This window comes from Salmo salar, chromosome 03 (genome assembly GCF_965601325.2).
Source record: "Salmo salar chromosome 03, fSalSal1, whole genome shotgun sequence".
Taxonomy (NCBI): Eukaryota; Metazoa; Chordata; class Actinopteri; order Salmoniformes; family Salmonidae; genus Salmo; species Salmo salar.
Genome location: NC_138293.1, coordinates 97,598,003 through 97,660,210, shown reverse-complemented (window position 1 = coordinate 97,660,210; position 62,208 = coordinate 97,598,003). Strand labels below are relative to the sequence as shown.

General features: G+C 41.6%; 1 protein-coding gene across 2 annotated transcripts; it reads left to right on the top strand.

Annotated features, from left to right (window-relative positions):
* The first annotated feature begins 2,515 nt into the window (after positions 1 to 2,515).
* Positions 2,516 to 53,977, top strand: wipi1 (WD repeat domain, phosphoinositide interacting 1). Of its 2 annotated transcripts, none has more exons than XM_082972925.1 (14): positions 2,516 to 2,932; positions 7,220 to 7,302; positions 13,437 to 13,603; positions 37,031 to 37,127; positions 37,250 to 37,347; positions 38,189 to 38,281; positions 40,558 to 40,628; positions 43,470 to 43,577; positions 44,326 to 44,404; positions 44,596 to 44,681; positions 45,041 to 45,148; positions 46,242 to 46,381; positions 46,617 to 46,717; positions 52,483 to 53,977. In XM_082972925.1, exons 1-14 carry the CDS (start codon positions 2,823 to 2,825, stop codon positions 52,531 to 52,533), a joined length of 1,392 nt encoding a protein of 463 aa, XP_082829051.1. In that variant the 5' UTR covers positions 2,516 to 2,822; the 3' UTR covers positions 52,534 to 53,977. The 2 variants fall into 2 exon arrangements, with proteins under 2 accessions (XP_082829051.1, XP_082829052.1); XM_082972926.1 differs by having other exon boundaries at positions 46,617 to 46,761.
* Positions 53,978 to 62,208: the final 8,231 nt, after the last annotated feature.

Sequence of the window (62,208 nt, the reverse complement as noted above, 5' to 3'; positions counted from 1 at the left end):
GAGTCTCTTCGTTAGCTGGTGCGCGAACTCTAATGTTAAGGAAGTCTTGAGTTTTTTGGCTTGTCTGAGTTAGAATACCTCATGATAAGCTGCAGACCATACTATTTACCAAGAAAGTTTGCTTCTATATTTTTTCGTAGATAACCATTTACCACCACAAACCGATGCTGGCACTAAGATTGCATTCAATGAGCTGTATAGGACCAAAAGCAAACAAGAAAATGCACATCCAGAGGCGGCGCTTCTCGTTCATCGTGATTTTAATGCAGGGAAACTGAAATATGTTTTACCTCATTTCTACCAGCATTTCACTTGTGCAACTAACTCTAGATAACCTTTACTCCACACACAGAAATGCATACAAGGCTCTCCCCTGCCCTCCCTTTGGCAAATCTGATCATAACTCCTAATTCCTCCTGATTCCTGTTTCCAAGCAAAAACTAAAACAGGAAGTACCAGTGATGCGTTCAATACTGAAGTGGTAGAATAAAGTGGATGCTAAGCTACAGGACAGTTTCACTAGCACAGACTGGAATATGTTCTGGGATTCATCCGATAACATTGAGGAGTTTACCACATCAGTCACAGGCTTCATTAATAAGTGCATCGATGACGTCATCCCCACAGTGTACCGTACGAACATATCCCAACCAGAAGCCATGGATTACAGGCAACATCCACACTGAGCTAAAGGCTAGAGCTGCCGCTTTCAAGGAGCAGAAATCCTGCTACGACCTCCGATGAGTCATCAAACAGGCAAAGTCTCAATATAGGACTAAAATCGGATCACGCTATGTCGGCTCTAATGCTCGTCTGATTTGGGAGGACTTACAAACTATCACGGATTACAAAGGGAAACCCAGCCGCGAGCTCCCCAGTTATGCAAGCCTACCAGACTAGCTAAATGCCTTCTATGCTCGCTTTGAGGCAAGCAACACTGAACCATGCATAAGAGCACCACCTGTTCCGGACGACTGTGTGATCTCGCGCTCTGTAATCGATGTGAGTAAGACCTTCAAGGCCGTGAGGCCAGACAGATTACCAGGATGCGTATTCAGAGCATGTGCTGACCAGCTGACAAGTGACTTCACTGACATTTTCAACCTCTCCCTGACCCAGTCTGTAATATCTACATGTTTCCAACACACCACCATAGTCCCTGTGCCCAAGAACGCCAAGGAAAACCTGTCTAAATGACTATCTCCCTGTAGCACTCACATCTGTAGCCATGAAATGCCTTCAAAGGCTGGTCATGGCTCACATCAACACCATCATCCCAGACACCTTGGACCCAATCCAATTCGCATACTGCTCCAAAAGATCCATAGATGACACAATCTCTATCGCACTCCACACTGCACTCTCCCACCTGGGCAAGAGGAACACCTATGTGAGAATGATGTTCATCGACAACAGCTCAGCATTCAACAGCATAGTGCCCTCCAAGCTCATCACTAAGCTCAGGACCTGGGACTGAACACCTCCTTCTGCAACTGGATACTGGACTTACTGATGGGCCGCCCGCAGGTGGTGATGGTAGACAACAACACATCCGCCACGCTGTATATAACCAAGTTATCATTGACTGGGTACTGGTTCCCCATGTATATAACCAAGTTATTATTGACTGGGTACTGGTAACCCGTGAATAACCAAGTTATCATTGACTGGGTACTGGTAACCCGTGTATATAACCAAGTTATCATTGACTGAGTACTGGTACCCCGTGTATATAACCAAGTTATCATTGATTGGGTACTGGTAACCCGTGTATATAACCAAGTTATCATTGACTGGGTACTGGTAACCCGTGTATATAACCAAGTTATCATTGACTGGGTACTGGTAACCCGTGTATATAGCCAAGTTATCATTGACTGGGTACTGGTAACCCGTGTATATAGCCAAGTTATCGTTACTCATTGTATATTTATTCCTCATGTTATTATTTTTCTATTATTTTTCTCTCTGCATTGTTTGGAAGGGCCCATAAGGAAGCATTTCATTGTTAGTCTACACCTGTTGTTTACGAAATATGTGACAAATAAAATTTGATTTGATTATAGGATCTGTGACAGCATGGGCAGCACCATGAGGCTATCTCCATGTTAAAGTAGTCAATAGAATTTTTCTTCATTGGCTGATTGCTCCCAACTCATAGGAACCCCCACCCAGTTGACGACTTTAAGTGGTGGAAGCCCTCAATGGCAATGTCCATGCTAAAACGGGTTATATCCACGATGAGTCCTCTATCTGAGTCCTCTATCTATCTCTGGAAAACAGGCACAACTCCGACATAAAGTCGTTTTTTCAAAGTTGGGTTTATTTTCGTGGACAGATTTTGGGCGGAGTAAAACCTCTTGCTTCGCATCTTCCCCCCTGGCGCTGCCCATGCTAAAACAGATTTTTGGCCACTACAGACCTCTATCATTCTCTATGCACCTGACCAATCAGAATCGAGCCGACGACAACATTGAATTTTGCTTTTAGCCAACTGGGACGGGAAATCCGAGTGACGCAACAAGCTGTCAGCTGTTCTTGTTTTGCTTCGGTTTTTTTTCCCTTCTTCTTTCTCCAGAGTGTCTGATCTCTTCTGTAATAAATAAGAACATTTATGGAACTCAGATTTGGATTCTAAAAACACCGGAAATAAGGAGTTCAAAACACTAAGGCTTATGATTAGATCGGTTTATTGTTAAAAAGGCGATCGAGATTTCTTCTCAGCTGGATCCTCAATCCGACGCTATCGTGCCAAGAGGCAAAGCCGATCCCAGGCCTCCGATCCAGGGCGGAGGGAGGGAAAGAGGTAGCTGGGAATCGGGATGGAGACGGGAGAGGGAGCAGACGGTCCTAGCGGACCGGGTGAACCAGGAGCCGGGCCCGGGACAGAGCTGACGGGGCTTGGCTGCGCCTCTTTCAACCAAGACTCCACGTAAGCGCCTCCGAACCCGCTGCCTGTTGGGTTGGTTGCCTACAACAGAATGCTCTCTCAGCAAATGTCCTTGTCATTTCCTGTAAAATAAGCTATAGATAAATACACCTTTCAGTATGATATCATGGTGATGCAATCTAAAACATATTCCCCTTTCATTGGGAGGTCCTAAAATCCTAGTTAAACAGCCCATAGATGTTATAGAATTCTACATAGCGGCTAGAGAATTCGCATGTGACGATCAGAGAGGGCAGTTCACAGTTCTCTGAACAAAACACACTAATTATGCTTAAACCCGAAACCACCGGATTTGTTGTAAAAAAGCGACGGTTGGCAACAGTGGACGGAACCGTTCTGGCGGCAGAACAACAGGACTTCAAAAGCACTCCTGTTATACACACTAATGCCTATAGAAATCTATTGATCCCTTTCTTAATGACTTCATTTTAAAGTGGGGTATAGGACGGAAACAACACAGAGAGAGAGAGAGGGGCTATTGAATAGAGAGAGAGAGGGAGAGAGAGAGAGAGTTCCTTTGACTAATGTTAGCACTAACTGAGAATGCTTGAATCGCCAAGCTCAACTACTTTTCATGAACAGAAATGTATCCCAAATGGCATCCTGTTCTCTGCACTAGTTTTGACCAGGGCCTATAAAGCACTACTGTATGTAGAGAATAGGGTGCTATTTGGGATAGTGAATAACTTTCAGATCGCCTGCTCACCTGATATGAGGCTGACTGGCAAATTTTCACAACCTGTCCATAGCTTCTGTCATAGACTAGGTACTAGGTAACACACACACACACACACACACACACACACACACACACACACACACACACACACACACACACACACACACGTCCATAGATTCTGTCTTAGTTAGGTACCTGGTTAAACACCTTGAGCAGGACAGTGTTTACTTGATAAAGGAATGCAGAACAGAGTAGACCTGCTGTCCTGTGTTGTTGGGTTTGGATCTGAACATATAACAGAGTAGACCTGCTGTCCTGTGTTGTTGGGTTTGGATCTGAACATAAAACAGAGTAGACCTGTTGTCCTGTGTTGTTGGGTTTGGATCTGAACATATAACAGAGTAGACCTGTCGTCCTGTGTTGTTGGGTTTGGATCTGAACATACAATTACTTCAACAACACACAGTTCACTTCATTTTTCCGGTGAAATTTTAGGCTACGTTTTCTTTCAAGATGCGATGGGCAATATATTATGGTGTTGATGGTGAGAAAATCAAAACGTAAAGTTTGATGTCTCTGCGACGTCTTTCCAATGTTCAAACGCTCTCCAAACGACATATTCCCAATGCATTTTGATACGTCGGCCAAAGCTGTGTGTTTTTGCCAGAGGCCTATGTAATACATAGCCCACATTGGGGATCTTATTCACCAGAGATCTCACAATAAAAACAGCATTCAAAACAAAAACAAAGAAAGTTCAGGATAAAGATGAACAAATAGTCAGGAAGTCAGCGTGCCGTGAAGACTGAGAGCTTACTGTGGAATCTGTTTTGTGTGTGGTCAAAAGAAAAATGGCAAACACTTTGTCTTTCTTTCAGCGATGATGATTGCAGGTTTGTTCCTGTTTCAGAGCATGACCAGACATGTACAGCAGACAGCCCCATCCAGGGGAACAGAGTAGTGACTTTCAGAACATGTCCAATGGAAGAACTCAGTGAACATTATAAACACTCCTTTATAAACACTTCAATGGCACCCTATTCCCTATATAGTGCACTAACCTATGGGCCCTGGTCAAAAGTAGTGCACTATTTAGGGTGCCAATTGGGATGTGCCCCTAAACACACCCTAGCTAGATGACTGTCCTCCCTGCTAGATGACTGTCCTCCCTGCTAGATGACTGTCCTCCCTGCCAGATGACTGTCCTCCCTGCCAGATGACTGTCCTCCCTGCCAGATGACTGTCCTCCCTGCCAGATGACTGTCCTCCCTGCCAGATGACTGTCCTCCCTGCTAGATGACTGTCCTCCCTGCTCGATGACTGTCCTCCCTGCTCGATGACTGTCCTCCCTGCGCGATGACTGTCCTCCCTGCTCGATGACTGTCCTCCCTGCTCGATGACTGTCCTCCCTGCTCGATGACTGTCCTCCCTGCTCGATGACTGTCCTCCCTGCTAGATGACTGTCCTCCCTGCTAGATGACTGTCCTCCCTGCTCAGTCATCTTAATGATGTAACTGTGCTGAAGGAGGACCTAACCAAAATGAGTCCATTCTTCTTCTATTGGACAGCAGTACAAATAGTAGTGCATCTCATTCAAGATTTACATACTAGCCTCCTTTTATTTTTACCAGTTCATTGAGTTCACTAAGTTCACTCAACTCAATAGTTTACTCAATACTCAATACTCAATGGTTTACTCAATACTCAATGGTTTACTCAACACTCAATGGTTTACTCAACACTCAATGGTTTACTCAACACTCAATGGTTTACTCAACACTCAATGGTTTACTCAACTCGGTTTACTCAATACTCAATGGTTTACTCAATACTCAATAGTTTACTCAATACTCAATACTCAATGGTTTACTCAGTACTCAATGGTTTACTCAGTACTCAATGGTTTACTCAATACTCAATGGTTTACTCAATACTCAATACTCAATGGTTTACTCAATACTCAATGGTTTACTCAATACTCAATGGTTTACTCAATGGTTTACTCAATACTCAATAGTGTACTCAATACTCAATGGTTTACTCAATACTCAATGGTTTACTCAATACTCAATAGTTTACTCAATCTCACTCAATGGTTTACTCAACACTCAATGGTTTACTCAATGCTCAATGGTTTACTCAATGCTCAATGGTTTACTCAATGCTCAATGGTTTACTCAATGCTCAATGGTTTACTCAATGCTCAATGGTTTACTCAATACTCAATGGTTTACTCAACACTCAATGGTTTACTCAACACTCAATGGTTTACTCAATGCTCAATGGTTTACTCAATGCTCAATGGTTTACTCAGTACTCAATGGTTTACTCAATACTCAATGGTTTACTCAATGGTTTACTCAATACTCAATGGTTTACTCAATACTCAATGGTTTACTCAGTACTCAATGGTTTACTCAATACTCAATGGTTTACTCAATGGTTTACTCAATACTCAATGGTTTACTCAATACTCAATGGTTTACTCAATACTCAATGGTTTACTCAATGGTTTACTCAATACTCAATGGTTTACTCAATACTCAATGGTTTACTCAATACTCAATGGTTTACTCAATAAACAAACCATAGTGTTTCACGTTACAGAATCCCTGGGTCAGAACCATCGACATCATATAATGTCATTCCTTGGATAGAACCGTGAACATTCACTCAGAACAGACATTCTCAGTGGTGAAACAGCATTCACTGATCTCAGGACTGTATGTGTGCTGTTTGTGTGGTGTCTGTAACCATAGGAACACTTAACCAAGGTACAGATAGATGTGTGTGTTAGACCTGTGTTTCTATCAGATAGGATGTGTGTGTTAGACCTGTGTTTCTATCAGATAGGATGTGTGTGTTAGACCTGTGTTTCTATCAGATAGGATGTGTGTGTTAGACCTGTGTTTCTATCAGATAGGATGTGTGTGTTAGACCTGTGTTTCTCAGTTTCCTGTGTTTGTGTGGGCAGTTATATCAGTTCTCTCAGAAAGGTTGCATCAGTTTGGAGAGAGAGAGAGAGAGAGAGAGAGAGAGACTTACTTACTTTGTATTTGGACTGGCTATGCAAAATGATTACTGACAAGTTCAATCACATCAGTACTCCATAGGCAATATCATGTTTAACTGAAAATGATATTTCACTCATGTAGTTTGGGGAAGTTCCCTCCTGACCAGAATGGACGGAGAACACAGCACATGAGGAAAGAGTCACATTTGCAACTTTCAAATTCTCTGTTGTTGTCCCTTTTATCAAAAGTCCTTGCAGCAAACTTGAAAACAAAGTAAATGTTTCTTGTTCTGGAATCCCCAAGATAAACAGTGAATCCCCAAGATAAACAGTGAATCCCCAAGATAAACAGTGAATCCCCAAGATAAACAGTGAATCCCCAAGATAAACAGTGAATCCCCAAGATAAACAGCCTATAAAAGCATTGAGAGAAAGGTCTGGTGTGCATGAGATGAGTCACACTTCATTGACATGTTTTTACTGTAACAAATTCAATGTGTTTTTTTAATTATCTACCTGTGTGTGTGTGTGTGGTGTGTGTGTGTGTGTGTGTGTGTGTGTGGTTGTGTGTTCCCAGGTCATTGTCAGTGGGAACCAAGACGGGCTATAAGCTGTTCTCTGTGACCTCAGTGGACAAACTGGACTGCATCTACGAGAGCGGTTAGTATAGCCCTGTCCCAAACACACCCCTAGACCCTTCCCCTAGACCCCGTCCCAAACACACCCCTAGACCCTTCCCCTAGACCCCGTCCCAAACACACCCCTAAACCCTTCCCCTAGACCCCGTCCCAAAACAAACCCCTAGACCCTTCCCCTTAGACCCCGTCCCAAACAAACCCCTAGACCCTTCCCCTAGACCCCGTCCCAAACACACCCCTAGACCCTTCCCCTAGACCCCAACCCAAACAAACACCTAGACCCTTCCCCTAGACCCCGTCCCAAACAAACCTCTTCCCTTAGACCCCATCCAAAACAAACCCCTAGACCCTTCCCTTAGACCCCGTCCCAAACACACCTAGACCCTTCCCCTAGACCCTGTCCCAAACACACACCTAGACCCTTACCCTAGACCCCGTCCCAAACACACCTCTTCCCCTAGACCCCATCCAAAACAAACCCCTAGACCCTTCCCTTAGACCCCGTCCCAAACACACCCCTAGACCCTTCCCCTAGACCCCGTCCCAAACACACACCTAGACCCTTACCCTAGACCCCGTCCCAAACACACCTCTTCCCCTAGACCCCATCCAAAACAAACCCCTAGACCCTTCCCTTAGACCCCGTCCCAAACAAACCCCTAAACCCTTCCCCTAGACCCCGTCCCAAACACACCCCTAGACCCTTCCCCTAGACCCCGTCCCAAACACACCTAGACCCTTCCCTTAGATCCCGTCCCAAACAAACCCCTAGACCCTTCCCTTAGACCCCGTCCCAAACACACCCCTAGACCCTTCCCCTAGACCCCGACCCAAACACACCTAGACCCTTCCCCTAGACCCCGTCCCAAACAAACCTCTTCCCTTAGACCCCATCCAAAACAAACCCCTAGACCCTTCCCTTAGACCCCGTCCCAAACACACCTAGACCCTTCCCCTAGACCCTGTCCCAAACATACCTCTTCCCCTAGACCCCATCCAAAACAAACCCCTAGACCCTTCCCCTAGAATAGACTTAGTTCCAACACCTCTGCCTCTCTCTGATAGGCTGCCTGTACTCTATGACTCCTATACCAGAGCTTTATAATGGGATGTGATATTATCTCCCTTCAAGACTCTGACTCATACAGGACTCTGCTCTGCCAAGCTGTAGCATTGTTCAGCCCATACAGAGGATCTCATTCTAGTTGTGTTGTCTAGCCTCTCTCTGGGCATTAGTGTCAGTTACAGGGGTCACTTGGCAGTCCTCTTCCAGTGATGGGTAATTCTCTGTTAATCTACTTCCTTGTTGTGAATCACTGGCTGTGTTCCAAATACATAGAGCCCTATGGCTACTAGTCAAAAGTAAATAGGCAATAGGGTGTAATTTAGGTTGCAGACACTGTGTGTAGACTGATAAATGGTTGACAGACCATAGTAGATGGATAACTTCACTAGCCACCAGTCTCTGGTCATTTAATGCTCAGTTCATTATTACTGGCAGACAGACACAGTGGTGTGGAGATAGAAACCAACCATGGCAGGACACTAATACCAGTTTGCAGCCATCCACTTCTTTATGTCTGAAACACAGGCTTCTAGCGAGGGCAATTTTGGGGCTTCACCATGTTTCATTGAAATGTACAGCTGTGTGTCGTCCGCATAGCAGTGAAATTTAACATTATGTTTTCGAATGACATCCCCAAGAGGTAAAATATATAGTGAAAACAATAGTGGTCCTAAAACGGAACCTTGAGGAACACCGAAATTTACAATTGATTTGTCAGAGGACAAACCATTCACAGAGACAAACTGATATCTTTCCGACAGATAAGATCTAAACCAGGCCAGAACTTGTCCATGTAGACCAATTTGGGTTTCCAATCTCTCCAAAAGAATGTGGTGATCGATGGTATCAAAAGCGGCACTAAGATCTAGGAGCACGAGGACAGATGCAGAGCCTCGGTCTGACGTCATTAAAAGGTCATTTACCACCTTCACAAGTGCAGTCTCAGTGCTATGATGGGGTCTAAAACCAGACTGAAGCGTTTCGTATACATTGTTTGTCTTCAGGAAGGCAGTGAGTTGCTGTGCAACAGCTTTTTCAAAAATTTTTGAGAGGAATGGAAGATTCGATATAGGCCGATAGTTTTTTATAATTTCTGGATCAAGATTCGGCTTTTTCAAGAGAGGCTTTATTACTGCCACTTTTAGTGAGCTTGGTACACATCCGGTGGATAGAGAGCCGTTTATTATGTTCAACATAGGAGGGCCAAGCACAGGAAGCAGCTCTTTCAGTAGTTTAGTTGGAATAGGGTCTAGTATGCAGCTTGAGGGTTTGGAGGCCATGATTATTTTCATCATTGCGTCAAGAGATATAGTACTAAAACACTTTAGTATCTCCCTTGATCCTAGGTCCTGGCAGAGTTGTGTAGACTCAGGACAATGGAGCTTTGGAGGAATACCCAGATTTAAAGAGGAGTCTGTAATTTGCTTTCTAATGATCATGATCTTTTCCTCAAAGAAGTTCATAAATTTATTTCTGCTGAAGTGAAAGCCATCCTCCATTTGCGAAGGCTGCTTTTTAGTTAGCTTTGCGACAGTATCAAAAATAAATTTATTATTTATTATTATTTTCCTCAATTAAGTTGGAAAAATAGGATGATCGAGCAGCAGTAAGGGCTCTTCGATACTGCACGGTACTGTCTTTCCAAGCTAGTCGGAAGACTTCCAGTTTGGTGTGGCGCCATTTCCGTTCCAATTTTCTGGAAGCTTGCTTCAGAGCTCGTGTATTTTCTGTATACCAGGGAGCTAGTTTCTTATGACAGATGTTTTTAGTTTTTAGGGGTGCAACTGCATCTAGGGTATTGCGCAAGGTTAAATTGAGTTCCTCGGTTAGGTGGTTAACTGATTTTTGTCCTCTGACGTCCTTGGGTAGGCAGAGGCAGTCTGGAAGGGCATCAAGGAATCTTTGGGTTGTCTGAGAATTTATAGCACGACTTTTAATGCTCCTTGGTTGGGGTCTGAGCAGATTATTTGTTGCAATTGCAAACGTAATAAAATGGTGGTCCGATAGTCCAGGATTATGAGGAAAAACATTTAGATCCACAACATTTATTCCATGGGACAAAACTAGGTCCAGAGTATGACTGTGGCAGTGAGTAGGTCCAGAGACATGTTGGACAAAACCCACTGAGCTCGATGATGGCTCCGAAAGCCTTTTGGAGTGGGTCTGTGGACTTTTCCATGTGAATGTTAAAGTCACCAAAAATTAGAATATTATCTGCTATGACTACAAGATCCGATAGGAATTCAGGGAACTCAGTGAGGAACACTGCATATGGCCCAGGAGGCCTGTAAACAGTAGCTATAAAAAGTGATTGAGTAGGCTGCATAGATTTCATGACTAGAAGCTCAAAAGACGAAAACGTCATTGTTTTTTTTTTTGTAAATTGAAATTTGCTATCGTAAATGTTAGCAACACCTCCGCCTTTGCCGGATGCACGGGGGGTATGGTCACTAGTGTAACCAGGGGGTGAGGCCTCATTTAACACAGTAAATTCATCAGGCTTAAGCCATGTTTCAGTCAGGCCAATCACATCAAGATTATTATCAGTGATTAGTTCATTGACTATAACTGCCTTGGAAGTGAGGGATCTAACATTAAGTAACCCAATTTTGAGATGTGAGGTATCACAATCTCTTTCAATAATGGCAGGAATGGAGGAGGTCTTTATACTAGTGAGATTGCTAAAGCGAACACCGCCATTTTTAATTTTGCCCAACCTAGATCGAGGCACAGACACGGTCTCAATGGGGAAAGCTGAGCTGACTACGCTGACTGTGCTAGTGGCAGACTCCACTAAGCTGGCAGGCTGGCTAACAGCCTGCTGCCTGGCCTGCACCCTATTTCATTGTGGAGCTAGAGGAGTTAGAGCCCTGTCTATGTTCGTAGATAAGATGAGAGCACCCCTCCAGCTAGGATGGAGTCCGTCACTCCTCAACAGGCCAGGCTTGGTCCTGTTTGTGGGTGAGTCCCAGAAAGAGGGCCAATTATCTACAAATTCTATCTTTTGGGAGGGGCAGAAAACAGTTTTCAACCAGCGATTGAGTTGTGAGACTCTGCTGTAGAGCTCATCACTCCCCCTAACTGGGAGGGGGCCAGAGACAATTAATCGATGCCGACACATCTTTCTAGCTGATTTACATGCTGAAGCTATGTTGCGCTTGGTGACCTCTGACTGTTTCATCCTAACATCGTTGGTGCCGACGTGGATAACAATATCTCTATACTCTCTACACTCGGCAGTTTTAGCTTTAGCCAGCACCGTCTTTAGATTAGCCTTAACGTCGGTAGCCCTGCCCCCTGGTAAACAGTGTATGATCGCTGGATGATTAGTTTTAAGTCTAATACTGCGGGTAATGGAGTCGCCAATGACTAGGGTTTTCAATTTGTCAGAGCTAATGGTGGGAGCCGTCGGCGTCTCAGACCCCACAACGGGAGGAGTAGAGACCAGAGAAGTCTCGGCCTCCGACTCCGACTCGCTTAATGGGGAGAACCGGTTGAAAGTTTCTGTCGGCTGAATAAGCGACACCGGTTGAGCATTCCTACAGCGTTTCCCTCCAGAAGCCATGAGAAAGTTGTCCGGCTGCGGGGACCGTGCGAGGGGATTTATACTAACGTTACTATCTGTACTTACTGGTGGCACAGACGCTGTTTCATCCTTTCCTACACTGAAATTGCCCTTGCCTAACGATCTCGTCTGAAGCTGGGCTTGCAGCACAGCTATCCTTGCCGTAAGGCGATCGTTCTCCTGTATATTATAAGTACAACGACTGCAATTAGAAGCCATCATGTTAATGTTACTGAGCTTCGGCTGTTTGAAGTCCTGACGAACCATGTCCAGATAAAACCTCCGTGGTGAAAAAGTTGAATGAAAAAAGTTGAGTGAGGGAAAAAGTAAAAATACCAGGCTACCTCAGCCCCCACCAGGACACTAATACAAGGCTACCTCAGCCCCCACCAGGACACTAATACCAGGCTACCTCAGACCCCCCCAGGACACTAATACCAGGCTACCTCAGCCCCCACCAGGACACTAATACCAGGCTACCTCAGACCCCTAGGACACTAATACCAGGCTACCTCAGCCCCCACCAGGACACTAATACCAGGCTACCTCAGCCCCCCCAGGACACTAATACCAGGCTACCTCAGACCCCCAGGACACTAATACCAGGCTACCTCAGACCCCCAGGACACTAATACCAGGCTACCTCAGACCCCAGGACACTAATACCAGGCTACCTCAGCCCCCCCAAGGACACTAATACCAGGCTACCTCAGCCCCCCCAGGACACTAATACCAGGCTACCTCAGACCCCCAGGACACTAATACCAGGCTACCTCAGACCCCCAGGACACTAATACCAGGCTACCTCAGACCCCCAGGACACTAATACCAGGCTACCTCAGCCCCCCCAGGACACTAATACCAGGCTACCTCAGCCCCCCCCAGGACACTAATACCAGGCTACCTCAGACCCCCCAGGACACTAATACCAGGCTACCTCAGCCCCCCAGGACACTAATACTAGGCTACCTCAGCCCCCCAGGACACTAATACCAAGCTAGCCCCCCCAGGACACTAATACCAGGCTACCTCAGCCCCCACCAGGACACTAATACCAGGCTACCTCAGCCCCCCAAGACACTAATACCAGGCTACCTCAGCCCCCACCAGGACACTAATACCAGGCTACCTCAGCCCCCACCAGGACACTAATACCAGGCTACCTCAGCCCCCCAGGACACTAATACCAGGCTACCTCAGACCCCCCAGGACACTAATACCAGGCTACCTCAGACCCCCCAGGACACTAATACCAGGCTACCTCAGACCCCCCAGGACACTAATACCAGGCTACCTCAGACCCCCCAGGACCCTAATACCAGGCTACCTCAGCCCCCACCAGGACACTAATACCAGGCTACCTCAGCCCCCCAAGACACTAATACCAGGTTACCTCAGCCCCCCAAGACACTAATACCAGGCTACCTCAGCCCCCCAGGACACTAATACCAGGCTACCTCAGCCCCCCAGGAGACTCATGCCCATACCATGCTTACCCCTGTGTTCCCCTGCTCTCCCCCATCAGAGACCCCAGATGTGTACATCGTTGAGCGGTTGTTCTCCAGCAGTCTGGTGGTGGTGGTCAGTCTCTCCATACCCAGACGGATGAACGTCTACCACTTCAAGAAGGGAACGGAGATCTGCAACTACAGCTACAGTAACAACATCCTCTCTGTCAGGCTCAACAGACAGGTAACAGAACTACAGTAACATCCTCTCTGTCAGACTCAACAGACAGGTAACAGAACTACAGTAACAACATCCTCTCTGTCAGACTCAACAGACAGGTAACAGAACTACAGTAACAACATCCTCTCTGTCAGACTCAACAGACAGGTAACAGAACTACAGTAACATCCTCTCTGTCAGACTCAACAGACAGGTAACAGAACTACAGTAACATCCTCTCTGTCAGACTCAACAGACAGGTAACAGAACTACAGTAACATCCTCTCTGTCAGACTCAACAGACAGGTAACAGAACTACAGTAACAACATCCTCTCTGTCAGACTCAACAGACAGGTAACAGAACTACAGTAACATCCTCTCTGTCAGACTCAACAGACAGGTAACAGAACTACAGTAACATCCTCTCTGTCAGACTCAACAGACAGGTAACAGAACTACAGTAACAACATCCTCTCTGTCAGACTCAACAGACAGGTAACAGAACTACAGTAACATCCTCTCTGTCAGACTCAACAGACAGGTAACAGAACTACAGTAACATCCTCTCTGTCAGACTCAACAGACAGGTAACAGAACTACAGTAACATCCTCTCTGTCAGACTCAACAGACAGGTAACAGAACTACAGTAACAACATCCTCTCTGTCAGACTCAACAGACAGGTAACAGAACTACAGTAACAACATCCTCTCTGTCAGACTCAACAGACAGGTAACAGAACTACAGTAACATCCTCTCTGTCAGACTCAACAGACAGGTAACAGAACTACAGTAACATCCTCTCTGTCAGACTCAACAGACAGGTAACAGAACTACAGTAACATCCTCTCTGTCAGACTCAACAGACAGGTAACAGAACTACAGTAACAACATCCTCTCTGTCAGACTCAACAGACAGGTAACAGAACTACAGTAACAACATCCTCTCTGTCAGACTCAACAGACAGGTACAGTACACACAGGGGATGGTTATAGATTGGACACAGACAGGCAGACAGGCAGACAGACAGACAGACAGACAGGTGTATTTGGAACAGTGAAGGTGTCTTACACTTCCCAGAGATGTAATATAATATCCATTGAACCAACTGTCAACTCAAGTTCCTGTTGAAACGTTGTTCAGTTAGAGACATACATATAGAGACATACATATAGAGATGTTGTTGTTCAGTTAGAGACATACATATAGAGACATACATATAGAGATGTTGTTGTTCAGTTAGAGACATACATATAGAGATGTTGTTGTTCAGTTAGAGACATACATATAGAGACCATGTAGAGATGTTGTTGTTCAGTTAGAGACATACATATAGAGACCATGTAGAGATGTTGTTGTTCAGTTAGAGACATACATATAGAGACCATGTAGAGATGTTGTTGTTCAGTAAGAGACATACATATAGAGACCATGTAGAGATGTTGTTGTTCAGTTAGAGACATACATATAGAGACCATGTAGAGATGTTGTTGTTCAGTTAGAGACATACATATAGAGACCATGTAGAGATGTTGTTGTTCAGTTAGAGACATACATATAGAGACCATGTAGAGATGTTGTTGTTCAGTTAGAGACATACATATAGAGACCATGTAGAGATGTTGTTGTTCAGTTAGAGACATACATATAGAGACCATGTAGAGATGTTGTTGTTCAGTTAGAGACATACATATAGAGACCATGTAGAGATGTTGTTGTTCAGTAAGAGACATACATATAGAGACCATGTAGAGATGTTGTTGTTCAGTTAGAGACATACATATAGAGACCATGTAGAGATGTTGTTGTTCAGTAAGAGACATACATATAGAGACCATGTAGAGATGTTGTTGTTCAGTAAGAGACATACATATAGAGACCATGTAGAGATGTTGTTGTTCAGTTAGAGACATACATATAGAGACCATGTAGAGATGTTGTTCAGTAAGAGACATACATATAGAGACCATGTAGAGATGTTGTTGTTCAGTAAGAGACATACATATAGAGACCATGTAGAGATGTTGTTGTTCAGTAAGAGACATACATATAGAGACATACATATAGAGATGTTGTTGTTCAGTAAGAGACATACATATAGAGACCATGTAGAGATGTTGTTCAGTTAGAGACATACATATAGAGACCATGTAGAGATGTTGTTGTTCAGTAAGAGACATACATATAGAGACCATGTAGAGATGTTGTTGTTCAGTAAGAGACATACATATAGAGACATACATATAGAGATGTTGTTGTTCAGTTAGAGACATACATATAGAGACCATGTAGAGATGTTGTTGTTCAGTAAGAGACATACATATAGAGACATACATATAGAGATGTTGTTGTTCAGTTAGAGACATACATATAGAGACCATGTAGAGATGTTGTTCAGTTAGAGACATACATATAGAGACCATGTAGAGATGTTGTTGTTCAGTAAGAGACATACATATAGAGACCATGTAGAGATGTTGTTGTTCAGTTAGAGACATACATATAGAGATGTTGTTGTTCAGTAAGAGACATACATATAGAGATGTTGTTGTTCAGTTAGAGACATACATATAGAGACCATGTAGAGATGTTGTTGTTCAGTAAGAGACATACATATAGAGACCATGTAGAGATGTTGTTGTTCAGTTAGAGACATACATATAGAGACCATGTAGAGATGTTGTTGTTCAGTTAGAGACATACATATAGAGACCATGTAGAGATGTTGTTGTTCAGTTAGAGACATACATATAGAGACATACATATAGAGATGTTGTTGCAGTAAGAGACATACATATAGAGACCATGTAGAGATGTTGTTGTTCAGTTAGAGACATACATATAGAGACATACATATAGAGATGTTGTTCAGTAAGAGACATACATATAGAGACCATGTAGAGATGTTGTTGTTCAGTAAGAGACATACATATAGAGACATACATATAGAGATGTTGTTGTTCAGTTAGAGACATACATATAGAGACCATGTAGAGATGTTGTTCAGTTAGAGACATACATATAGAGACCATGTAGAGATGTTGTTGTTCAGTTAGAGACATACATATAGAGACCATGTAGAGATGTTGTTGTTCAGTAAGAGACATACATATAGAGACCATGTAGAGATGTTGTTGTTCAGTTAGAGACATACATATAGAGACCATGTAGAGATGTTGTTCAGTTAGAGACATACATATAGAGACCATGTAGAGATGTTGTTGTTCAGTAAGAGACATACATATAGAGACCATGTAGAGATGTTGTTGTTCAGTTAGAGACATACATATAGAGACCATGTAGAGATGTTGTTGTTCAGTAAGAGACATACATATAGAGACCATGTAGAGATGTTGTTGTTCAGTAAGAGACATACATATAGAGACCATGTAGAGATGTTGTTGTTCAGTAAGAGACATACATATAGAGACCATGTAGAGATGTTGTTGTTCAGTAAGAGACATACATATAGAGACCATGTAGAGATGTTGTTGTTCAGTAAGAGACATACATATAGAGACCATGTAGAGATGTTGTTGTTCAGTAAGAGACATACATATAGAGACATACATATAGAGATGTTGTTGTTCAGTTAGAGACATACATATAGAGACCATGTAGAGATGTTGTTGTTCAGTAAGAGACATACATATAGAGACCATGTAGAGATGTTGTTGTTCAGTTAGAGACATACATATAGAGACCATGTAGAGATGTTGTTCAGTTAGAGACATACATATAGAGACCATGTAGAGATGTTGTTGTTCAGTAAGAGACATACATATAGAGACCATGTAGAGATGTTGTTGTTCAGTTAGAGACATACATATAGAGATGTTGTTGTTCAGTAAGAGACATACATATAGAGATGTTGTTGTTCAGTTAGAGACATACATATAGAGACCATGTAGAGATGTTGTTGTTCAGTAAGAGACATACATATAGAGACCATGTAGAGATGTTGTTGTTCAGTTAGAGACATACATATAGAGACCATGTAGAGATGTTGTTGTTCAGTTAGAGACATACATATAGAGACCATGTAGAGATGTTGTTGTTCAGTTAGAGACATACATATAGAGACATACATATAGAGATGTTGTTCAGTAAGAGACATACATATAGAGACCATGTAGAGATGTTGTTGTTCAGTTAGAGACATACATATAGAGACATACATATAGAGATGTTGTTCAGTAAGAGACATACATATAGAGACCATGTAGAGATGTTGTTGTTCAGTAAGAGACATACATATAGAGACATACATATAGAGATGTTGTTGTTCAGTTAGAGACATACATATAGAGACCATGTAGAGATGTTGTTCAGTTAGAGACATACATATAGAGACCATGTAGAGATGTTGTTGTTCAGTTAGAGACATACATATAGAGACCATGTAGAGATGTTGTTGTTCAGTAAGAGACATACATATAGAGACCATGTAGAGATGTTGTTGTTCAGTTAGAGACATACATATAGAGACCATGTAGAGATGTTGTTGTTCAGTTAGAGACATACATATAGAGACCATGTAGAGATGTTGTTGTTCAGTAAGAGACATACATATAGAGACCATGTAGAGATGTTGTTGTTCAGTTAGAGACATACATATAGAGACCATGTAGAGATGTTGTTGTTCAGTTAGAGACATACATATAGAGACCATGTAGAGATGTTGTTGTTCAGTAAGAGACATACATATAGAGACCATGTAGAGATGTTGTTGTTCAGTAAGAGACATACATATAGAGACCATGTAGAGATGTTGTTGTTCAGTTAGAGACATACATATAGAGACCATGTAGAGATGTTGTTGTTCAGTAAGAGACATACATATAGAGACCATGTAGAGATGTTGTTGTTCAGTAAGAGACATACATATAGAGACATACATATAGAGATGTTGTTGTTCAGTTAGAGACATACATATAGAGACCATGTAGAGATGTTGTTGTTCAGTAAGAGACATACATATAGAGACATACATATAGAGATGTTGTTGTTCAGTTAGAGACATACATATAGAGACCATGTAGAGATGTTGTTCAGTTAGAGACATACATATAGAGACCATGTAGAGATGTTGTTGTTCAGTAAGAGACATACATATAGAGACCATGTAGAGATGTTGTTGTTCAGTTAGAGACATACATATAGAGATGTTGTTGTTCAGTAAGAGACATACATATAGAGATGTTGTTGTTCAGTTAGAGACATACATATAGAGACCATGTAGAGATGTTGTTGTTCAGTAAGAGACATACATATAGAGACCATGTAGAGATGTTGTTGTTCAGTTAGAGACATACATATAGAGACCATGTAGAGATGTTGTTGTTCAGTTAGAGACATACATATAGAGACCATGTAGAGATGTTGTTGTTCAGTTAGAGACATACATATAGAGACCATGTAGAGATGTTGTTGTTCAGTAAGAGACATACATATAGAGACCATGTAGAGATGTTGTTGTTCAGTTAGAGACATACATATAGAGACCATGTAGAGATGTTGTTCAGTAAGAGACATACATATAGAGACCATGTAGAGATGTTGTTGTTCAGTAAGAGACATACATATAGAGACCATGTAGAGATGTTGTTGTTCAGTTAGAGACATACATATAGAGACCATGTAGAGATGTTGTTGTTCAGTAAGAGACATACATATAGAGACCATGTAGAGATGTTGTTGTTCAGTTAGAGACATACATATAGAGACCATGTAGAGATGTTGTTGTTCAGTTAGAGACATACATATAGAGACCATGTAGAGATGTTGTTGTTCAGTTAGAGACATACATATAGAGACCATGTAGAGATGTTGTTGTTCAGTAAGAGACATACATATAGAGACCATGTAGAGATGTTGTTGTTCAGTTAGAGACATACATATAGAGACCATGTAGAGATGTTGTTGTTCAGTTAGAGACATACATATAGAGACCATGTAGAGATGTTGTTGTTCAGTAAGAGACATACATATAGAGACCATGTAGAGATGTTGTTGTTCAGTAAGAGACATACATATAGAGACCATGTAGAGATGTTGTTGTTCAGTTAGAGACATACATATAGAGACCATGTAGAGATGTTGTTGTTCAGTAAGAGACATACATATAGAGACCATGTAGAGATGTTGTTGTTCAGTAAGAGACATACATATAGAGACCATGTAGAGATGTTGTTGTTCAGTAAGAGACATACATATAGAGACCATGTAGAGATGTTGTTGTTCAGTTAGAGACATACATATAGAGACCATGTAGAGATGTTGTTGTTCAGTTAGAGACATACATATAGAGACCATGTAGAGATGTTGTGTTCAGTAAGAGACATACATATAGAGACCATGTAGAGATGTTGTTGTTCAGTTAGAGACATACATATAGAGACCATGTAGAGATGTTGTTGTTCAGTAAGAGACATACATATAGAGACCATGTAGAGATGTTGTTGTTCAGTTAGAGACATACATATAGAGACCATGTAGAGATGTTGTTGTTCAGTAAGAGACATACATATAGAGACCATGTAGAGATGTTGTTGTTCAGTAAGAGACATACATATAGAGACCATGTAGAGATGTTGTTGTTCAGTTAGAGACATACATATAGAGACCATGTAGAGATGTTGTTGTTCAGTAAGAGACATACATATAGAGACCATGTAGAGATGTTGTTGTTCAGTAAGAGACATACATATAGAGACCATGTAGAGATGTTGTTGTTCAGTAAGAGACATACATATAGAGACCATGTAGAGATGTTGTTGTTCAGTTAGAGACATACATATAGAGACCATGTAGAGATGTTGTTGTTCAGTAAGAGACATACATATAGAGACCATGTAGAGATGTTGTTGTTCAGTAAGAGACATACATATAGAGACCATGTAGAGATGTTGTTGTTCAGTAAGAGACATACATATAGAGACCATGTAGAGATGTTGTTCAGTAAGAGACATACATATAGAGACCATGTAGAGATGTTGTTGTTCAGTAAGAGACATACATATAGAGACCATGTAGAGATGTTGTTGTTCAGTAAGAGACATACATATAGAGACCATGTAGAGATGTTGTTGTTCAGTTAGAGACATACATATAGAGACCATGTAGAGATGTTGTTGTTCAGTAAGAGACATACATATAGAGACCATGTAGAGATGTTGTTGTTCAGTTAGAGACATACATATAGAGACCATGTAGAGATGTTGTTGTTCAGTTAGAGACATACATATAGAGACCATGTAGAGATGTTGTTGTTCAGTTAGAGACATACATATAGAGACCATGTAGAGATGTTGTTGTTCAGTAAGAGACATACATATAGAGACCATGTAGAGATGTTGTTGTTCAGTAAGAGACATACATATAGAGACCATGTAGAGATGTTGTTGTTCAGTAAGAGACATACATATAGAGACCATGTAGAGATGTTGTTGTTCAGTAAGAGACATACATATAGAGACCATGTAGAGATGTTGTTGTTCAGTAAGAGACATACATATAGAGACCATGTAGAGATGTTGTTGTTCAGTTAGAGACATACATATAGAGACCATGTAGAGATGTTGTTGTTCAGTAAGAGACATACATATAGAGACCATGTAGAGATGTTGTTGTTCAGTTAGAGACATACATATAGAGACCATGTAGAGATGTTGTTGTTCAGTAAGAGACATACATATAGAGACCATGTAGAGATGTTGTTGTTCAGTTAGAGACATACATATAGAGACCATGTAGAGATGTTGTTGTTCAGTTAGAGACATACATATAGAGACCATGTAGAGATGTTGTTGTTCAGTAAGAGACATACATATAGAGACCATGTAGAGATGTTGTTGTTCAGTAAGAGACATACATATAGAGACCATGTAGAGATGTTGTTGTTCAGTTAGAGACATACATATAGAGACCATGTAGAGATGTTGTTGTTCAGTAAGAGACATACATATAGAGACCATGTAGAGATGTTGTTGTTCAGTAAGAGACATACATATAGAGACCATGTAGAGATGTTGTTGTTCAGTTAGAGACATACATATAGAGACCATGTAGAGATGTTGTTGTTCAGTTAGAGACATACATATAGAGACCATGTAGAGATGTTGTTGTTCAGTAAGAGACATACATATAGAGACCATGTAGAGATGTTGTTGTTCAGTAAGAGACATACATATAGAGACCATGTAGAGATGTTGTTGTTCAGTAAGAGACATACATATAGAGACCATGTAGAGATGTTGTTGTTCAGTAAGAGACATACATATAGAGACCATGTAGAGATGTTGTTGTTCAGTAAGAGACATACATATAGAGACCATGTAGAGATGTTGTTGTTCAGTTAGAGACATACATATAGAGACCATGTAGAGATGTTGTTGTTCAGTAAGAGACATACATATAGAGACCATGTAGAGATGTTGTTGTTCAGTTAGAGACATACATATAGAGACCATGTAGAGATGTTGTTGTTCAGTAAGAGACATACATATAGAGACCATGTAGAGATGTTGTTGTTCAGTAAGAGACATACATATAGAGACCATGTAGAGATGTTGTTGTTCAGTAAGAGACATACATATAGAGACCATGTAGAGATGTTGTTGTTCAGTAAGAGACATACATATAGAGACCATGTAGAGATGTTGTTGTTCAGTAAGAGACATACATATAGAGACCATGTAGAGATGTTGTTGTTCAGTTAGAGACATACATATAGAGACCATGTAGAGATGTTGTTGTTCAGTAAGAGACATACATATAGAGACCATGTAGAGATGTTGTTGTTCAGTTAGAGACATACATATAGAGACCATGTAGAGATGTTGTTGTTCAGTAAGAGACATACATATAGAGACCATGTAGAGATGTTGTTGTTCAGTAAGAGACATACATATAGAGACCATGTAGAGATGTTGTTCAGTAAGAGACATACATATAGAGACCATGTAGAGATGTTGTTGTTCAGTTAGAGACATACATATAGAGACCATGTAGAGATGTTGTTGTTCAGTAAGAGACATACATATAGAGACCATGTAGAGATGTTGTTGTTCAGTAAGAGACATACATATAGAGACCATGTAGAGATGTTGTTGTTCAGTTAGAGACATACATATAGAGACCATGTAGAGATGTTGTTGTTCAGTAAGAGACATACATATAGAGACCATGTAGAGATGTTGTTGTTCAGTTAGAGACATACATATAGAGACCATGTAGAGATGTTGTTGTTCAGTTAGAGACATACATATAGAGACCATGTAGAGATGTTGTTGTTCAGTAAGAGACATACATATAGAGACATACATGTAGAGATGTTGTTGTTCAGTAAGAGACATACATATAGAGACCATGTAGAGATGTTGTTGTTCAGTAAGAGACATACATATAGAGACCATGTAGAGATGTTGTTGTTCAGTAAGAGACATACATATAGAGACCATGTAGAGATGTTGTTGTTCAGTAAGAGACATACATATAGAGACCATGTAGAGATGTTGTTGTTCAGTAAGAGACATACATATAGAGACCATGTAGAGATGTTGTTGTTCAGTAAGAGACATACATATAGAGACCATGTAGAGATGTTGTTGTTCAGTTAGAGACATACATATAGAGACCATGTAGAGATGTTGTTGTTCAGTAAGAGACATACATATAGAGACCATGTAGAGATGTTGTTGTTCAGTAAGAGACATACATATAGAGACCATGTAGAGATGTTGTTGTTCAGTAAGAGACATACATATAGAGACCATGTAGAGATGTTGTTGTTCAGTAAGAGACATACATATAGAGACCATGTAGAGATGTTGTTGTTCAGTTAGAGACATACATATAGAGACCATGTAGAGATGTTGTTGTTCAGTAAGAGACATACATATAGAGACCATGTAGAGATGTTGTTGTTCAGTTAGAGACATACATATAGAGACCATGTAGAGATGTTGTTGTTCAGTAAGAGACATACATATAGAGACCATGTAGAGATGTTGTTGTTCAGTTAGAGACATACATATAGAGACCATGTAGAGATGTTGTTGTTCAGTAAGAGACATACATATAGAGACCATGTAGAGATGTTGTTGTTCAGTAGAGACATACATATAGAGACCATGTAGAGATGTTGTTGTTCAGTTAGAGACATACATATAGAGACCATGTAGAGATGTTGTTGTTCAGTAAGAGACATACATATAGAGACCATGTAGAGATGTTGTTGTTCAGTAAGAGACATACATATAGAGATGTTGTTGTTCAGTAAGAGACATACATAGTAGAGATGTTGTTGTTCAGTAAGAGACATACATATAGAGACCATGTAGAGATGTTGTTGTTCAGTAAGAGACATACATATAGAGACCATGTAGAGATGTTGTTGTTCAGTAAGAGACATACATATAGAGACCATGTAGAGATGTTGTTGTTCAGTAGAGACATACATATAGAGATGTTGTTGTTCAGTAGAGACATACATATAGAGACCATGTAGAGATGTTGTTGTTCAGTAAGAGACATACATATAGAGACCATGTAGAGATGTTGTTGTTCAGTAAGAGACATACATATAGAGACCATGTAGAGATGTTGTTGTTCAGTAAGAGACATACATATAGAGACCATGTAGAGATGTTGTTGTTCAGTAAGAGACATACATATAGAGACCATGTAGAGATGTTGTTGTTCAGTTAGAGACATACATATAGAGACCATGTAGAGATGTTGTTGTTCAGTAAGAGACATACATATAGAGACCATGTAGAGATGTTGTTGTTCAGTTAGAGACATACATATAGAGACCATGTAGAGATGTTGTTGTTCAGTAAGAGACATACATATAGAGACCATGTAGAGATGTTGTTGTTCAGTTAGAGACATACATATAGAGACCATGTAGAGATGTTGTTGTTCAGTAAGAGACATACATATAGAGACCATGTAGAGATGTTGTTGTTCAGTAAGAGACATACATATAGAGACCATGTAGAGATGTTGTTGTTCAGTAAGAGACATACATATAGAGACCATGTAGAGATGTTGTTGTTCAGTAAGAGACATACATATAGAGACCATGTAGAGATGTTGTTGTTCAGTTAGAGACATACATATAGAGACCATGTAGAGATGTTGTTGTTCAGTAAGAGACATACATATAGAGACCATGTAGAGATGTTGTTGTTCAGTAAGAGACATACATATAGAGACCATGTAGAGATGTTGTTGTTCAGTAAGAGACATACATATAGAGACCATGTAGAGATGTTGTTGTTCAGTAAGAGACATACATATAGAGACCATGTAGAGATGTTGTTGTTCAGTTAGAGACATACATATAGAGACCATGTAGAGATGTTGTTGTTCAGTAAGAGACATACATATAGAGACCATGTAGAGATGTTGTTGTTCAGTAAGAGACATACATATAGAGACCATGTAGAGATGTTGTTGTTCAGTTAGAGACATACATATAGAGACCATGTAGAGATGTTGTTGTTCAGTAAGAGACATACATATAGAGACCATGTAGAGATGTTGTTGTTCAGTAAGAGACATACATATAGAGACCATGTAGAGATGTTGTTGTTCAGTTAGAGACATACATATAGAGACCATGTAGAGATGTTGTTGTTCAGTAAGAGACATACATATAGAGACCATGTAGAGATGTTGTTGTTCAGTTAGAGACATACATATAGAGACCATGTAGAGATGTTGTTGTTCAGTAAGAGACATACATATAGAGACCATGTAGAGATGTTGTTGTTCAGTAAGAGACATACATATAGAGACCATGTAGAGATGTTGTTGTTCAGTAAGAGACATACATATAGAGACCATGTAGAGATGTTGTTGTTCAGTAAGAGACATACATATAGAGACCATGTAGAGATGTTGTTGTTCAGTAAGAGACATACATATAGAGACCATGTAGAGATGTTGTTGTTCAGTAAGAGACATACATATAGAGACCATGTAGAGATGTTGTTCAGTAAGAGACATACATATAGAGACCATGTAGAGATGTTGTTGTTCAGTTAGAGACATACATATAGAGACCATGTAGAGATGTTGTTGTTCAGTAAGAGACATACATATAGAGACCATGTAGAGATGTTGTTGTTCAGTAAGAGACATACATATAGAGACCATGTAGAGATGTTGTTGTTCAGTTAGAGACATACATATAGAGACCATGTAGAGATGTTGTTCAGTTAGAGACATACATATAGAGACCATGTAGAGATGTTGTTGTTCAGTAAGAGACATACATATAGAGACCATGTAGAGATGTTGTTCAGTAAGAGACATACATATAGAGACCATGTAGAGATGTTGTTGTTCAGTTAGAGACATACATATAGAGACCATGTAGAGATGTTGTTGTTCAGTAAGAGACATACATATAGAGATGTTGTTGTTCAGTAGAGACATACATATAGAGATGTTGTTGTTCAGTAAGAGACATACATATAGAGACCATGTAGAGATGTTGTTGTTCAGTAAGAGACATACATATAGAGACCATGTAGAGATGTTGTTGTTCAGTAAGAGACATACATATAGAGACCATGTAGAGATGTTGTTGTTCAGTTAGAGACATACATATAGAGATGTTGTTGTTCAGTTAGAGACATACATATAGAGACCATGTAGAGATGTTGTTGTTCAGTAAGAGACATACATATAGAGACCATGTAGAGATGTTGTTGTTCAGTAAGAGACATACATATAGAGACCATGTAGAGATGTTGTTGTTCAGTAAGAGACATACATATAGAGACCATGTAGAGATGTTGTTGTTCAGTAAGAGACATACATATAGAGACCATGTAGAGATGTTGTTGTTCAGTTAGAGACATACATATAGAGACCATGTAGAGATGTTGTTGTTCAGTAAGAGACATACATATAGAGACCATGTAGAGATGTTGTTGTTCAGTTAGAGACATACATATAGAGACCATGTAGAGATGTTGTTCAGTAAGAGACATACATATAGAGACCATGTAGAGATGTTGTTGTTCAGTAAGAGACATACATATAGAGACCATGTAGAGATGTTGTTGTTCAGTAAGAGACATACATATAGAGACCATGTAGAGATGTTGTTGTTCAGTTAGAGACATACATATAGAGACCATGTAGAGATGTTGTTGTTCAGTAAGAGACATACATATAGAGACCATGTAGAGATGTTGTTGTTCAGTAAGAGACATACATATAGAGACCATGTAGAGATGTTGTTGTTCAGTAAGAGACATACATATAGAGACCATGTAGAGATGTTGTTGTTCAGTAAGAGACATACATATAGAGACCATGTAGAGATGTTGTTGTTCAGTTAGAGACATACATATAGAGACCATGTAGAGATGTTGTTGTTCAGTAAGAGACATACATATAGAGACCATGTAGAGATGTTGTTGTTCAGTAAGAGACATACATATAGAGACCATGTAGAGATGTTGTTGTTCAGTAAGAGACATACATATAGAGACCATGTAGAGATGTGTTGTTCAGTTAGAGACATACATATAGAGACCATGTAGAGATGTTGTTGTCATGTAGAGATGTTGTTGTTCAGTAAGAGACATACATATAGAGACCATGTAGAGATGTTGTTGTTCAGTAAGAGACATACATATAGAGACCATGTAGAGATGTTGTTGTTCAGTAAGAGACATACATATAGAGACCATGTAGAGATGTTGTTGTTCAGTAAGAGACATACATATAGAGACCATGTAGAGATGTTGTTGTTCAGTAAGAGACATACATATAGAGACCATGTAGAGATGTTGTTGTTCAGTTAGAGACATACATATAGAGATGTTGTTCAGTAGAGACATACAGATAGAGATGTTGTTGTTCAGTAAGAGACATACATATAGAGACCATGTAGAGATGTTGTTGTTCAGTAAGAGACATACATATAGAGACCATGTAGAGATGTTGTTGTTCAGTAAGAGACATACATATAGAGACCATGTAGAGATGTTGTTGTTCAGTAAGAGACATACATATAGAGACCATGTAGAGATGTTGTTGTTCAGTTAGAGACATACATATAGAGACCATGTAGAGATGTTGTTGTTCAGTAAGAGACATACATATAGAGACCATGTAGAGATGTTGTTGTTCAGTTAGAGACATACATATAGAGACCATGTAGAGATGTTGTTCAGTAAGAGACATACATATAGAGACCATTAGAGATGTTGTTGTTCAGTAAGAGACATACATATAGAGACCATGTAGAGATGTTGTTGTTCAGTAAGAGACATACATATAGAGACCATGTAGAGATGTTGTTGTTCAGTTAGAGACATACATATAGAGACCATGTAGAGATGTTGTTGTTCAGTAAGAGACATACATATAGAGACCATGTAGAGATGTTGTTGTTCAGTAAGAGACATACATATAGAGACCATGTAGAGATGTTGTTGTTCAGTTAGAGACATACATATAGAGACCATGTAGAGATGTTGTTGTTCAGTAAGAGACATACATATAGAGACCATGTAGAGATGTTGTTGTTCAGTTAGAGACATACATATAGAGACCATGTAGAGATGTTGTTGTTCAGTAAGAGACATACATATAGAGACCATGTAGAGATGTTGTTGTTCAGTAAGAGACATACATATAGAGACCATGTAGAGATGTTGTTGTTCAGTAAGAGACATACATATAGAGACCATGTAGAGATGTTGTTGTTCAGTTAGAGACATACATATAGAGACCATGTAGAGATGTTGTTGTTCAGTAAGAGACATACATATAGAGACCATGTAGAGATGTTGTTGTTCAGTAAGAGACATACATATAGAGACCATGTAGAGATGTTGTTGTTCAGTTAGAGACATACATATAGAGACCATGTAGAGATGTTGTTGTTCAGTAAGAGACATACATATAGAGACCATGTAGAGATGTTGTTGTTCAGTAGAGACATACATATAGAGACCATGTAGAGATGTTGTTCAGTTAGAGACATACATATAGAGACCATGTAGAGATGTTGTTGTTCAGTAAGAGACATACATATAGAGACCATGTAGAGATGTTGTTGTTCAGTAAGAGACATACATATAGAGACCATGTAGAGATGTTGTTGTTCAGTAAGAGACATACATATAGAGACCATGTAGAGATGTTGTTGTTCAGTTAGAGACATACATTAGAGACATACATATAGAGACCATGTAGAGATGTTGTTGTTCAGTTAGAGACATACATATAGAGACCATGTAGAGATGTTGTTGTTCAGTAAGAGACATACATATAGAGACCATGTAGAGATGTTGTTGTTCAGTAAGAGACATACATATAGAGACCATGTAGAGATGTTGTTGTTCAGTTAGAGACATACATATAGAGACCATGTAGAGATGTTGTTGTTCAGTAAGAGACATACATATAGAGACCATGTAGAGATGTTGTTGTTCAGTAAGAGACATACATATAGAGACCATGTAGAGATGTTGTTGTTCAGTTAGAGACATACATATAGAGACCATGTAGAGATGTTGTTGTTCAGTAAGAGACATACATATAGAGACCATGTAGAGATGTTGTTGTTCAGTAAGAGACATACATATAGAGACCATGTAGAGATGTTGTTGTTCAGTAAGAGACATACATATAGAGACCATGTAGAGATGTTGTTGTTCAGTAAGAGACATACATATAGAGACCATGTAGAGATGTTGTTGTTCAGTAAGAGACATACATATAGAGACCATGTAGAGATGTTGTTGTTCAGTTAGAGACATACATATAGAGACCATGTAGAGATGTTGTTGTTCAGTAAGAGACATACATATAGAGACCATGTAGAGATGTTGTTGTTCAGTAAGAGACATACATATAGAGACCATGTAGAGATGTTGTTGTTCAGTTAGAGACATACATATAGAGACCATGTAGAGATGTTGTTGTTCAGTTAGAGACATACATATAGAGACCATGTAGAGATGTTGTTGTTCAGTTAGAGACATACATATAGAGACCATGTAGAGATGTTGTTGTTCAGTAAGAGACATACATATAGAGACCATGTAGAGATGTTGTTGTTCAGTAAGAGACATACATATAGAGACCATGTAGAGATGTTGTTGTTCAGTAAGAGACATACATATAGAGACCATGTAGAGATGTTGTTGTTCAGTAAGAGACATACATATAGAGACCATGTAGAGATGTTGTTGTTCAGTAAGAGACATACATATAGAGACCATGTAGAGATGTTGTTGTTCAGTAAGAGACATACATATAGAGACCATGTAGAGATGTTGTTGTTCAGTTAGAGACATACATATAGAGACCATGTAGAGATGTTGTTGTTCAGTAAGAGACATACATATAGAGACCATGTAGAGATGTTGTTGTTCAGTTAGAGACATACATATAGAGACCATGTAGAGATGTTGTTGTTCAGTAAGAGACATACATATAGAGACCATGTAGAGATGTTGTTGTTCAGTAAGAGACATACATATAGAGACCATGTAGAGATGTTGTTGTTCAGTAAGAGACATACATATAGAGACCATGTAGAGATGTTGTTGTTCAGTTAGAGACATACATATAGAGACCATGTAGAGATGTTGTTGTTCAGTAAGAGACATACATATAGAGACCATGTAGAGATGTTGTTGTTCAGTAAGAGACATACATATAGAGACCATGTAGAGATGTTGTTGTTCAGTTAGAGACATACATATAGAGACCATGTAGAGATGTTGTTGTTCAGTAAGAGACATACATATAGAGACCATGTAGAGATGTTGTTGTTCAGTAAGAGACATACATATAGAGACCATGTAGAGATGTTGTTGTTCAGTAAGAGACATACATATAGAGACCATGTAGAGATGTTGTTGTTCAGTAAGAGACATACATATAGAGACCATGTAGAGATGTTGTTGTTCAGTAAGAGACATACATATAGAGACATACATAGTAGAGATGTTGTTGTTGTTCAGTAAGAGACATACATATAGAGACCATGTAGAGATGTTGTTGTTCAGTAAGAGACATACATATAGAGACCATGTAGAGATGTTGTTCAGTAAGAGACATACATATAGAGACCATGTAGAGATGTTGTTGTTCAGTAAGAGACATACGTTGATCAGTAAGAGACATACATATAGAGACCATGTAGAGATGTTGTTGTTCAGTAAGAGACATACATATAGAGACCATGTAGAGATGTTGTTGTTCAGTTAGAGACATACATATAGAGACCATGTAGAGATGTTGTTGTTCAGTTAGAGACATACATATAGAGACCATGTAGAGATGTTGTTGTTCAGTAAGAGACATACATATAGAGACCATGTAGAGATGTTGTTGTTCAGTAAGAGACATACATATAGAGACCATGTAGAGATGTTGTTGTTCAGTAAGAGACATACATATAGAGACCATGTAGAGATGTTGTTGTTCAGTAAGAGACATACATATAGAGACCATGTAGAGATGTTGTTGTTCAGTTAGAGACATACATATAGAGACCATGTAGAGATGTTGTTGTTCAGTAAGAGACATACATATAGAGACCATGTAGAGATGTTGTTGTTCAGTTAGAGACATACATATAGAGACCATGTAGAGATGTTGTGTCAGTAAGAGACATACATATAGAGACCATGTAGAGATGTTGTTGTTCAGTAAGAGACATACATATAGAGACCATGTAGAGATGTTGTTGTTCAGTAAGAGACATACATATAGAGACCATGTAGAGATGTTGTTGTTCAGTTAGAGACATACATATAGAGACCATGTAGAGATGTTGTTGTTCAGTAAGAGACATACATATAGAGACCATGTAGAGATGTTGTTGTTCAGTAAGAGACATACATATAGAGACCATGTAGAGATGTTGTTGTTCAGTAAGAGACATACATATAGAGACCATGTAGAGATGTTGTTGTTCAGTAAGAGACATACATATAGAGACCATGTAGAGATGTTGTTGTTCAGTAAGAGACATACATATAGAGACCATGTAGAGATGTTGTTGTTCAGTTAGAGACATACATATAGAGACCATGTAGAGATGTTGTTGTTCAGTAGAGACATACATATAGAGACCATGTAGAGATGTTGTTGTTCAGTAAGAGACATACATATAGAGACCATGTAGAGATGTTGTTGTTCAGTAAGAGACATACATATAGAGACATGTAGAGATGTTGTTCAGTAGAGACATACATATAGAGACCATGTAGAGATGTTGTTGTTCAGTAAGAGACATACATATAGAGACCATGTAGAGATGTTGTTGTTCAGTAAGAGACATACATATAGAGACCATGTAGAGATGTTGTTGTTCAGTAAGAGACATACATATAGAGACCATGTAGAGATGTTGTTGTTCAGTAAGAGACATACATATAGAGACCATGTAGAGATGTTGTTGTTCAGTTAGAGACATACATATAGAGACCATGTAGAGATGTTGTTGTTCAGTAAGAGACATACATATAGAGACCATGTAGAGATGTTGTTGTTCAGTAAGAGACATACATATAGAGACCATGTAGAGATGTTGTTGTTCAGTAAGAGACATACATATAGAGACCATGTAGAGATGTTGTTGTTCAGTAAGAGACATACATATAGAGACCATGTAGAGATGTTGTTGTTCAGTTAGAGACATACATATAGAGACCATGTAGAGATGTTGTTGTTCAGTAAGAGACATACATATAGAGACCATGTAGAGATGTTGTTGTTCAGTTAGAGACATACATATAGAGACCATGTAGAGATGTTGTTGTTCAGTAAGAGACATACATATAGAGACCATGTAGAGATGTTGTTGTTCAGTAAGAGACATACATATAGAGACCATGTAGAGATGTTGTTGTTCAGTAAGAGACATACATATAGAGACCATGTAGAGATGTTGTTGTTCAGTTAGAGACATACATATAGAGACCATGTAGAGATGTTGTTGTTCAGTTAGAGACATACATATAGAGACCATGTAGAGATGTTGTTGTTCAGTAAGAGACATACATATAGAGACCATGTAGAGATGTTGTTGTTCAGTTAGAGACATACATATAGAGACCATGTAGAGATGTTGTTGTTCAGTTAGAGACATACATATAGAGACCATGTAGAGATGTTGTTGTTCAGTAAGAGACATACATATAGAGACCATGTAGAGATGTTGTTGTTCAGTAAGAGACATACATATAGAGACCATGTAGAGATGTTGTTGTTCAGTAAGAGACATACATATAGAGACCATGTAGAGATGTTGTTGTTCAGTTAGAGACATACATATAGAGACCATGTAGAGATGTTGTTGTTCAGTATAGAGACATACATATAGAGACCATGTAGAGATGTTGTTGTTCAGTAAGAGACATACATATAGAGACCATGTAGAGATGTTGTTGTTCAGTTAGAGACATACATATAGAGACCATGTAGAGATGTTGTTGTTCAGTAAGAGACATACATATAGAGACCATGTAGAGATGTTGTTGTTCAGTAAGAGACATACATATAGAGACCATGTAGAGATGTTGTTGTTCAGTAAGAGACATACATATAGAGACCATGTAGAGATGTTGTTGTTCAGTTAGAGACATACATATAGAGACCATGTAGAGATGTTGTTGTTCAGTAAGAGACATACATATAGAGACCATGTAGAGATGTTGTTGTTCAGTAAGAGACATACATATAGAGACCATGTAGAGATGTTGTTGTTCAGTTAGAGACATACATATAGAGACCATGTAGAGATGTTGTTGTTCAGTAAGAGACATACATATAGAGACCATGTAGAGATGTTGTTGTTCAGTAAGAGACATACATATAGAGACCATGTAGAGATGTTGTTGTTCAGTTAGAGACATACATATAGAGACCATGTAGAGATGTTGTTGTTCAGTTAGAGACATACATATAGAGACCATGTAGAGATGTTGTTGTTCAGTAAGAGACATACATATAGAGACCATGTAGAGATGTTGTTGTTCAGTTAGAGACATACATATAGAGACCATGTAGAGATGTTGTTGTTCAGTTAGAGACATACATATAGAGACCATGTAGAGATGTTGTTGTTCAGTTAGAGACATACATATAGAGACCATGTAGAGATGTTGTTGTTCAGTTAGAGACATACATATAGAGACCATGTAGAGATGTTGTTGTTCAGTAAGAGACATACATATAGAGACCATGTAGAGATGTTGTTGTTCAGTAAGAGACATACATATAGAGACCATGTAGAGATGTTGTTGTTCAGTAAGAGACATACATATAGAGACATACATATAGAGACCATGTAGAGATGTTGTTGTTCAGTAGAGACTACAGAGACATACATATAGAGACCATGTAGAGATGTTGTTGTTCAGTTAGAGACATACATATAGAGACCATGTAGAGATGTTGTTGTTCAGTTAGAGACATACATATAGAGACCATGTAGAGATGTTGTTGTTCAGTAAGAGACATACATATAGAGACCATGTAGAGATGTTGTTGTTCAGTTAGAGACATACATATAGAGACCATGTAGAGATGTTGTTGTTCAGTTAGAGACATACATATAGAGACCATGTAGAGATGTTGTTGTTCAGTTAGAGACATACATATAGAGACCATGTAGAGATGTTGTTGTTCAGTAAGAGACATACATATAGAGACCATGTAGAGATGTTGTTGTTCAGTAAGAGACATACATATAGAGACCATGTAGAGATGTTGTTGTTCAGTAAGAGACATACATATAGAGACCATGTAGAGATGTTGTTGTTCAGTAAGAGACATACATATAGAGACCATGTAGAGATGTTGTTGTTCAGTTAGAGACATACATATAGAGACCATGTAGAGATGTTGTTGTTCAGTAGAGACATACATATAGAGACCATGTAGAGATGTTGTTGTTCAGTAAGAGACATACATATAGAGACCATGTAGAGATGTTGTTGTTCAGTTAGAGACATACATATAGAGACCATGTAGAGATGTTGTTGTTCAGTTAGAGACATACATATAGAGACCATGTAGAGATGTTGTTGTTCAGTTAGAGACATACATATAGAGACCATGTAGAGATGTTGTTGTTCAGTAAGAGACATACATATAGAGACCATGTAGAGATGTTGTTGTTCAGTTAGAGACATACATATAGAGACCATGTAGAGATGTTGTTGTTCAGTAAGAGACATACATATAGAGACCATGTAGAGATGTTGTTGTTCAGTTAGAGACATACATATAGAGACCATGTAGAGATGTTGTTGTTCAGTAAGAGACATACATATAGAGACCATGTAGAGATGTTGTTGTTCAGTAAGAGACATACATATAGAGACCATGTAGAGATGTTGTTGTTCAGTAAGAGACATACATATAGAGACCATGTAGAGATGTTGTTGTTCAGTTAGAGACATACATATAGAGACCATGTAGAGATGTTGTTGTTCAGTTAGAGACATACATATAGAGACCATGTAGAGATGTTGTTGTTCAGTAAGAGACATACATATAGAGACCATGTAGAGATGTTGTTGTTCAGTTAGAGACATACATATAGAGACATACATATAGAGATGTTGTTGTTCAGTTAGAGACATACATATAGAGACCATGTAGAGATGTTGTTGTTCAGTAAGAGACATACATATAGAGACCATGTAGAGATGTTGTTGTTCAGTTAGAGACATACATATAGAGACCATGTAGAGATGTTGTTCAGTTAGAGACATACATATAGAGACCATGTAGAGATGTTGTTGTTCAGTTAGAGACATACATATAGAGACCATGTAGAGATGTTGTTGTTCAGTTAGAGACATACATATAGAGACCATGTAGAGATGTTGTTGTTCAGTTAGAGACATACATATAGAGACCATGTAGAGATGTTGTTGTTCAGTTAGAGACATACATATAGAGACCATGTAGAGATGTTGTTGTTCAGTTAGAGACATACATATAGAGACCATGTAGAGATGTTGTTGTTCAGTAAGAGACATACATATAGAGACCATGTAGAGATGTTGTTGTTCAGTTAGAGACATACATATAGAGACCATGTAGAGATGTTGTTGTTCAGTAAGAGACATACATATAGAGACCATGTAGAGATGTTGTTGTTCAGTAAGAGACATACATATAGAGACCATGTAGAGATGTTGTTGTTCAGTTAGAGACATACATATAGAGACCATGTAGAGATGTTGTTGTTCAGTAAGAGACATACATATAGAGACCATGTAGAGATGTTGTTGTTCAGTTAGAGACATACATATAGAGACCATGTAGAGATGTTGTTGTTCAGTAAGAGACATACATATAGAGACCATGTAGAGATGTTGTTGTTCAGTTAGAGACATACATATAGAGACCATGTAGAGATGTTGTTGTTCAGTAAGAGACATACATATAGAGACCATGTAGAGATGTTGTTGTTCAGTAAGAGACATACATATAGAGACCATGTAGAGATGTTGTTGTTCAGTTAGAGACATACATATAGAGACCATGTAGAGATGTTGTTGTTCAGTAAGAGACATACATATAGAGACCATGTAGAGATGTTGTTGTTCAGTTAGAGACATACATATAGAGACCATGTAGAGATGTTGTTGTTCAGTAAGAGACATACATATAGAGACCATGTAGAGATGTTGTTGTTCAGTTAGAGACATACATATAGAGACCATGTAGAGATGTTGTTGTTCAGTAAGAGACATACATATAGAGACCATGTAGAGATGTTGTTCAGTTAGAGACATACATATAGAGACCATGTAGAGATGTTGTTCAGTTAGAGACATACATATAGAGACCATATAGAGATGTTGTTGTTCAGTTAGAGACATACATATAGAGACCATGTAGAGATGTTGTTGTTCAGTAAGAGACATACATATAGAGATGTTGTTGTTCAGTTAGAGACATACATATAGAGACCATGTAGAGATGTTGTTGTTCAGTAAGAGACATACATATAGAGACCATGTAGAGATGTTGTTGTTCAGTTAGAGACATACATATAGAGACCATGTAGAGATGTTGTTGTTCAGTTAGAGACATACATATAGAGACCATGTAGAGATGTTGTTCAGTTAGAGACATACATATAGAGACCATGTAGAGATGTTGTTGTCAGCAGCTATTGATTTTGAACACTTTATTAGGACATGTTGCCATAGGATAACCTGCCAGGAAATGATCAGCACAATTCACATACTAACAGTCACCTCTCTCTCCCCCTCTCCCTCTCCCTCTCCCTGTCCCTGTCCCCCCCCTCCCCTTCCCCCTCTCCCTCTCCCTCCCCCTCTCCCTCTCTCTCTCCCTCCCCTCTCCCTCTCTCCCTCTCCCTCTCCCTCCCCCTCTCCCTCTCCCTCTCCCTCCCTCTCTCCCTCCCCCTGTAGAGGTTGGTGGTGTGTTTGGAGGAGTCAGTGTACATCCACAACATCAAAGACATGAAGCTGCTGAAGACCCTTCTCAACACGCCCTCCAACCCCTCAGGTAAACACAGTGTACAGAACAGTGTTTCCCAAACCAGTGGGTCTGCTGCTCTATGGGTTTCTGATGGGAAAAGCAGCAGCTGTCTTTCTGTGGACTGAAAGGAACATGGTTGTTCTGTTCAGGTCTGTGTGCTCTGTCCATCAACCATTCCAACTCGTACCTGGCCTACCCAGGCAGCTCCACCATCGGAGAGATCATAGTTTATGATGCCAACAACCTGGTAAGGCCTACTACTACTATACTACTGTACTACTACTATACTACTACTGTACTACTACTGTACTACTGTACTGCTACTGTACTACTACTATACTCTGTACTGCTTCTATACTACTGCACTGCTACAAAACTACTATACTATTGTACTGCTACTGTACTACTACTATACTACTGCACTGCTACTATACTACTGTACTACTACTGTACTACTACTACTATATTACTGTACTACTACTGTACTACTACTATACTACTGTACTTGTACTACTACTGTACTACTACTGTACTACTACTATACTACTGTACTACTACTGTACTACTGCACTGCTACTGTACTACTACTATACTCTGTACTACTACTATACTACTGCACTGCTACTATACTACTGTACTACTACTGTACTACTACTACTACTATATTACTGTACTACTACTGTACTACTACTATACTACTGTACTACTACTGTACTACTGCACTGCTACTGTACTACTACCATACTACTGTACTACTACTGTACTACTATACTAATGTACTACTACTGTACTACTATATTACTGTACTACTATACTACTACTGTACTACTACTATACACTGTACTACTATACTACTGTACTACTACTACTGTACTACTACTGTACTGCTACTGTACTGTGCTCTATAGCTTGGTTGTCAGTACTACTGTAGCTGCTACATTGAAGGGATGTTTAGACATTGCAGTCAAGTCGTTATATATGGCAGTAGTACCATGTTTCTGTTTTATGACTCAGTGGTATAATTGTGTTGCAGTCCCATGTAAAGCAGTCAATCATCCTCTCTCTCTCTCTCTCTCTCTCTCTCTCAGAGCACTGTGACAATGATCCCGGCCCATGACAGTCCCCTGGCTGCTCTCACCTTCAACTCGTCAGGCACCAAGCTGGCCAGCGCCTCGGAGAGGGTAAGCACTACCAGGACAGCTGCCCCTAGTGACGGGAGGCCAGCGCTGCTTTTTGACAACTTACCTGGATATTGCAGTTAGGCCCTGGCTATGTCTACAACATTCAGTACTATTGCAGTTAGGCCCTGGCTATGTCCACATCATTCAGTACTATTGCAGTTAGGCCCTGGCTATGTCCACATCATTCAGTACTATTGCAGTTAGGCCCTGGCTATGTCCACAACATTCAGTACTATTGCAGTTAGGCCCTGGCTATGTCCACAACATTCAGTACTATTGCAGTTAGGCCCTGGCTATGTCCACAACATTCAGTACTATTGCAGTTAGGCCCTGGCTATGTCCACAACATTCAGTACTATTGCAGTTAGGCCCTGGCTGTGTCCACAACATTCAGTACTATTGCAGTTAGGCCCTGGCTGTGTCCACAACATTCAGTACTATTGCAGTTAGGCCCTGGCTGTGTCCACAACATTCAGTGCTATTGCAGTTAGGCCCTGGCTATGTCCACAACATTCAGTACTATTGCAGTTAGGCCCTGGCTATGTCCACAACATTCAGTACTATTGCAGTTAGGCCCTGGCTGTGTCCACAACATTCAGTACTATTGCAGTTAGGCCCTGGCTGTGTCCACAACATTCAGTACTATTGCAGTTAGGCCCTGGCTATGTCCACAACATTCAGTACTATTGCAGTTAGGCCCTGGCTATGTCCAAAACATTCAGTACTATTGCAGTTAGGCCCTGGCTATGTCCACAACATTCAGTACTATTGCAGTTAGGCCCTGGCTGTGTCCAAAACATTCAGTACTATTGCAGTTAGGCCCTGGCTATGTCCACAACATTCAGTACTATTGCAGTTAGGCCCTGGCTGTGTCCACAACATTCAGTACTATTGCAGTTAGGCCCTGGCTATGTCCACAACATTCAGTACTATTGCAGTTAGGCCCTGGCTATGTCCACAACATTCAGTACTATTGCAGTTAGGCCCTGGCTATGTCCACAACATTCAGTACTATTGCAGTTAGGCCCTGGCTATGTCCACAACATTCAGTACTATTGCAGTTAGGCCCTGGCTATGTCCACAACATTCAGTACTTGACTAGTAATAGATGTATTCTGCTACAGCACATAGTGTATTATAAGCCCATGTGGGCGGGGCATCCTGAAGAGGCATGACACTATAATAATAAAATAAACATAACTTTATTTAGCTAGACAGCCCTGACTGTGAGGGACTGACTCTCTTTCTCCCTCTATTTAGACAGCCCTGACTGTGAGGGACTGACTCTCTTTCTCCCTCCCTCTATTTAGACAGCCCTGACTGTGAGGGACTGACTCTCTTTCTCCCTCTATTTAGACAGCCCTGACTGTGAGGGACTGACTCTCTTTCTCCCTCCCTCTATTTAGACAGCCCTGACTGTGAGGGACTGACTCTCTTTCTCCCTCCCTCTATTTAGACAGCCCTGACTGTGAGGGACTGACTCTCTTTCTCCCTCTATTTAGACAGCCCTGACTGTGAGGGACTGACTCTCTTTCTCCCTCCCTCTATTTAGACAGCCCTGACTGTGAGGGACTGACTCTCTTTCTCCCTCTATTTAGACAGCCCTGACTGTGAGGGACTGACTCTCTTTCTCCCTCTATTTAGACAGCCCTGACTGTGAGGGACTGACTCTCTTTCTCCCTCCCTCTATTTAGACAGCCCTGACTGTGAGGGACTGACTCTCTTTCTCCCTCTATTTAGACAGCCCTGACTGTGAGGGACTGACTCTCTTTCTCCCTCCCTCTATTTAGACAGCCCTGACTGTGAGGGACTGACTCTCTTTCCCTCCCTCTATTTAGACAGCCCTGACTGTGAGGGACTGACTCTCTTTCTCCCTCTATTTAGACAGCCCTGACTGTGAGGGACTGACTCTCTTTCTCCCTCTATTTAGACAGCCCTGACTGTGAGGGACTGACTCTCTTTCTCCCTCCCTCTATTTAGACAGCCCTGACTGTGAGGGACTGAATCTCTTTCTCCCTCCCTCTATTTAGACAGCCCTGACTGTGAGGGACTGACTCTCTTTCTCCCTCTATTTAGACAGCCCTGACTGTGAGGGACTGACTCTCTTTCTCCCTCCCTCTATTTAGACAGCCCTGACTGTGAGGGACTGACTCTCTTTCTCCCTCCCTTCTTCATACCTCCCTGCCTTGCGGGCCTCCCTCCCTCCCTCCCTCCCTCCCTCCCTCCCTCCCTCCTTCCCTCCCTCCCTCCCTCCCTCCCTCCCTCCCTCCCTCCAGGGTACTGTAATCCGTGTGTTCTCCATCCCAGAGGGACAGCGTCTGTTTGAGTTCCGCAGAGGGATGAAGAGGTCAGAGTTCACACAATACAACATAAACTGTATAAACACACTTTACTACACAACATAGTCTACATCTACTGTAATGAACAGGACTAACAGAACACACACCTTATGAACAGGACTAACAGAACACATAAAACACACCTAATGAACAGGACTAACAGAACACATAAAACACACCTAATGAACAGGACTAACAGAACACATAAAACACACCTTATGAACAGGACTAACAGAACACACACCTTATGAACAGGACTAACAGAACACATAAAACACACTTCATGAACAGGACTAACAGAACACATAAAACACACTTCATGAACAGGACTAACAGAACACATAAAACACACCTTATGAACAGGACTAACAGAACACATAAAACACACCTAATGAATAGGACTAACAGAACACATAAAACACACCTAATGAACAGGACTAACAGAACACATAAAACACACTTCATGAACAGGACTAACAGAACACATAAAACACACCTTATGAACAGGACTAACAGAACACATAAAACACACTTCATGAACAGGACTAACAGAACACATAAAACACACCTTATGAACAGGACTAACAGAACACATAAAACACACCTTATGAACAGGACTAACAGAACACATAAAACACACCTTATGAACAGGACTAACAGAACACATAAAACACACTTCATGAACAGGACTAACAGAACACATAAAACACACCTTATGAACAGGACTAACAGAACACATAAAACACACCTTATGAACAGGACTAACAGAACACATACAACCCACTTCATGAACAGGACTAACAGAACACACACCTTATGAACAGGACTAACAGAACACATAAAACACACCTTATGAACAGGACTAACAGAACACATAAAACACACCTTATGAACAGGACTAACAGAACACATAAAACACACCTAATGAATAGGACTAACAGAACACATACAACACACCTTATGAACAGGACTAACAGAACACATAAAGCACACCTTATGAACAGGACTAACAGAACACACACCTTATGAACAGGACTAACAGAACACATAAAACACACCTTATGAACAGGACTAACAGAACACATAAAACACACTTCATGAACAGGACTAACAGAACACATAAAACACACCTTATGAACAGGACTAACAGAACACATAAAACACACCTTATGAACAGGACTAACAGAACACATACAACCCACTTCATGAACAGGACTAACAGAACACACACCTTATGAACAGGACTAACAGAACACATACAACCCACTTCATGAACAGGACTAACAGAACACACACCTAATGAACAGGACTAACAGAACACATAAAACACACCTTATGAACAGGACTAACAGAACACATAAAACACACCTAATGAACAGGACTAACAGAACACATAAAACACACCTAATGAACAGGACTAACAGAACACATAAAACACACCTAATGAACAGAACTAACAGAACACATAAAACACACCTAATGAACAGGACTAACAGAACACATACAACCCACTTCATGAACAAGCAACGTAAAACCCACTAGAATAATCCAGTGATTTAGCTGATCTCATGCTGGTACCAGACGGCTGCACATTTCCTCGTCAAGGTTCTCTGTTCCTGCCCCCAATGAATTAACCTGGTTCGAATCCAGGCTCACATCCGACCGTGATTGGGAGTCCCATAGGGCGACGCACAATTGGCCCAGCATCGTCCGGGTAGGCCGTTATTGTAAATAAGAATAAAGGTTAAACATTTAAAAAAAGAAAATGTTTTGTGGGAAACCATAAGGCTGATGAATGTAAAATACTAGTAGAAGGAGTCTGTGTATACAGTATAACAATACAGTGGTAGTAGGCATTCGAACTTTAAATAATGTCCCATTTGAAAAAGCTTTACTAGATTACCTTTTCATATCATTAAAATGTGAGATTATTTAATCTAATCACGATTGGTTTAGTTACACATTCCAAATATGGGCAGGGCAGGGATATTTCACCCCCAAATATGGTCAGGGCAGGGTTATTTCACCCCCAAATATGGTCAGGGCAGGGATATTTCACCCCCAAATATGGTCAGGGCAGGGATATTTCACCCCCAAATATGGTCAGGGCAGGGATATTTCACCCCCAAATATGGTCAGGGCAGGGATATTTCAACCCCAAATATGGTCAGGATAGGGATATTTCAACCCCAAATATGGTCAGGATAGGGATATTTCAACCCCAACCTTGATAAGAAATGACCATACTTTTTAAGACAAGTTGTAATTAATGTTTTACATAAATTGGAAATGAAAACTGTGTTAGAGCAAGCTACATCAACATGAGTTTTCCATTTATAAAATATGTAGGGTAAATTGCCACAGTAGATTTTGCTGTGGTAAACAAGGACATACTTTCTTCAGTTATACGGATTGATTGTCAAATAGTTAAATCTACTCTTGATCAGCTGTAAAAGCAGGTTTCATTTACACCGATGATAACACCAACCTGAGGGTGAAAATATCTTGAAAGATGTTGACCTCAAACAGCACTATAATTAACACTGGCAACACTGTGCCCATAGATGTCATGTCCAGATTGGGGAGACAAGCATATGGGTGTGCATATATCTGGAATGTAGAGTAGTAGACTCACATTATGACAACATTAGAACAGACTGAAGACGGGTTTATAATGATACATCTCTCATTATGACAATGTGTGATAGAACAAGCAAAGGAAAGGAATGGCCCGCTGAAATGTTTCAAACGCTTCTTTCATAGCTAGATAACGTCATTTGTGTAATTAAGTTCTTACTAACAGTATGAGTGTAGAAGAGACTTATAATAACTTGTGTGTGTGTCTGCAGGTACGTCAATATCAGTTCCTTGTCCTTCAGTCCTGACGCCCAGTTCCTCTGTGCCTCCAGCAACACTGAGACCGTACACATCTTCAAACTGGAACAGCACGGACCCAGGTACACACACACACACCACACACACATAGAAAGAGTCACCCCCAACCTGGCAAGCCGTCATACATCTCTCTCTCTACCCCCCCATCTCTCTTTATCCCCCCTATCTGAAACTACTTCATATTCATCATCTCCAGCACCACACCAACATCAGTGTGTAAACTGTTTCTTTGTTTTATTTTTTTACATTTACATTTTAGTCATTTAGCAGAAGCTCTTATCCAGAGCGACTTACAGTAGTGAATGCATACATTTCATACATTTTTAAATAAAGAATCTTTATCCCCCCATCTCTCTCTCTCTCTATCCCCCCTCTCTCTCTATCCCCCCTCTCTCACACACTCTTTCTCTCTCCCTGTCTCTCTCTGTGTATCTCCCTGTCTCTCTCTGTGTATCTCCCTGTCTCTCTCTGTGTATCTCCCTGTCGCTCTCTGTGTATCTCCCTGTCTCTCTGTGTGTATCTCCCTGTCTCTCTAACCCTGTATCTCCGTCTCTCTAACCCTGTATCTCCCTGTCTCTCTCTGTGTATCTCCCTGTCTCTCTCTGTGTATCTCCCTGTCTCTCTCTGTGTATCTCCCTGTCTCTCTCTGTGTATCTCCCTGTCTCTCTCTGTGTATCTCCCTGTCTCTCTCTGTGTATCTCCCTGTCTCTCTCTGTGTATCTCCCTGTCTCTCTCTGTGTATCTCCCTGTCTCTCTAACCCTGTATCTCCCTGTCTCTCTCTGTGCATCTCCCTGTCTCTCTCTGTGTAGTGGAGAGGAGGAGTGTCCTACCTGGGGATCCTACGTAGGGAAGATGTTCTCTGCAGCCAGCAGCTACCTCCCAGCCCAGGTGTCTGTCTTATTGGCCTTTTCTTTCTTGTTCCCTGCATGTTTATATATTATGCTTCTTCTTATTCAATACTATTTCAAATATTTGTTTACTTGCTGTACTGAGAGGAGATCTTGTAAGTAGCATGACATTGTACTGTATACACTAGGCTTTATCCTATCATATGACAATACACTTTGATTGCATTTGAGGTGTCTGGAGTGATGAGTCAGGAAAGAGCCTTTGCCACTGTACGCCTCCTAGTGGCTGGGCAGAGGAACGTCTGTACCCTCGCCACGTGAGTCTCCCTGTGTGTGTGTTTTTGTGTTTAGGGATTACGGGTGTGTGTGTGTGTGTGTACTGTATAGGGAGTTGGTGTGGGTTTTTTATCTCATTAGGTTTTGGTCTTCTATTTGTTATACACAGTAGTACACAGTAGTACACAGTAGTACACAGTAGTACACAGTAGTACACAGTAGTAGACAGTAATACACAGTAGTAGACAGTAGTAGACTGAATTACACAGTTTAAAATACTATATCGTAGATCATCCTGACCTGATCCTAGAATAATGGCCATAAATGATAGTGTTGTATGTCCTATTCCACTGGGTGTGAGGGTGTCATGGCTGGCTGTGTCCCTGTGTCTGTCTGTCAGGATCCAGAAGCTTCCTCGTCTGCTGGTGGCCTCCTCCGACGGACAGCTGTTCATCTATAACGTCGACCCTCAGGATGGAGGAGAGTGTGTCCTGGCTCAGAAACACAGGTGAGAGGTCATCTCAGGTCAGAGGTCAATCGAGGTCAGAAGCCCTTACAGCTGCTTTGCTAATCAAACAAACTGCTGAAAGTGACATCTGGAAAACCATCATCTGCAACCTATTCAATACCAGACCTAGTATTTCTGTTGTCATCTGCAACCTATTCAATACCAGACCTAGTATTTCTGTTGTCATCTGCAACCTATTCAATACCAGACCTAGTATTTCTGTTGTCATCTGCAACCTATTCAATACCAGACCTAGTATTTCTGTTGTCATCTGCAACCTATTCAATACCAGACCTAGTATTTCTGTTGTCATCTGCAACCTATTCAATACCAGACCTAGTATTTCTGTTGTCATCTGCAACCTATTCAATACCAGACCTAGTATTTCTGTTGTCATCTGCAACTTATTCAATACCAGACCTAGTATTTCTGTTGTCATCTGCAACTTATTCAATACCAGACCTAGTATTTCTGTTGTCATCTGCAACCTATTCAATACCAGACCTAGTATTTCTGTTGTCATCTGCAACTTATTCAATACCAGACCTAGTATTTCTGTTGTCATCTGCAACCTATTCAATACCAGACCTAGTATTTCTGTTGTCATCTGCAACTTATTCAATACCAGACCTAGTATTTCTGTTGTCATCTGCAACCTATTCAATACCAGACCTAGTATTTATGCTTTATTGGCATGGGAAACATATGTTACATTGCCAAAGCAAGTGAAATAGATAATAAACAAAAATGAAATAAACAAGAAAAAATGTACAGTAAACATTACACTCACAAGTTTCAAAGAAATAAAGACATTTCAAATGTCATATTATGTCTCTATACAGTGTTGTAGCGATGTGCAGATAGTTACAGTACAAAGGGGAAAATAAATCAACAGAAATATAGCTTGTATTTACAATGGTGTTTGTTCTTCACTGGTTGCCCTTTTCTTGTGGCAACAGCTCACAAATCTTGCTGCTCTTTCTCTCTCTCTCTCCCCCCTCTCTCTCTCTCCCCTCCCTCTCTCCCCCTCTCTCTCTCTCTCTCTCTCTCTCTCCCCTCCCTCTCTCCCCATCTCCCCCTCCCTCTCTCTCAGATTGTTTGGTGAGGATGAGGACAAGGAGGAGGGGGTGGAGTCAGAAGGGTCAGAGGTCACGGTGCCCGTCCAGGCATGTCCATCTTACGCCGCCACTGTTGCCATACCAACCACCGGTCCAGTCACTACCACGCTTACAGGTGTGTGTGTGTGTGTGTGTGTGTGTGTGTGTGTGTGTGTGTGTGTGTGTGTGTGTGTGTGTGTGTGTGTGTGTGTGTGTGTGTGTGTGTGTGTGTGTGTGTGTGTGTGTGGGGGGAGAGAGATAAATATTGTGGTGGGGTGAGGAGACGGGCGGTGGCGGGGGTTGTGTTCTATCTGAAAGGGTGTGTGTGTATAACTTTACCTGTAACCTCTCTCCTCTCCTCTCTACCCCAGGTTACTCTGAGGATGGTGGGGCTAAGAAGGGCGAGGTGATCCCAGAACATGAGTTTGCCGCTGGTCCCGTCTGTCTGGATGATGAGAACGAGTTTCCTCCAGTGAGCAACCAGCAACTCTCCTAGCCTGGTCCTATACAGAAACAGTAATCATGCTAACTCTACTAGCCTGGTCCTATACAGAAACAGTAGTCATGCTAACTCTCCTAGCCTGGTCCTATACAGAAACAGTAGTCATGCTAACTCTCCTAGCCTGGTCCTATACAGAAACAGCAGTCATGCTAACTCTCCTAGCCTGGTCCTATACAGAAACAGTAGTCATGCTAACTCTCCTAGCCTGGTCCTATACAGAAACAGTAGGCTGGCTAGCTAGCCAGAGACTGAGAGAAGCAGAGTTTGGCCAAAGTGAGATATTTCAACCTGGAATGACATTAGACAAAAGGAAAGGGTGCAACTCTACCCTACTGCCTTCAGAAACTAAAGGACAGCTCCTCATTTGTGGTGAGCAGCAGTAGTGCTTCTGGGATACTGAGTCTGGAAGGACATAAGTAGGATCAGAGGAGCACATGTAAAGAGTTGACCCTACTGTCTTTATATTCCACTCAGGAGCTAACCGGGTTCCATTTAGAAACATAGGAACTATAGTACTAGCCTAGTCCCCTTCCTTAACCCCTACCCTCCTACAAACTAGTCCCCTTCCTTACCCCCTACCCTCCTACAAACTAGTCCCCTTCCTTAACCCCTACCCTCCTACAAACTAGTCCCCTTCCTTAACCCCTACCCTCCTACAAACTAGTCCCCTTCCTTAACCCCTACCCTCCTACAAACTAGTCCCCTTCCTTAACCCCTACCCTTCCACAAACTAGTCCCCTTCCTTAACCCCTACCCTTCCACAAACTAGTCCCCTTCCTTAACCCCTACCCTCCTACAAACTAGTCCCCTTCCTTAACCCCTACCCTCCTACAAACTAGTCCCCTTCCTTAACCCCTACCCTCCTACAAACTAGTCCCCTTCCTTAACCCCTACCCTCCTACAAACTAGTCCCCTTCCTTAACCCCTACCCTCCTACAAACTAGTCCCCTTCCTTAACCCCTACCCTCCCACAAACTAGTCCTCTTCCTTAACCCCTACCCTCCTCACAAACTAGTCCCCTTCCTTAACCCCTACCCTTCCACAAACTAGTCCCCTTCCTTAACCCCTACCCTCTCACAAACTAGTCCCCTTCCTTAACCCCTACCCTCCTACAAACTAGTCCCCTTCCTTAACCCCTACCCTCTCACAAACTAGTCACCTTCCTTAACCCCTACCCTCTCACAAACTAGTCCCCTTCCTTAACCCCTACCCTCCACAAACTAGTCCCCTTCCTTAACCCCTACCCTCCTCACAAACTAGTCCCCTTCCTTAACCCCTACCCTCTCACAAACTAGTCCCCTTCCTTAACCCCTACCCTCCACAAACTAGTCCCTTCCTTAACCCCTACCCTCCACAAACTAGTCCCCTTCCTTAACCCCTACCCTCCTACAAACTAGTCCCCTTCCTTAACCCCTACCCTCTCACAAACTAGTCCCCTTCCTTAACCCCTACCCTCCTACAAACTAGTCCCCTTCCTTAACCCCTACCCTCTCACAAACTAGTCCCCTTCCTTAACCCCTACCCTCTCACAAACTAGTCCCTTTCCTTAACCCCTACCCTCCTACAAACTAGTCCCCTTCCTTAACCCCTACCCTCCTACAAACTAGTCCCCTTCCTTAACCCCTACCCTTCCACAAACTAGTCCCCTTCCTTAACCCCTACCCTCCTACAAACTAGTCCCCTTCCTTAACCCCTACCCTTCCACAAACTAGTCCCCTTCCTTAACCCCTACCCTCCTACAAACTAGTCCCCTTCCTTAACCCCTACCCTCCTACAAACTAGTCCCCTTCCTTAACCCCTACCCTCCTACAAACTAGTCCCCTTCCTTAACCCCTACCCTCCTACAAACTAGTCCCCTTCCTTAACCCCTACCCTCCTACAAACTAGTCCCCTTCCTTAACCCCTACCCTCCTCACAAACTAGTCCCCTTCCTTAACCCCTACCCTCCTACAAACTAGTCCCCTTCCTTAACCCCTACCCTCCTACAAACTAGTCCCCTTCCTTAACCCCTACCCTCTCACAAACTAGTCCCCTTCCTTCAACCCCTACCCTCTCACAAACTAGTCCCCTTCCCCTCCTACAAACTAGTCCCCTTCCTTAACCCCTACCCTCCTACAAACTAGTCCCCTTCCTTAACCCCTACCCTCCTACAAACTAGTCCCCTTCCTTAACCTCTACCCTCCTACAAACTAGTCCCCTTCCTTAACCCCTACCCTTCTACAAACTAGTCCCCTTCCTTAACCCCTACCCTCCTACAAACTAGTCCCCTTCCTTAACCCCTTCCCCTCCTACAAACTAGTCCCCTTCCCTACCCCTTATAACATTGTCCCAGTTAGCAAGGCCTCCACACTAACTCTCACAAAACAATGGGCTTAAATCCTACAGTATACACCGAGTGAACAAAACATTAGGAACATCTTCCTAATATTGCGTTTAACCTGTCTCCTCCCCTTCATCTACACTGATTGAAGTGGATTCAACAAGTGACATCAATAAGGGATCATAGACTGACCTGGTGAATCTGGGGTGAAAGCTATGTCGTGGAAAGAGCTGTTCATAATGTTTTGTGCAGTCAGTATATATACAGTAGGTTTTCTAAGGTTTGTTTTAATGCGGACTGTTGCAATGGGTTTTTACCGGTATTACTTTAATACATCATTTCTCTGGAATAGCTATTTTGGCTTATATGTGATTTTATAAGTGTTACCTTCTTAATATGACGTGTATAATGAATCAAATGGGGGTTTGAAAGAACCGTTCAGATGTATAGGCCGGGATTAAATTAGATCCTGGGTGATAGGCAGGAAATGTTCCCGCGTTCGCGGAGATTCCATTTACGGTAAACGCTGCATATGTCGACTCAATCGGATATTGCCTTTAAAAGTCGCAATGCCAATAACCCGCGATCAGATTGAATCCTTGTTGCATGTGGCCAGGTCTGTTGGTGTAATTGTTATATTAATCCACAAGGGGGTGCTGTTGTCCCCGTGTGAGTTCCCATTGCTCAGTGCAACCTGTAAGCAAGTAGAAGTCGCTCCTAAGCACTGATCTAGGATCAGCATACTCCTGGCCAGTCCTGACCTTTACTATATGAAGGTTAAGCGCAATACTGGTCCTAGATCAGTGCATAAAGAGAAGATTCTATGTTGCTTTATTGGCCACTATTGGGTATAGAGAGAGCCCATGATTCTCTATGTCAGCCTTTTTCAAATCTCTCCTCGGGGACGTTTCACAATGTTGTTGTAGCCCTGAACTGGCGCCTGATTATAGTAGTCAAGTGCTCGTTGACCGGTTGTAGCGTCAGGTGTGCTAGTTCTGGAACAGTTCAAATACATGGACAGGCTGGGGGTTGCCAAGGAGAGGTTGGAATAATACATGGACAGGCTGGGGGTTGCCGAGGAGAGGTTGGAATAATACATGGACAGGCTGGGGGTTGCCAAGGAGAGGTTGGAATAATACATGGACAGGCTGGGGGTTGCCAAGGAGAGGTTGGAATAATACATGGACAGGCTGGGGGTTGCCGAGGAGAGGTTGGAATAGTACATGGACAGGCTGGGGTTTGCCGAGGAGAGGTTGGAATAGTACATGGACAGGCTGGGGGTTGCCAAGGAGAGGTTGGAATAGTACATGGACAGGCTGGGGGTTGCCAAGGAGAGGTTGTAATAATACATGGACAGGCTGGGGGTTGCCGAGGAGAGGTTGGAATAATACATGGACAGGCTGGGGGTTGCCAAGGAGAGGTTGGAATAATACATGGACAGGCTGGGGGTTGCTGAGGAGAGGTTGGAATAATACATGGACAGGCTGGGGGTTGCCAAGGAGAGGTTGGAATAATACATGGACAGGCTGGGGGTTGCCGAGGAGAGGTTGGAATAGTACATGGACAGGCTGGGGGTTGCCGAGGAGAGGTTGGAATAGTACATGGACAGGCTGGGGGTTGCCAAGGAGAGGTTGGAATAGTACATGGACAGGCTGGGGGTTGCCAAGGAGAGGTTGTAATAATACATGGACAGGCTGGGGGTTGCCGAGGAGAGGTTGTAATAGTACATGGACAGGCTGGGGGTTGCCGAGGAGAGGTTGTAATAGTACATGGACAGGCTGGGGGTTGCCGAGGAGAGGTTGTAATAGTACATGGACAGGTTGCCGAGGAGAGGTTGTAATAGTACATGGACAGGCTGGGGGTTGCCGAGGAGAGGTTGTAATAGTACATGGACAGGCTGGGGGTTGCCGAGGAGAGGTTGTAATAGTACATGGACAGGTTGCCGAGGAGAGGTTGTAATAGTACATGGACAGGCTGGGGGTTGCCGAGGAGAGGTTGTAATAGTACATGGACAGGCTGGGGGTTGCCGAGGAGAGGTTGTAATAGTACATGGACAGGTTGCCGAGGAGAGGTTGTAATAATACATGGACAGGCTGGGGGTTGCCGAGGAGAGGTTGTAATAGTACATGGACAGGCTGGGGGTTGCCGAGGAGAGGTTGTAATAGTACATGGACAGGTTGCCGAGGAGAGGTTGTAATAGTACATGGACAGGCTGGGGGTTGCCGAGGAGAGGTTGTAATAGTACATGGACAGTCTGGGGGTTGCCGAGGAGAGGTTGTAATAGTACATGGACAGGCTGGGGGTTGCCGAGGAGAGGTTGTAATAGTACATGGACAGGCTGGGGGTTGCCGAGGAGAGGTTGTAATAGTACATGGACAGGCTGGGGGTTGCCGAGGAGAGGTTGTAATAGTACATGGACAGGTTGCCGAGGAGAGGTTGTAATAGTACATGGACAGGCTGGGGGTTGCCAAGGAGAGGTTGTAATAGTACATGGACAGGCTGGGGGTTGCCGAGGAGAGGTTGTAATAGTACATGGACAGGCTGGGGGTTGCCGAGGAGAGGTTGTAATAGTACATGGACAGGCTGGGGGTTGCCGAGGAGAGGTTGTAATAGTACATGGACAGGTTGCCGAGGAGAGGTTGTAATAGTACATGGACAGGCTGGGGGTTGCCGAGGAGAGGTTGTAATAGTACATGGACAGGTTGCCGAGGAGGGGTTGTAATAGTACATGGACAGGTTGCCGAGGAGAGGTTGGGAAAAAGCTGCCTATGTAATGCCCTACTAGTTTATATGTCCTATTGAAATGAAGGTCAACCTGTAGTTCTGTCACATTCTCTGAGAAGGGAAGCCGTGATACATATCCACGTGACCATACTACAATAATGATGTTGTTTTTAAACTTCTTGGCATGACTGTGTGTTTTAGAACGAATAACGAAGTCTATTTGTACACCGCTGTCTAGTCTGTCCCATGTGTCTGGTCCTAGAAAAACGTTATCTAAGAGCATTAATCACAGGATTTATCTTAGTTAGTGGAGTGTTTTCTAAAACATTTTTCCCCTTGATGTTGATATTGGTAAAGGTGGACGTGTTATCTTTAGTCTGTCTCTCAGGGTCGGGGTCATTTCCATTTCAATTCAGTCAGTTCAGGAATTACATTGAATTGACTGAGGTTCGCGTCCCAAATGTCACCCTATTCCCTATATAGTGCACTACTTTTGACCCTGGTAGTTCACCATATAGGAAATAGGGCTCTGGTTTAAAAGTAGTGCACTACAGGGAATAGGATACCATTTGGGACGTAGCCTGAAATGACATGGAAGGAACCTTAACCCTGTTGTCTCTATTATAACAAGACTATGACCAAAACCATTCAACCTGACCCCTGACCCCGGTCTGTTTTGGTGTTTTGGTAGATAAATTGGTGCCGCGACGGAACTCGAGGTGGCCAGGGGCGTCGTCTGTGAGGGTAGAACGAAGGAAGGAAGGACAGGAGGACAGACAGGCGGGCGGGCGGACAGACAGACAGACAGGTGTCTGTTGTACACGTTAGAACACACTAACACCTGGTCTGGAACCACAGGACTTCCAGGAGAGCCGTTACATGACCCAGGACAAAATAAACGAGAGGGAAAAAAGACTCTCATTTTAGGGTGCCAAGTTATTTTTTGAATGAAGTGATTAAAAAAATAATAATAATTATTATGATTTCTAATTGGGGGGGGGGGGGGGGCAGGACTGGGTGTTTGTTGACCCGGTGTGTTGGGGTGTGTTACAGTCCTGGGTCAAATATATAATGTCAAACGCTTTCAAATACCACTATGTCATAAAAGGCGCCCTATTCCCTATTTAGTGTACTACTTTTGACTGGGACCATAGGGCTCTAATCCCTATTTAGTGCACTACTTTTGACCAGGCCCATAGGGCTCTGATCAAATGTAATGCACTATATAGGGAATATAGTGCAATTTGGTACACAGTCCAGGGCTGTGCTTAGTTTAGTTCAGTGGTTCCCAACCCATGGGTACTAGGAGAGGGTACTAGAGGGGGTACTAGAGAAGACTCATGAGACCATAGGCCTACTGGTCAAAATGCACATGAGGGGGTACTTCAGGGGTACTCTGGGCAGAGCGAAATTTAGTTGGTGGTACACTAACCGGGAAAAAAAATGTTGGGAACCACTGGTTTAGTGTTTCCTGTATAATGGAACCAATGAAACCGATTTGAGTATTCCCAAGAGGACAAACTCCAAACTAAATCAAGGTCACAAAGGCTCCGTCCCAGATGGCACCTTGGAAGAGCAGTGGATGTACCAGAGACCATGTGATCTGTCTCTGGGGTGTTAAGACTCTACTGTACCAGAGACCATGTGATCTGTCTCTGGGGTGTTAAGACTCTACTGTACCAGAGACCATGTGATCTGTCTCTGGGGTGTTAAGACTCTACTGTACCAGAGACCATGTGATCTGTCTCTGGGGTGTTAAGACTCTACTGTACCAGGTGCATGACTGACATGTCGCAAATATAACCACGGTTTTTAGAGCTACAAAAAATATTTTATAATAGAATAATTCAATTGTTTAATTATACCATCATCATAACTTTGTATTATGTTTGTTATTATTTTTATTATTATTAACATTCTGGTATTTAATCGTAAAGGAGATTAACAGTTTTTATTATGATGTTTATTTTGCTTTAATTCTATGTATTTGGATGTATTGTTACTTATTAAATGTTTACATGTACCCGTATTGGACACGATCCAGCAGGTCGTTTTGTATGTACGTCCCGATGATATCATTTGTAAAAGTGCGAAGTTTTGCGGATTGCACAAGACCAAAAAAGAAACTACACAGAAACAAACAAATAAAGAAGTAGACTGAAGTAGGAATGGAATTATGCAAATCACCTGACTTGTTGAGTGGTTATTTATCTTTAATAAGGGAGGGAGGGAGGGAGGGAGGAAAGGGAGGGAGGGAGGAAAGGGAGGGAGGGAGGGAGGGAGGAAAGGGAGGGGGAGGGAGGGAGTAGGGAGGGAGGGAGTGGGAGGGGGAGGGAGGGAGTAGGGAGGGAGGGAGTGGAAAGGGAGGGGAGAGAGGGGAGGAGAGGGAGGAGAGGAGAGGGAAGGGAGGGGAGGAAGGAAGGAAGGAATGTTGTGGACAGATGTTATATTATTAGGCCACTGAGTCCACACACAGCCTTGGATGTAGTAGCCAATCGATCCTTGTATAGAATTTGCCACAGAACTAAGATCAGCTTACCCGAACCTTAACCATTAGAGGGACAAACATGACCTTTAATCAGCATCTATGGTCATCTAAGGCTGTGTTTACACAGGCAGCCAAATTCAGATTTTTTTTAAAACTAATTTGTATTTTGATCAATCACATCGGATCTTTTCAGAACAGATATTTTCAGAGCTTATCTGATTGGTCAAAAGGCCAATTAGTGACAGAAAAATATCAGAATTGAGCTATGTAGAAAAGGCCTTCATATTTAGTCTTTCTGTAACTCCCAATCACGGCCAGTTGTGATACAGCCTGGAATCGAACCAGGGTCTGTAGTGACGCCTCTAGCACTGAGATGCAGTGCCTTAGACCGCTGCGCCACTCGGGAGTAGCAGTGTGTGGTTGATGGTGGTGAGGTGACAGGCCAATTAAGACAGCATCCATACTGCTCTAGCCGGCAGCCTTGTAGTGATTTCAAATCCTTAAGAGTCAGTTGATGCATCTATCTAAGTAACATAATTAAAAAATACCCATCACAATCCGTCAGTTTAAACTTCAGATATCAGTTGTTGTTTTTTGCAGGGGCTGCGTCTCAGTCCATCACATCAGCCTATGACGACCTTCCGCATCTGCAGTGGAAGGTGGCTGAGCTACAACGGTGTCGGTAAGACCATGAGACATCCCCAAAATCGGTCATCTCACAAAAACATCTGTAGCTTCCAAACTAATACGACCCCACTATGGAAAGGGGAGACTCTCCCAAACATGATGGTGTTCTCCGTTTGACTCTACGACCCCCACAAGTGTCACGGGACTTGTCTGAAAGTAAACACATAGAAGAAAGGAGGAAGTTTGGTGCCAACAAAAATAAGGGGTTAAATATGTGTAAAAAAAAAAAACACAAAAATATTATGAGGGATTAAGGACAAAATCCTGGAATCCTCCAACCAGGATTTCTAGAAAACCTGTGAATTTGGGTCAAATTACTGGAATTTTGCAACCCGATAAGGCTAGGCCTTAGGTTAATAATGACCTGACTGTTGACTCATCAGTGTTGCACTGCACATGCCACTGAGTCTGTTGAGAGAGAGAAGAGCGAGAAAGAGAAAGAGAGGAACAGAGAGAGAGTCAGGGAGTGAGAGAGAGGGAAAGAGTGAAAGAGCGAGAGGAATAGAGAGAGACTGTTGACTCATTAGTGTTACACGTGCCTCACACGAGCCACTGCCTCTTGCTCCTAAATAGTCCAGAGAGAGAGAGAGAGAGAAGGGAGAGAGAGACTGTAGACTACTTTATCACTGACCTCAACACAGAGACTCACAGAGCGTTCACAGTCAGCCCTTTGACACCCTTATCAGATCAAAGCAAAATCAGTCTACTTGAACAGAGCAATACTCAATCATGAGGCATCAAAGACAAAGGAACTGAATAATATTAAGAAATGCTATAGATGGAAGGAAAGTAGTGTGGAAACCTACCAAAAAAACAATTAGGGAACAGCAAATTCAATCCCTTTTAGACAACTTCCTGGACAAAACGTTCCACTGTAATAGTGAAGGTGTAAACTTGGCAGTAGAAAACCTAAACAATATATATGACCTCTCAGCTTCCCTACTGAATCTAAAAATGTCAAGCTAACAACATAAGAAAGAAATTGAGAAACCTATCTAACCAAAAACATAGAGACCCAGAAAACCTGAGCTTACGCCTTCACTGTGGTGAATCACTAAAGCAATACAGAAATGCACTACGGAAAAAGAAGGAACAGACGGTCAGAAATCAGCTCAATGTAACTGAAGAATTCATAGAATCCAAACGCTTCTGGGAAAATGGGAAAACACTAAACAACCAACACAAAGAGTTATCTATCCAAAATGGAGATGTATAAACCACTTCTCCAATCTTTTTGGCTCTATAACAAAGAACAAACAGCAAAAACATATACAGTTGAAGTCAGAAGTTTACATACACCTTAGCCAAATACATTTAAACTCAATTTTTCACAATTTCTGACATTTAATTCTATAAAGAATTCCCTGTTTTAGGTCAGTTAGGATCACCACTTTATTTTAAGAATGTGAAATGTCAGAATAATAGTTGAGAGTTATTTCAGCTTTTATTTCTTTCATCACATTCCCAGTGGGTCAGAAGTTTACATACACTCAATTAGTATTTCGTAGCGTTGCCTTTAAATTGTTTAACTTGGGTCAAACATTTCGGGTAGCCTTCCACAAGCTTCCTACAATAAGTTGGGTGAATTTTGGCCCGTTTCTCCTGACAGAGCTGGTGTAACTGAGTCAGATTTGTAGGCCTCCTCCGCTCGCACACGCTTTTTCAGTTCTGCCCACAAATTTTCTATAGGATTGAGGTCAGGGCTTTGTGATGGCCACTCCAATACCTTGACTTTGTTGTCCTTAAGCTATTTTGCTACAACTTTGGAAGTATGCTTGGGGTCATTGTCCGTTTGGAAGACCCATTTGCGACCAAGCTTTAATTTCCTGACTAATGTTTTGAGATGTTGCTTCAATATATCCACATAATTTTCCTGCCTCATGTTGCCATCTATTTTGTGAAGTGCACCAGTCCCTCCTGCAGCAAAGCATCCCCACATCATGATGCTGCCACCTCCGTGCTTCACGGTTGGGATGGTGTTCTTCGGCTTGCAAGCGTTCCCTTTTTCCTCCAAACATAATGATGGTCATTATGGCCAAACAGTTCTATTTTTGTTTCATCAGACCAGAGGACATTTCTCCAAAAAGTTCGATCTTTGTCCCCATGTGCAGTTTCAAACCGTAGTCTGGCTTTTTAATGGCGGTTTTGGAGCAGTGGCTTCTTCCTTGCTGAGCGGCCTTTCAGGTTATGTTGATATAGGACTCGTTTTACTGTGGATATAGATACTTTTGTACCTGTTTCCTCCAGCATCTTCACAAGGTCCTTTGCTGTTGTTCTGGGATTGATTTGCACTTTTCGCACCAAAGTACGTTAATCTCTAGGACACAGAACGCATCTCCTTCCTGAGTGGTATGACGGCTGCGTGGTCCCATGGTGTTTATACTTGTGTACTATTGTTTGTACAGATGAACATGGTACCTTCAGGCGTTTGGAAATTGCTCCCAAGGATGAACCAGACTTGTGGAGGTCTACAATGTTTTTCTGAGGTCTTGGCTGATTTCTTTTGATTTTCCCATGATGTCAAGCAAAGAGGCACTGAGTTTGATGGTAGGCCTTGAAATACATCCACAGGTACACCTCCAATTGACTGAAATTATGTCAATAAGCCTATCAGAAGCTTCTAAAGCCATGACATCATTTTCTGGAATTTTCCAAGCTGTTTAAAGGCACAGTCAACTTAGTGTATGTAAACTTCTGACCCACTGAAATTGTGATACAGTGAATTATAAGTGAAATAATCTGTCTGTAAACAATTGTTGGAAAAATGACTTGTGTCATGCACAAAGTAGATGTCCTAACCGACTTGCCAAAACTATAGTTTGTTAACAAGAAATCAAAACAAGAAACCAAAACAAAGGCAAAGTCTTCTCATGCTTTGTTGATTTCAAAAAAGCTTTTGACCCAATTTGGCATGAGGGTCTGCTATACAAATTGATGGAAAGTGGTGTTGGGGGAAAAATATACGACATAATAAAATCCACAAACAACAAGTGTGCGGTAAAAATTTGGAAAAAACACACACATTTCTTTCCACAGTGCTGGGGGTTGAGACAGGGATGCAACTTGAGCCCCACCCTCTTGAACATATGTATCAATGAATTGGCGAGGACACTAGAACAGTCTGCTAATTAAATCAAATGTTATTTGTCACATGCGCCGAATACAACAGGTGTTGACCTTACAGTGAAATGCTTACTTACAAGCCCTTAACCAACAATGCAGTTTTATGAAAATACCTAAAAATGTAAGAGATAAAAATAACAAATAATTAAAGAGCAGCAGTAAAATAACAATAGTGGGGCTATATACAGGGGGTACCGGTACAGAGTTAATGTGTGGGGGTACTGGTATTGAGGTAATATGTACATGTAGGTAGAGTTATTAAAGTGACTATACATAGATAATAACAGAGAGTAGCAGCAGCATAGAAGGGGGGGCAATGCAAATAGTCTGGGTAGCCATTTTATTAGACGTTCAGGAGTCTTATGGCTTTGGGATAGAAGCTGTTTAGAAGTGTCTTGGACCTAGACTTGGCGCTCCGATACCGCTTGCCGTGCGGTAGCAGAGAGAACAGTCTATGACTAAGGTTGCTGGAGTCTTTGACAATTTTTAGGGCCTTCCTCTGACACCGCCTGGTATAGAAGTCCTGGATGGCAGGAAGCTTGGCCCCGGTGATGTACTGGGCTGTACGCACTACCCTCTGCAGTACCTTGCAGTTGCCATACCAGGCAGTGATGCAAACCGTCAGGATGCTCTCGATGGTGCAGCTGTAAAACCTTTTGAGGATCTAAGGACCCATGCCAAATCATTTCAGTCTCCTGAGGGAAATAGGTTTTGTCGTGCTCTCTTCACGACTGTCGTGGTGTGCTTGGACCATGTTAGTTTGTTGGTGATGTGGACACCAAGGAACTTGAAGCTCTCAACCTGCTCCACTACAGCCCGGTCGATGAGAATGGGGGCGTGCTCGGTCTTCCTTTTCCTGTTGTCCACAATCATCTCCTTTGTCTTGATCACGTTGAGGGAGAGGTTGTTGTCCCTGCACCACACGGTCAGGTCTCTGACCTCCTCCCTATAGGCTGTCTCATCGTTGTCGGTGACACTGTTGTGTCATCTGCAAACTTAATGATGGTGTTGGAGTCGTGCCTGGCCGTGCAGTCATGAACAGGGAGTACAGGAGGGGACTGAGCACGCACCCCTGAGGGGCCCCCGTGTTGAGGATCAGCGTGGCAGATGTGTTGTTACCTACCCTCACCACCTGGGGGCGGCCCGTCAGGAAGTCCAGGATCCAGTTCCAGAGGGAGGTGTTTAGCTTAGTCCTTAGCTTAGTGGTCCTTAGCTTAGTGATGAGCTTTGAGGGCACTATGGTGTTGAACGCTGAGCTGTAGTCAATGAATAGCTTTCTCACATAGGTGTTCCTATGCTGCACCCGGCCTTGTAAAAGGCCCCGGTGCACAACTGAGCAAGAGGACAAGTACATTAGTGTGTCTAGTTTGAGAAACAGATGCCTCACAAGTCCTCAACTGGCAACTTCTGTAAATAGTACCCGCAAAACACCAGTCTCAAAGTCAACAGTGAAGCGGTGACTCCGGGATGCTGGCCTTATACGCAGAGTTGCAAAGAAAAAGCCATATCTCAGACTGGCCAATAAAGCGAAAAGATTAAGATGGGGAAAAAGAACACAGACACTGGACAGAGGAACTCTGCCTGGAAGGCCAGCATCCCGGATTCGCCGCTTCATTGTTGACGTTGAGACTGGTGTTTTGCGGGTACTATTTACTGAAGTACCCAACATACCAATCAATTATAGAACCCATTGCCCTTTATGGTTGTGAGGTCTGGGGTCTGCTCACCAACCAAGACTTCACAAAATGGGACAAACACCAAATTGAGACTCTGCATGCAGAATTCTGCAAAAATATCTCAGTGTACAACGTAAAACACCAAATAAACATGTAGAGCAGAATTAGGCCGATACCCGCTAACTTTCTAAATCCAGAAAAGAGAAGTTAAATTCTATAATCACCTAAAAGGAAGTGATTCCCAAACCTTTCATAACAAATCCATCACCTACAGTAGAGATGAACCTGGAGAAGTCCTCTAAGCAAGCTGGTCCTGGGGCTCTGTTCACAAACAGACCCCACAGAGCCCCAGGACAGCAACACAATTAGACCCAACCAAATTATGAGAAAACAAAAAGATAATTACTTGACACATTGGAAAGAATTAACAAATTAACACTAGAATGTTATTTTCCCTAAACAGCGTGTAAACAGTGGCTGAATGGCTGATCACTGTGACTGACCCAAAATTAAGGAAATCTTTGACTATGTACAGACTCAGTGAGTATAGCCTTGCTATTGAGAAAGGCTGCCGTAGGCAGACCTGGCTCTCAAGAGAGGACAGGCTATGTGCACACTGCCCACAAAATGAGGTGGAAACTGAGCTGCACTTCCTAACCTCCTGCCAAATGTATGACCATATTAGAGACACATATTTCCCTCAGATTACACAGATCCACAAATAATTTGAAAACAAATCCAATTTTGATAAACTCCCATATCTATTGGGTGAAATACCACAGTGTGCCATCACAGCAGCAAGATTTGTGACCTGTTGCCACAAGAAAAGGGCAACCAGTGCTGAACAAACACCATTGTAAATATAACCCATATTGATGTTTACAACACTGTATATAGACATAATATGACATTTTAAATATCTCTATTCCTTCTTTTTTTTGTTATTTCACTTTTGTTTATTATCTATTAACTTGCTTTGGCAAAGTAAACATATGTTTCCCATGCCAATAAAGCCCCTTAAATTGAAATTGAAATTGAATTGAGAGAGAGAGAGATAGAGAGAGAGAGCAAGAAAGATTTCACTCCAAGTAATAATGCTTTGGCTTGTGCACACTAATTGGACCTTCTCTGTCAAACCTGCACACCTAATCTTATCAGTCAGACCTGAAGATTGTGTCTCAAAAATAATACAATGCACATGCCTGTCCTGGTCCTGACAGTGGGTCAAAGAGAACTGACGAACGAATTAACAGACGTTGTGGGTTTCATAGCTCCGGTCCACGACGTTACATACAGCAAGCCACACACATAACTCCCTGGACCAGAGCTAGGGCTTTCAATATGAACACACGTAACTCCCTGGACCACAGCTAGGGCTTTCAATATGAACACACGTAACTCCCTGGACCAGAGCTATGGCTTTCAATATGAGCACACGTAACTCCCTGGACCACAGCTAGGGCTTTCAATGTGAACACACGTAACTCCCTGGACCACAGCTAGGGCTTTCAATATGAACACACGTAACTCCCTGGACCACAGCTAGGGCTTTCAATATGAACACACTTAACTCCCTGGACCACAGCTAGGGCTTTCAATATGAACACACTTAACTCCCTGGACCACAGCTAGGGCTTTCAATATGAACACACGTAACTCCATGGACCAGAGCTATGGCTTTCAATTTGAACACAGATTTATAGAACAAAAGTTACTGGGTCATGATCAATAAAAAAATTCAAAAAAATAGCGGAATTGTTTAAATATTGCAACGATCTGAAATTTCATCAGCTTGAATGAGATGATCACTTGGCTGTATGAGAGATAGGGCTCCAGGAGAAGAGCTTGAGCTACATCTGTATCACAATGGCCGCTCCCCATTGATTATCTCTGGCTGATAGATGATTGCCAAGAGAACACAGTCCATTACCAGATGATATCTCTGAAGGTTGCTGTTCTGCTCATTCTACCACCATCTCTACCTTCCCCTCTCAGAGTAAACACAGACTCAACCATGGCAAAACCAACACAGAAATCAACGTCTGTATCAAGCGTAGGAGTCGTAGAGCTGATCTAGGATCAGGTCCCACCTGTCCATGTAATCTAAAAGGACCAGTATTCAGTTATTCAGTCATAGAGCTGGTCTAGGATCAGGTCCCCCCTGTCCATGTAATCTAAAAGGACCAGTATTCAGTCATAGAGCTGGTCTAGGATCAGGTCCCCCCTGTCCATGTAATCTAAAAGGAACAGTATTCAGTCATAGAGCTGGTCTAGGATCAGGTCCCCCCTGTCCATGTAATCTAAAAGGACCAGTATTCAGTCATAGAGCTGGTCTAGGATCAGGTCCCCCCTGTCCATGTAATCTAAAAGGACCAGTATTCAGTCATAGAGCTGGTCTAGGATCAGGTCCCCCCTGTCCATGTAATCTAAAAGGACCAGTATT

Excerpts from the sequence above, each read along its gene's own strand:
- wipi1 (XM_082972925.1), top strand. The coding sequence starts at position 2,823 with ATGGAGACGGGAGAGGGAGCAGACGGTCCTAGCGGACCGGGTGAACCA. Across the intron at positions 13,604-37,030 it reads CTGTCAGGCTCAACAGACAG|AGGTTGGTGGTGTGTTTGGA; the intron begins GTAACAGAACTA and ends CTCCCCCTGTAG. Across the intron at positions 46,718-52,482 it reads ATGAGAACGAGTTTCCTCCA|ATAAATTGGTGCCGCGACGG; the intron begins GTGAGCAACCAG and ends GTGTTTTGGTAG.